Consider the following 70,661-nt stretch of genomic DNA (forward strand, 5'->3'; position numbering starts at 1 on the left):
AGGAAGGTTTATTTCATTACTCTCCTGCTTGGGATCTCCTGCGCTTTCCTCTCAAGCAGCATCCGAGATTGGGGCCCCATCATGCCAGGTGCTGTGCAGACACACCTTGACTGAGATCGGGGTCCTGTTGTGCTGTTTAGCTGTTAGCACTCAAGAAAGAGAACTCGGAGTCATGGTGGATAGTTCTCTGAAAACATCCACTCAATGTGCAGCGGCAGTCAAAAAAGCAAACAGAATGTTGGGAATCATTAAGAAAGGGATAGATAATAAGACAGAAAATATCATTTTACCGCTCTATAAATCCATGGGACGCCCATATCTTCAATACTATATGCAGATGTGGTCGCCCCATCTCAAAAAAGATATATTAGTATTGGAAAAGGATCAGAAAAAGGCAACAAAAATGATTAGGGGTATGGAACGGCTTCCGTATGAGCAGAGATTAATAAGACTGGGACTTTTCAGCTTGGAAAAGAGACAGCTAAGGGGAGACTGAGGTCTATAAAATCATGACTGGTAGAGAAAGTAGGTAAGGAAGTGTTATTTACTACTTCTCATAACACAAGAACTAGGGGTCACAAAATCAAATGAGTAGGCAGCAGGTTTAAAACAAATAAAAGGAAGTATTTCTTCACACAATGCACAGTCAACCTGTGGAAGTCCTTGTCAGAGACTGTTGTGGAGGCCAAGACTATAACGGGGTTCAAAAAAGAAGCAGATACATTCATGGAGGATAGGTCCATCAATGGCTATTAGCCAGGATGGGCAGGGATGGTGTCCCTCGCCTCTGTTTGCCAGAAGCTGTGAATGTGAATTCAGGAAATGGATCACTTGATGATTACCTGTTCTGTTCATTCCTTTTGGAGCACCTGGCACTGGCCACTGTCAGAAGCCAGAATACTGGGCTAGATGGACCTTTGGTTTGACCCAGTAGGGCCATTGTTTGGTCTGTACCAACATATAAATGAGTCCCTGTCCCCAAAACTTCAGTAATGAAACTGATTCTTTCCCCCCAAACAGGCTATTCAGGTTCCACACCAGATTTAATCCACAGAATTGAGGTAGAGGAGGCAGAGCTCTGGATCCGGGATGCCGAGGACTCCAGGGAAAGCTCGGGGCCTGAGAGCCCCTCCCAAGGTGAGTCATCATAACCCAGTCTATGGCGGTTCAATGACAAGACAGGACACAGCTTTTAGCAAGCAAGCGGCTGGTCTGCTAACAGGCTTCTGCCTGTCAGCTTTCCACCTTCCCCTTTATTCTCTCTCTCCCCCCGCGCATTACATTCTCCAACAGATAAAAGGAATACACTGGCTTTGTTTAACATTCTTATTTACCAATTTCTATCTACCGCATTCCTTGCTCTCGGGCCTTGAGCCCAGTCCTGAGAGGCTTCCCACGGTTCATGTCATTTGGGCGAGATTCCAAGGTTGATGCCCTTGAGAGGAGCTGTGTGTGCACAGATCCAGCACAACACTCCGGGTGTGCCCTGAATGTTGCCAAGCATATGAACCTTGTATGAATCCTACACCCAGTCCCTTCTGATTTACATACCTGCTAGCGGAGGGCTCCTTCATGTAGAAGGCAAAGGCCAAGTGAGATGCACTGGCTGGGAGCAGAAGGGAACAAATGGAGACTGGGAATTAGGGGCCAGTGTTTATCTGGGAGGGGAATGAACCACTGGGAGAGCTCCTCACTGGAAGCCTGTCAGTGGAAATGGGGTGTGACTTTCTCAAAGCTTTGTTCTTGTTGAGCCAGGAGGTAGGAATCATGGGGAGGAGATTCTTTGGCTGGGATAGGCAGGAAGCCAGGCTGGATGGGCACAATGAGCCTGTCTGGCCTTGATATCTGAATCCTGGAAATCTTAGAAACATAGAATTAGAAGGCACCTCAGTAAGTCATCTAGTCCAGTCAGTCCCCTGCACTGAAGCAGGACTAAGTATTATGGAGTCCATGCCTGACATGGTCTTAAAAACTTCCCATGATGGAGATTTCAGGTAATTTGTTCCACTGCTTAACTACCCTTACAGTTTGGAAGTTTTTCCTAATGTCCAACCTAAATCTCCCTTGCTGCAATTTAAGCCCATTACTTCTTGTCCTGGCCACAGTGGATAAGAACAACAATTTATCACGCTTCTCTTTGTAACAACCTTTTATGTTCTTGAAGATTGTTATCAAACCCTTTCTCCCCCTCCCCCGCCCCCGGCCGTCTTCCCTTCTCCAGACTAAACAAACCCAATTTTTTTCAATCTTACCTCGTAGGTCATGTTTTCTAGACCTTTAGTAATTCTTGTTGCTCTCCTCTGACCCTGTCCAGCTTGTCTACATCGTTTCTGAAGTGTGAGGCCCAGAACTGGACACAGTATTCCAGTTGAGGATTCACTTTGTTGACTCACTTAGTTTGTGATCCACTATAACCTCCAATGGTTTTCTGCAGTACTCCTTCCTAGGCAATCATTTCAATTCCGACCATTTCTCCATTTTGTCAAGATCATTTTAAATTCTAGTCCTGTCCTCTAAAGGGCTTGCAACCCCTCCCCAGCTTTGAATCATCCATAAACTTTATGAGTGCACTCTCCATGCCATTGTCTAAATCATTAATGAAGATACGGAATAGAACCGGACCCAGGACAGATCCCTTTGGGATGCCACTCAAGATACCCTTTCAGCTCATTAGAGAACGATAAGAACCACTCTCTCAGTGCAGTTTTGCAACCAGTTGCGAACCCACCTTACAGTAGCTTTGCCTCGGCTATATTTCTCTAGTTTATTTATGGGAAGGTCATGTAAGACGGTATCAAAAGCCTCACTAAATTTGAGATGTGATATCTACTGCGTCCGCCCAGTCCAAAGCTTGTTACCCGTCAAAGAAGGATGTTAGGTTAGTTTGACATAATTTGTTATTGACAAATCCATGCTGACTGCTAGTTATTACTTTATGTCCTTCTAGGTGCTCACAAATAGAATGTTTGATTACTTGGTCTATAAATCCCTGAGTTGTCCTTATCCCGTTTCTATACCTAGGTACTATATTTGCCCTTTTCCCATCCTCAGGTCTCTCAACCATCCTCCACACATTCTTAGAGATAATCACTAATGGCTCAGAGATCTCTTCATCCAGTTCCTTAAGTATTCTAGGATGTATTTCATCAGTCTCTGCCAACTTGAAGACCTCTAACTTGTCTAAGTAATTCATAACTATTTTCCTTGCCTATTTTAGGCGCAGATCCTACCCCATTGACACTGATGTTGACTGTGTTAGTCAGCTGATCACAGCTAACTTTTTTGGTGAAAACTGAAACAAAAGAGGCATTTAACTGTTCGGCCATTGCTGCGTTTTCTCTTATTCTCTTTCCCTCCATTTAGGAATGGGCCTAGGCTGTCCTTGTTTTCCTCTGCCTTCCCATGTATTTGTAAAATGCTTTGTTTTTTCTCTTTATATTACTGCCTAGTTTAATTCGCTTTTTTGCCTTGGCCTTTCTAATTTTGTTCCTACATGCTTGTGGGTTTGTTTGGGTTTTTTTTTGTTTGGATTTTTTTTAATATTCATCCTTTGTAATTTGACCTAGTATTTACTTCTTGTATGACTCTTGTTTTGAGTTTCCGGTCATTGAAGATCTCCTGGTTAAGCCAGGGAGTCTTACTATCATACTTCCCATCTTTCCTACTCATTGGATATCTGTGACCTACGATGGGACCTAAAAATGATGGGACCTCAAAGCTGTGACAGAAATGGATCAGAGATGGGGAGGTGATTATTAGGGGGCTTATTCCTTCACCCCCTTACTTTCCTGGTCCTTCTCGCATGAACAGAGAGCAACAATACCCGAAGTCCAAAGGTGCAAACAATTCGATGTTTATTGGGGTGAACTTCCAGCAACCATGATTCCAGTTTCCTTCCTTAGTGTCCCCCTTCCCAGCTCTGACACCACACAGCCTTACACCTGTGTCCCTCTTCCCATTCCTGCCCTTAGCCAAACATGATTCCAGTTTCCCCATCCCCATTCCCTGTTCCCATTTCCCCCTTTAGCAAAACATTATTTCAATTTCTTACCCCCATTCCCTGTTCCCATTTCCCCCCACCCTCTTCCTGATTGACTGCAGACTATACAGTAAAACTTGAGTTCTGCTTAGCTATACCTAAACCAATCATTTTCCTGAAATTTAACTCACCAATCCTAACATATTGTAACATGATTATGTAACCAATTATATCCCACCACCTTAATTAGTTTACACCCAGCAAAATTCATTATACAGCAGACAGAAACAATCACAGAACCAGACAGAGATTATACAGACAAAAAATAGCAAAGTGGGAACTATAATGACAAAACAATACAGAAGTGAGGATTTCACATCCCAGCTATTGATAAGTGAGTTCTTGCCAGACAGGATGCTATCAAACTAAGTTTCCTTTTACATCTTCTAGGCACTTCCCTTTCTCTGGAGGTGATAGGCATTATCAGGACAGGATTGTATTCCTAACAGCCCAATAGCACCTTCTTTCAATGTGACTAGTTTGGAATGGGAGGATGTGACCGGTCGCTTCCCAGCTTATGGCTGCCTCTGCTGCTTAGCCAAAGGCCTTAGCCTAAGAACAGGGCCTCAGACTGTCACAGTAAGAGAAGGCCCTTACACTGGCAGACAGTGATTTTGATTCTTTCTTTTATACCTCTAACTAGCCAAGTGGTAAAAATACACCTAAATTCTTAGAGTATAGGCCTTTACAGACAGGCCTGAATATCTATATCCTAACAGTGATGAACTTGGAAGAGATGTGGGGTGATGGATGTGATGGGTTGGATCACAGAAACCCCCTTGGGGTTGCCAACTGATGTACCAAGGCTACTTCTGAACCTGCTTTCCCTGCCCTGGCAGCTTGGGACTTCAGTGCCCTGCCTGGTTTGAGCCAGACCCGCTAGCCTGCTGCAAACCCAGACCCAGGTCTGAACCACGCCCCCTAACAGCTGTAGGCTTAAACTGAAAGCAGCTTAAGAAGTGTTCCTGTCAAGATTCCATACCACCATTAATGGTCCACACTTTGCATAATTACAATAGGCCCTCAGAGTTATATATTATATTTCTAGTTTCAGATACAAGAATGAGACATTCATACAAATAGGATAAACACATTCAGTAGATTATAAGCTTTGTAATGATACCTTACAATGAGACCTTTTGCATGAAGCATGCCTCAGTTACATTATAGTCACGCTCATTAGCATATTTTTATAAAATCATATAGAGTGCAATGTCACAGTGGATTTGAGAGATGCTGAGGGAAAGAGAGAGGTCTCTGTGGTGGGGGAGCATATGGGGACTGCATTTCCCTAGTGGGTAGGACTTTGCAGCAGGATTCAAAACATCTTGTTTTGGTTCTAGAAGTGAGTCACTGTAACTCCCCCATGCCTCAGTTACCCCACCTGTGTAACGGAGAGGGCACTGGGGCTGTGAGGATAAAATATGTGTGTGTCAGTGGATCTGGCACTGGGGGGCAGACAAGCACCTGGGTAGAAAGACACTCCTACTGGTCCATAGACCACAACACCTTCTTCTAGGCTTTCTGCACCTCAGAAAATCATACTGAGCCGGGGGCATCCTAGACATTTTTCAGATGGGTTTCATGCCTCTGCCCCTCCTGACTCAAGTTGTGTGCGCTCGTGTTCTCTGGCCCTGGGCACCTGCATCCAGACATAGCTCAGACAGGCAAAAACCTGCTTGCAGCCTGGGAGAACATCCCCAAGTCACTGGCCCTTGGCAGAGAAGGCGCTGTCCTCTCCAGGTTCCCACCCCACCCCCTCTCTGCCACTTCACATCACACGTGACCTCTCAGACTGGAGAAACATGTCCCCGGCGAGCAAGAAGAAAGCTGGGAATGACTCAGGGCAGGATCAGTCATGTACGATGAGTGCGGAGGACGCCATTTTGTAGAGCAGGTCTCCAGTATTTGCAGCGTTTCACTGTAATGCTCTAAAACTGCCCCACGTGCCAGGCAGCTGCTGCTGGGGGCACGAACGCACATGGGAGCCAGAGGAAATTATCCTGTGTAGCACGACTTGGAGTATCCTGGTGTATGGGCTGGGTGTGAGGGAGAGGGGGTGGGATGGCCTTTGTCACATCCCCCTTTCCTCCTGCTCTCTCAGTGGCACAAAATCATTGTCACTTACATTGCTTCAGTGTCAATGCTTAGCACAGCCCTCAGCCTTAACATGGTCTGTGACAGTCTGTAGATCAAAGGCCTGCTGGGTGGCAGCCGTTCACCCCTTCCAGCTCAGCAGTGTCACTGATTGTCTTGTGACACAATAGAGACCTGTTTTTCAGGTTACATCACACAAACCCTGACTGAGTGGTCATCCCCTCAAACCTCCCCCCAACCCTCTTGAGGTTTTAGTTTAGTTTTGCACAAAGAGTGAAACAGGCTCAGGGTAGATGACATCTTTAGAAGGAATTCCTTGAAAAGGACTCACTCCTGCACAGGAATAAGCTACGCTGATGTGAGCAGCTTTATACCAGTCTCAATGTGTCCACGAGGGGATTGTAGATCCTAAACTGGTTTCAAACTAATATAGTTTAAACAGAGCAAATACTGGGGAACAAGAGACGTACTGTCGCCTGTTTTACAGCACAGAACCAGCAACGTGTAAATAAACCCCTCTGATGGAAATAAAACCAAAATCAGTGAAAACAAAACCCGGATCCTGTGTGTTAGCACTTAGTTCTGGATGAGGGCCCCGTTGTGCCAGACGCTGCCTGTATCCTGGGCAGGCTACAATTTAAGCATCGAACAAGACCCAAGAGGTGCATGGCGCACGTGGGAGCAGGTGCTAGGTGCTGCACAAACAGCATAGGGTAGAACCACCCTGAGTCAGGCTGCAGATTTGTGTCAGCATTTCCTATCGGAAATTACGGAGCAGTTGTAGTAAATTTAGTAAAAGTCACAGGTCACTAAATGTACTGTGACCGCTCCATGATTTTTCACAAAACCTGCCCTCCTCCTCGCCCTGCCCAGGAACCCTCCAATACTGCAACCCTAACCGCAGGCTGATGCAGAGGCGTTGAGGCAGGCTGGAGAAGATATGAGTGGCAAGTCCATTCACTGAAGTTTGCCCCACCTCCCCCACCATCATGACTGGGGGCGGGGGCAAATCTGAGTGGCACTGTAAGTCCGCAGGCCAGGTCTCAGTACCCAGAGCGAGACTTTGGGTCCAGCCCTGTGGGACAGGAGCCACCATTGCTGGGTGAGGCACCCATCCAAAAAACAGTCACAGACAAATGGGGAAATCGCTCCATCCTTGAAATTTTTCCTTCCTTGACAAACCTGTAGCCTTAACTATGAGCTAACACTGGGATTGCCTCTGCTCTCTCCAGCAGGGCTCGGGATACTGGGGGGACCGAGGACACCGTCTGAGTGTGGGGAGAGCGCGGCAGGAACGCAGGATCCCACAGCCCACAAAAGGATCCATGCACAGGACGCAGTCCGTCCCCCGAATAAACTCAGCCAGAGACTCCCCATGGGCCGGTGTCCCTATCGCTGCGCTGACTGTGGCAAGAGCTTCAGACAGTCCTCAATCCTGAGAATACACTGGTTTACGCACACTGGGGAGCGGCCGCACCACTGCTCTGACTGCGGGAAGAGCTTTGCACAGAGCTCACACCTGAGAGCACACCAGCGCACGCACACCGGGGAGCGACCGCACCACTGTGCTGACTGCGGGAAGGGCTTTGCACAGAGCTCACACCTGAGAAGACACCAGCGCACGCACACCGGGGAGCGACCGTACCACTGCTCTGACTGCGGGAAGAGCTTTGCACAGAGCTCATACCTGAGAAGACACCAGCGCACGCACACCGGGGAGCGACCGTACCACTGTGCTGACTGCGGGAGGAGGTTTTCACGGAGCTCACTCCTGAGAAGACACCAGCGCACGCACACCGGGGAGCGACCGCACCGCTGTGCTGACTGCGGGAAGAGGTTTTCATGGAGCTCACTCCTGAGAAGACACCAGAGCACGCACACCGGGGAGCGACCGCACCGCTGTGCTGACTGCGGGAAGAGGTTTTCACGGAGCTCACACCTGAGAAGACACCAGCACACGCACACCGGGGAGCGACCGCACCGCTGTGCTGACTGCGGGAAGAGGTTTTCACGGAGCTCACACCTGAGAAGACACCAGAGCACGCACACCAGGGAGCGACCACACCACTGTGCTGACTGCGGGAAGAGGTTTTCACGGAGCTCACACCTGAGAAGACACCACAGCACGCACACCGGGGAGCGACCACACCGCTGTGCTGACTGTGGGAAGGGCTTTGCACGGAGCTCAAGCCTGAGAAGACACCAGCGCACACATCAGGGCGCAGCCGCATCATTGTAACGATTCTAGTAAGAACTTCAACAGAACCAGTGCACTGATCAAGCACCAGTGCACGCACACTGCCGGGGAGGACATTCCGATGCATTGGCTGAAGCAGGAACTTTGCTCGGGCCTCCTCCTTGCTATCACATCGGTTCATTCACAGCCGAGAGTGGCCAAACAGCTGTGCTGTCTGGGGCAAGCACTTTGCTAGATTGGCCAACCTCTCAGCACCCGGTCATGCACCCCAATGCCCTTCTGCCACCTGCAGGGCCTCAAGGGCTTCTGGCAGTCAGTGGGCCTGACACAGCTCCAGCAGATGCAGGTCAGGACATAGTCCTGTCCCCAGGATGCCCAGCAGAGAGATGGGGGGGAGGGGGACAGGGAAGGGGACTTGGCTTAGCAGTGTGTGGAAGAGCAGACAGGTGGAGTGTATTTAGAGCAGATGGTCACAGCCTACTGCATTAGATGGGATCCAACCCGGTCTCTCTCTTTCTGTCCCACACTCACTCCCCCTCTCCCCCTCCACCCGTCTCAATGGGACCAAGCTAGGAACTTCCCCCACACACCTACCTTGGTTCCAGCCAGAGGATTACTCTTGGATGACATCTAGAGGTGGGATTTGCAGTCCTGTCTCAGCATGGATTGGGCTGAAGGGCAGGACAACCTAGTGCAGGGGTGGGCAAACTTTTTGGCCCGAGGGCCACATCGGGGTGCAAAGCTGTATGGAGGGCTGGGTAGGGAAGGCTGTGCCTCCCTAAACAGCCGGGCCCCCACCCCTGAGGGCCCCTCTCAGAACCCCCGACCCATCCAATGCCCCCTGCTCCTTGTCCCCTGACCGCCTCCTCCCGGGACCCCCCGCCCCAACCGCCCTCCCCGGACTCCACCCCCTATCCAACCCCTGCTGCTCCCTGTCCCCTGACTGCACTGACCCCATCCACACCCCCAGCCCCTCACAGGCTCCCCAGGACTCCCATGCCTGTCCAACCCCCCCACCCCGTTCCTCCCGCCCCCCCCGAACCTCCGCCCCATCCAACCCCCCTGCTCCCTGCCCCCTTACCATGCCGCTCAGAGCTGCAGGACTAGCAGCCGCACCGCCCGGCCGGAGCCAGCCATGCTGCCCATGCAGCTGCGGGGGAAGGGGGACAGCGGGGGAGGGGCCGGGGGCTCAAGGGCCGGGCAGGACGGTCCCGCTGGCCAGATGTGGCTCACAGGCTGTAGTCTGCCCACCTCTGACCGAGTGTGTGTGATTGAAAAAAGACTGAGGAACTGCTCATGCCGTCTATTCTAAATAGAAATGTAACAAAGAAGAATTATGTACCTAATGTGTAACAGAGGGCTGTCTAACCCAGTGTTTCTTTCCTATTAAAGAAGCTGATGCATTCACACAGCATGTGGAGAAGCCAGTGTAAACAGTGTAACCAATCAAAATGTTCTCGGGCCCAACTGCCCATGATGCCTGATGAACTGTGTGACTGGCAGGCGCACAGAGAGAGTTTCCCATTACTCCTGGGGGAATTCAACGCCTAAAAATTCTCCAAACAAAATTTTAAAATTCTGCATATTCTGTTTGTCCAAATAACACAATATAATCACACTGGTTTCAATTATTTTGGTAATTTATTTCAAATGTCGGCAAGTATGTCTGTAACAATACAAAAAAGATTCAGTACTTGTGGCACCTTAGAGACCCACAAATTTATTTGAGCATAAGCATAAAGTGAGCTGTAGCCCACGAAAGCTTATGCTCTCATAAATTTGTTAGTCTCTACGGTGCCACAAGTCCTCCTTTTCTTTTTGCGGCTGCAGACTAACACGGCTGCTACTCTGAAAAAAGATTCCGTTAGTGTTTTTTGACAAATAGATTCTTTACTAGGCATATTAACACAGAACTTTGAGTAAGAAGTCGTGTAAACTACCATACAGAACCATGCCCCTCAGAAGCAGTGCAAAGGCTTGAGGGACTCGGGGGTAATGGAGAAGCTCAGGGAAAGGGAAGTAATTGCCAGGAAGGAGCCTGGGAGTGAAGCAGGAGGGTTATTGGGTGTCTTCCCCCCCCGCCAGCCCTTCTGAATCGCACCTGGAGCTGCAGCTAGCAAGAGATGTCAGGAGTAACAAGAAGGGTTTCTTCAGGTATGTTGGCAACAAGAAGAAAGCCAAGGAAAGTGTGGGCCCCTTACTGAATGAGGGAGGCAACCTAGTGACAGAGGATGTGGAAAAAGCTAATGTACTCAATGCTTTTTTTGCCTCTGTTTTCACTAACAAGGTCAGCTCCCAGACTGCTGCGCTGGGCATCACAGAATGGGGAAGAGATGGCCAGCCCTCTGTGGAGATAGAGGTGGTTAGGGACTATTTAGAAAAGCTGGACGTGCACAAGTCCATGGGGCCGGACAAGTTGCATCCGAGAGTGCTGAAGGAATTGGCGGCTGTGATTGCAGAGCCCTTGGCCATTATCTTTGAAAACTCGTGGCGAACGGGGGAAGTCCCGGATGACTGGAAAAAGGCTAATGTAGTGCCAATCTTTAAAAAAGGGAAGGAGGAGTATCCTGGGAACTACAGGCCAGTCAGCCTCACCTCAGTCCCTGGAAAAATCATGGAGCAGGTCCTCAAAGAATCAATCCTGAAGCACTTACATGAGAGGAAAGTGATCAGGAACAGTCAGCATGGATTCACCAAGGGAAGGTCATGCCTGACTAATCTAATCGCCTTTTATGATGAGATTACTGGTTCTGTGGATGAAGGGAAAGCAGTGGATGTATTGTTTCTTGACTTTAGCAAAGCTTTTGACACGGTCTCCCACAGTATTCTTGTCAGCAAGTTAAGGAAGTATGGGCTGGATGAATGCACTATAAGGTGGGTAGAAAGCTGGCTAGATTGTCGGGCTCAACGGGTAGTGATCAATGGCTCCATGTCGAGTTGGCAGCCGGTGTCAAGTGGAGTGCCCCAGGGGTCGGTCCTGGGGCCGGTTTTGTTCAATATCTTCATAAATGATCTGGAGGATGGTGTGGATTGCACTCTCAGCAAATTTGCGGATGATACTAAACTGGGAGGAGTGGTAGATACGCTGGAGGGGAGGGATAGGATACAGAAGGACCTAGACAAATTGGAGGATTGGGCCAAAAGAAATCTGATGAGGTTCAATAAGGATAAGTGCAGGGTCCTGCACTTAGGATGGAAGAATCCAATGCACCGCTACAGACTAGGGACCGAATGGCTAGGCAGCAGTTCTGCGGAAAAGGACCTAGGGGTGACAGTGGACGAGAAGCTGGATATGAGTCAGCAGTGTGCCCTTGTTGCCAAGAAGGCCAATGGCATATTGGGATGTATAAGTAGGGGCATACCAAGCAGATCGAGGGACGTGATCGTTCCCCTCTATTCGACACTGGTGAGGCCTCATCTGGAGTACTGTGTCCAGTTTTGGGCCCCACACTACAAGAAGGATGTGGATAAATTGGAGAGAGTCCAGCGAAGGGCAACAAAAATGATTAGGGGTCTAGAGCACATGACTTATGAGGAGAGGCTGAGGGAGCTGGGATTGTTTAGTCTGCAGAAGAGAAGAATGAGGGGGGATTTGATAGCTGCTTTCAACTACCTGAAAGGGGGTTCCAAAGAGGATGGCTCTAGACTGTTCTCAATGGTAGCAGATGACAGAACGAGGAGTAATGGTCTCAAGTTGCAATGGGGGAGGTTTAGATTGGATATTAGGAAAAACTTTTTCACTAAGAGGGTGGTGAAACACTGGAATGTGTTACCTAGGGAGGTGGTAGAATCTCCTTCCTTAGAGGTTTTTAAGGTCAGGCTTGACAAAGCCCTGGCTGGGATGATTTAACTGGGAATTGGTCCTGCTTCGAGCAGGGGGTTGGACTAGATGACCTTCTGGGGTCCCTTCCAACCCTGATATTCTATGATTCTATGAACCCCAGTCTATGTGACCTTACAGAAGTCCTGTGTGCCCTGCTCTGTCTGTGTCCCCCCCTCATCTTGCATATTTCCTCACAGGTTGCTGTGAGGAATGCCACTTCTGCTATGGCTGTGAGTTGGCTATCCTCTATTCTGGCACCACAATAGCTCCTGGTGGGCAAAAGGTGTAACTGCAGCGCCTCTCTGACAAAATGTATTTTCTGCAGAGGAAAAAAAAATCTACGGGGGACATGAATTCTGCGCCTGTGCAATGGTGCACAATTTCCCCAGGCCTATACAGGAGACCATTGTGATCATTTAGCCTGAGCGCCTGTATAACACAGGCCAAAGAACTTCCCTGAGTTAATACCGGTTTGAACTAGAGCAGAGCTTTGATTTTTTTAAAATCTAAACTTGACTTAAAAATTGCCAGAGATGGAGAATCCACCAGGATGCTTCGGAAATGATAAATTGTACATGCATGGTTAAAAGTAGGGAAAGAGGTTTGGTTTTATTTTACCATCTGCCTGTTTAGAAGAGCCTGAAGTTGCCACTTCCCCCTCCGACAGCTCACACTGCAAATGAATTCTCTTTTGTAAAAACAACTTATGCACACGAGGGAGGGAAATGGTTGTGGATGTTCTCCGAGGGAGAGTCAAACAGCACAATGCCTCTTGCAGGGGAGCAGCCATTGCACCAGATGTGCAAAGGTGGGCTGAAGGCAGCAGTAGCCGGCTGCACAGTGTGGGCTTCATCCCCCTAGGGCACCAGCTGCTTTTTCCCTTCCATGAAAGTCTGTCTGATGCTTTGATTGCCCCACCGCTTACACAGTAGCTCCTTGATTGGATTGACACAGCCCACTCTGACCTGTGCTTTGGGGCTGGAGAAGGAAAAAAATGCCTCACAACATATGGAGTTTAGAGGAGGGAGAGTTGTTTGCCTTGGTTTTAGTTGAAATATATTATTCTTTTGAGATAATTTAAAGATGGGGGGCCTCTGTACATCTTAAAGTGCATTACAAAGCAGCTTAGTGTCTCAATCCCCATTTTACAGATGGGGAAACCAAGGCACAGAGAGCCTCACCCAAGGTCAGTCAACAGGCCAGTGGCGAGCTGGGAATGGAACTCTGGTCTCCTGGCTCCCAGCCCATAGCTCAGCCCACTGAACCACACTGTCTTTAAAAACAGCTCTTCAGTGTGTAATGTCTTGCTGTGCTTTTAAATGAAAACACTAAGCTTCACACACCCCTTTGTACAGCATGAAAGAGTAACAGCCCCCCCACAACCTCCCCAATGTCACTGCCACACTGGGCAAGGAGAGATCTGACCATCCAGAACCCCCCAGCTTTTAATGAGATGAAAGGAGGGGGCAGTTCCACAGTATGTGCTTATTGTATGACTGGTAGGGTTGCCAGTCATACAATACCTTTTGGTTACCTTTTGGTTACAGGACAGGAGAAGGCAGCAGTGCTTAGCAAACGTAAAGGAGCTGAGTATCAGAAGGCAAGGGAAGCAAACATGTGGTCTGGTGTTGCAACTAAGACCTGACGCTTCTGTAAGGAGTTGGACGCCATCCTTGGTGGCCACCGCACCTGCACTACCAAGAGCCCCATGGATACTTTGGCGGGGCTGGAGGTGGTGGATGGGGGCTCGAGCCTGAGGACAAAGTCATGGACAAGGAGGTCGAGTTGGAGGATGTTGGGGAGCCCATGGCCGGCTTGTCCGGTGGCACGGCAAGTCAGGAATTCTTCTCCACTGCAGAGGGGTCTAGCCAGTCTCAGAAGTCTGTTTGTGGCCCACGTGACACAGGAAAAGAGAACCATGGAGTTCATTTTGAAGTTCATGATGCTCGGTTATACGAGGTAGAGCTGTTCTTTCCTATGTGTATTGTGGAAGTGGGTGAAGAGATAGAAATGTACAAGACTAGCTGTCCTTACCCATAACTATTTTACATTTGGGGACAATGTATGCCTTCAAATCAGCGGCACTGCTATGAGTACCCGCATGGCCCCACAGTATGCCAACATTTTTATGGCTGACTTAGAACAACGCTTCCTCAGCTCTCATCCCCTAACGCCCCTACTCTACTTGCTCTATATTGATGACATCTTCATCATCTGGACCCATGGAAAAGAAGCCCTTGAGGAATTCCACCATGATTTCAACAATTTCCATCCCACCATCAACCTCAGCCTGGTCCAGTCCACACAAGAGATCCACTTCCTGGACACTACAGTGCTAATAAACGATGGTCACATAAACACCACCCTATACCGGAAACCTACTGACCGCTATTCCTACCTACATGCCTCCAGCTTACACCCTGCCCACACCACACGATCCATTGTCTACAGCCAAGCTCTGTGATACAACCACATTTGCTCCAACCCCTCAGACAGAGACAAACACCTACAAGATCTCTATCAAGCAGTCTTACAACTACAATATCCACCTGCGGAAGTGAAGAAACAGATTGATAGAGCCAGAAGAGTTCCCAGAAGTCACCTACTACAGGACAGGCCCAACAAAGAAAATAACAGAACGCAACTAGCCGTCACCTTCAGCCCCCAACTAAAACCCCTCCAACGCATTATCAAGGATCTACAACCTATCCTGAAGGATGACCCAACACTCTCACAAATCTTGGGAGACAGGCCAGTCCTTGCCTACAGACAGCCCCCCAACCTGAAGCGAATACTCACCAGCAACCACATACCACACAACAGAACCACTAACCCAGGAACCTATCCTTGCAACAAAGCCCGTTGCCAACTGTGCCCACATATCTATTCAGGGGACACCATCACAGGGCCTAATCACATCAGCCACACTATCAGAGGCTCGTTCACCTGCACATCTACCAATGTGATATATGCCATCATGTGCCAGCAATGCCCCTCTGCCATGTACATTGGTCAAACTGGACAGTCTCTACGTAAAAGAATAAATGAACACAAATCAGACGTCAAGAATTATAACATTCATAAACCAGTCGGAGAACACTTCAATCTCTCTGGTCACGCGATTACAGACATGAAAGTTGCGATATTACAACAGAAAAACTTCAAAACCAGACTCCAGCGAGAGACTGTTGAATTGGAATTCATTTGCAAATTGGATACAATTAACTTAGGCTTGAATAGAGACTGGGAGTGGCTAAGTCATTATGCAAGGTGACCTATTTCCCCTTGTTTTTTCCTACCCCCCCCTTCCTCAGACGTTCTTGTTAAACCCTGGATTTGTGCTGGAAATGGCCCACCTTGATTATCATACACATTGTAAGGAGAGTGATCACTTTAGATAAGCTACTACCAACAGGAGAGTGGGTTTGTGGGGGAGGTGGGGAGAAAACCTGGATTTGTGCTGGAAATGGCCCAACTTGATTATCATACACATTGTAAGGAGAGTGATCACTTTAGATAAGCTATTACCAGCAGGAGAGTGGGGTGGGGGGAGAGAAAACCTTTTGTAGTGGTATACACCCATTTTTTCATGGTTTGTATGTATAAGAACATCTCCTGTATTTTCCACAGTATGCATCCGATGAAGTGAGCTGTAGCTCACGAAAGCTTATGCTCAGATAAATTGGTTAGTCTCTAAGGTGCCACAAGTACTCCTTTTCTTTTTGGTTTTAAATAACCACTCATCATTAAGTCTAGTGTCTGGGTGGTGAAACAAGGACTGGGATACCTAACGAGGCTGCAATTCTGACTTCTTGTTAGCCAGTGTAGTGAGACAGAAGTTTTACTTCTGTTGCTGGTGTGGCATAACTTATGGAAGAACAACCACCAGTTCTGACATGTGTCTGCCCTATTTCTCAGCAGTTTGTCCTGATTCTGGTATTCTCAGGTGTGACCCACTGAAGCACAGTGACACGAGCACAGGATGATTATCCCCACATCTGCTACTCCGGGATTCTTACACCAACCTCTGCAGCCTCTGGTGCTGGAAACAGGACACTGGAGTGGACACACCTCTGCACTGATCCCGTCTGGCAATTCCCTATGACCCAAGTGAGTTGCCCATGGTCACAGAGGCAGCAAGTGGCAGAGCTAGGAATAGACACCAGGAGTCCTGTGGCCCAGCCCAGCACCGTAGCCACAACCCCAGCCTCGCTCCCTCCCTCAAGGCTCCCAATGCCCCTTGGCAGGATCTGGCCTGGCCCATAGAATGCAGCAAGGGCCCCTCTGCCCCCTGAGATGAGCTGGCAGGACCCAGCTACTTACCCCTCCTTTGATGGCGTCCTCAATGGATGCTTTGGGCATGCTCTTTCTCCAGCACTGCTCGATGATGTTGGCCAGGTTGGTGTCGAGATCAGGGTTGGGTCTGCAGGAAGTGTCACAAGGGAGACATGGCTGGGATCCCATTCCAGGCCAGTCCTGGCTCCCAGCCCCTATTACTTTAAACCACCAGCCTCCACTCCTCTCCTCTCCAAGAGCCAGGGGTAGGACCCAGGCATCTTGACTCTAACTACCCCCTCCCAGAGCCAGGGATAGAACCGAGGAGTCCTGAGGCCCCTGGTGACTCTCCCTGCCCTAAACCACCTGTCCCAAACCCTTCCCCTCTTCAGCCACGGTTAGATGTTATCTTAGGCCGCCTGAACCACAGGGACTGGGCTTCCCCCCACTTATGTGAAGTAGCTGCAAGAGCGGGACAGAGACCCAGTCACGTTAGGGGAGGTGTTGTGAGACAGAGGAAAGGTACAGTGGAAGAAGGATGAGAATGGGAGACACTACCCCACAGACCAGCATCCTCTGTTCCAGCAGCCAGGGACGGTGCGGGCCTTGGGCTAATAGAGGTTAGGAGGTGCTGGGGTTAGGGGCAACAGGATCAGTGCTACTCAAGGTGGATAAAAATCAATGATTTTTTTAAAATACAAAAATTCAGATTTTTTTTAATTTAAATCAGATTTTTTTGATGTAAATCAGATTTTTTTTGAAAAAATGCTTTTTGAGGAAAAAAAGTTTTAATTAAGATACATTATAGCTCAAAGATATTTCATAATGGAATAGGGATTATAAATTCTAATTCTATAATATGAGACAATATATTTATGTAATGTTTAAGAATTCTATAGTATGAGACAATATAGTATGAGAAAATATATTCATGTAATGTTTAAGAAAAGTTTTGTAAATGAGTTTTGTAAATGAGTTCCAATAGTTCATGGATTAGGGACCCAATCTTATTGGGTTCCAGAGGCTTCTGTATAGATTATTTAGGTTAATCTTTCTATCTACCCAATGGGACTTAGTGCTCAGTCTAGAAGATACCATCAGAGATGCTTAGTTTTGCAGTTCTCAAACTGTGGATTTGTGTCTCTAGAAATAACATGCTTATTAACAGCAAAAATGTTTTAAATAAATAAATGATATATAGAGGTGAGAAATAACAGACCTCAACCCTATTGTCCCTCTGTAAGTTTGTGTACACAGAGTCAATCCCTTACCTCTCTCTAAAAGTGCAAAGTTTCAAAAAGTTCAACGAATAGAAGATTGTTGGGGGCGGAATAGATCTGGACAAGGAGAAGAAGTCTGGAGATAAATGTGAGAAGGGAGGGACAGGAAGTAGAAACAAAAGTGAAACTGTTTGAGCAGCATATTCCAGAAGTCTTGAGCTCTTTCTGAGTGTAGCCTTCATTGATTCGAGCTCTACCATACCATTCCCTCACTAGAAGGGAAAACCTATAATGGCAGCAGGCCATAAAAGAGACCCAGTTTGGGAATATTTTAATGAAGTTCCTCTACCTGTGGGTAGGACAGGCATGCGTGCAAAATGCAAACAGTGCAACAGAAATGCAAGGCCTAGCTGCCCGAATGAATGAACACTGGCAATGGGTCACTGAGGCGAGGTTGGCTTATGGGATTGGGATCCCCTGGGAGGGGAGGACCCTAAACCATGGGAACTGTGGTCCGGGAGGGATGCAGGGCCTGAACTGGTGGAGATAAAGGGACTGTGGAGGGGCAGGTAAGGGCAGGGGAGAAACTGGACAGAGGAGGGCGATCCTGAGCGGGATGAGCTAATTCCTGGACTGACCAGCAGGAGGCGCTGCAGCGGTGAGTGCTCGCCCTGCTACAGGGGACGACACTTCGGTTGCACAAGATTCCCTCAGGGTTTTCATAACGCACCCACAATTTGTCACTCCCATGTGGTTAAGATGTGGGAAAAATTGACACCTGATGAGCAAAAGAGAGTAATTTCTTAAGTTGATGATCTATTGGTGCATGGGGACAATAGGTTGGTAGGATCACTGAGGAGGTGTTACAGATCATCCAAGATACCGTATTCAAGGCTAGCAGAGCCAAGGCCCAATCGGGACACCAAGAGGTAAAATATTTAGGGGTCATATTGGGAAAGGAAGGATGAGCCTCAGCTGCACAATGGGTGGAGTTGATTAGAAAACTTCCCACCCCTACTGATGTGGCATCCTTAAGAGCCCTTTTGGAAACTCTGAACTTCTCAAGAGATTTTATTGAAATGTATGCTGACAAGAGTCACCCACTGTATTTTCTCCTAAAGAAAGGGTGGCAATAGTACATTCTGCCGCCTGCCCGCCTCCCTCCCCCACTCCCAGCGCAAGAGGGGTCCTGGGGGTGGCCCCCTGGCCCAAGTTTTAGTTAGGGGCTGGAACAAAAATCATGGACAGGTCATGGTTACTAAAAATACCTGTGACTAAAACACAGCCTGACCTATAATATCCTGAACAAACCGTATGGAATTATGATACACTTTAGTGAATTAAGTTAAACTGTATTGAATTAGGGTTAATATCTTTGGGGTACATTATACTAAAAATGCAGCTGTGTATGCATTATTGTTACCTTGCTCGTACCTTCTCTAGTAGGGAGGCTAATATCCTTCCTCTGTTATCCCACCCCAGAGAGATCTGCATGTACTAGTTCAGACTGGATTCTCTAGGGACCAAACCACAAAGAAGGGTTTTGTGAATAACTAGCCTGGTTTCAAACAGGCTCAGGGCCTTCTTCCTGATCCATCAAATGGACAGGACTCCTGACCCACGCAGAACTTCGGGCCTTAGGGGAGGGCTGGAAGGACTGGGTGCTAGTTTTGAGCTGAAACTGGGAAGAGATGGTAACCACAAGGAACACAATTGGGCAGGGGTTTGAAGGACTGCTTCTGCCAGAATCCATGGCAGGTTGGGGAATCCTGGTCTTGTTAGCATGAGTGTAGGTTTCTTATTTTTATTTGATTTATTTTGTGTGTTTTCTCTGTAGTTCTTTGTGCCTTAAGAAGAAAGCAGACTTGCTAGGAAATGCTGGGTGGTACTTTATACCTGTCGCACTGCATCTATTAACAATTTCTGAAAAGAAAGTCCTTGGGCAGCCTGTCTGTGCTGGGATAACACAGGGAAGGGAGAACGGTGCAACCTGGAAATACCCCTATCAGAAGGGAGAGGGGCAAGTGTCTTCAGCCAAGAGAGGGAACAACTGGGGAGCTGGAAGCCTGACAGCGGGTGCCCTGGTTGGGCCACTGAGGGCTAATACAAGTGCAGTCGCTCTGAACTGACATCCAGAGCCCAGCCTGGCCCCTGGCAGCCTCTCCCTGGGTAAGCTCAGGGGTATGCAACCAGGTAAGTGGTTCCTCCTCCCTCTCATCTGCCACCTGCTCTAGTCCTCCTGCCCCTCTCCGCTCCTTGTGTCCTACCCAAGCCTACCTGCCCCAACCCCATGGCTCCTGCCCCCTATATCCTAACACCACTGCCCTAGCCTTCCTGTCCACATCTCCCCGGCCTCCCGTATTCTAGTGCATCTGCATCCTGCCCCTTCTGTGTGCCCCCAGGTCCAGCCCCCTACTGTGGCAATCTGCCCCACAGTGGCCTGCTCTCATCTGTCCCCAGGTCCTGACCCCCATCCCATGGGCCCCCTTCTCTAGCATTCTGCCCGATCTGCCCCCATGTTCTATTCCCACCCACCATCTGCTCCTTCCCTACCGTTTTTCTAGCCCCTCCCCTCTGCCAACTGGGTCCCAGTCCCCCCATCCCATTTCTCACTAGGGCTGACAACCCTTGGGCCTGGAGTTTCCAAGAATTAAAAATTAATCTTTAATTAAAGAGTGTCAGAAAAAGAAATCTACTGGCAACCCCTTTTCTCTCCCAGTGTGTTTCAAATCGCACCGCATCAGTCCCATGTGTCCTTGCCTTAGGGCGACCAGATGTCCCAATTTTACAGGGACAGTCCTGATTTCGGGGTCTTTTTCTTACATAGGCCCCTATTACCTCCCACCCCCTGTCTGATTTTTCACATTTGATGTCTGGTCACCTTACTTGGCCCCGATCCCCACCCTCTGTCCATCCCCTTGTATTACAGCCCCCCACCCCCGTTATGCCACCCATGGATTTCATGCCCCTGCTTCCCCAGCCTCATGTGGGGGACCTTCTCTCTCTGGCTTGTCGCAGCTCCATCTGCACCCCAGGCTGGCCTTCAGCTTGACACCCAGAGGGGTTCGCTCAGGATGGGAGGGGGGGCAGAGGGAGCCCCCAGAGACACGAGTTCCAGCACATGCTGCTCTTGGGGACAGAGCCCCACCGCAGGGCTCCGGGATCCTCGCGGTGAAGTGGGAGTCCGGGGGGCTGGGCCAGAAGGTCCCTGCGCTGGAGCCTCCCCCGGCTCCCCGACAGAGCCGGTGGGGCGGCCGGGGAGGGCAGCGGGACTGGAGCGGGGCGGGGCCTTCCCGGCCCCCTGGATCCCAGCCCGCCTCGTGCGCAGGGAAGCGGCCCGGGGAGGCACCAGCCGCGGGGCGAGAAGTCGCTGCCCGGGCGGAGGAAGCGGCTGGGGCCGGAGCCGAGCCCGGCGATGGCTGCAGCGGGGCCGGCGCAGGTAGGACGCGGGGCGGGGACTCCCCGGCCGGGCACTGGCTGGTCCCGGCTGGGGCCGAGGGGGGCCGGGGCCGGGTCCCTCCCGCGCTAGTGACCCCGGGGCTGGGGGCTGCCGCAGCCGGAGCGCTGGGGCCGGGGAGCGGCGCTGGGGGCCCCGGGCCGGGCGGACACGCGGAGCCGGGCCGAGGAGCCCCGAGGCGGCCGAGCCGGGGCCGGGAGCGGGGCCGAGCACAGGCCTGGGGCGGAGGCGGGGACTCGGGCCGGGGGAGGAGCCTGGTCCCTGCCCTGGGATTCGGGCCCTTCCCAGCGCCCCGCCCCAGAGCCCCCGGGGAGCCGAGGGCGGCTCCTGTCCCCGGCCAGCAGGGCCCGAGTCCCCGGGGGGCTGTGCGGGGGGGTCTCCCTGGGTCACAGCTGCTGGGCTGGGGGTTCCCCGGGGGCCGCTGCCCTAGAGCCCGCGTCCCCTGCTGAGAGCCCGGGCTGGGGCTGGAGCGGAGGGTGCTGAGTGTGTAACGCTTGTGCCAGCAGCTGCGGGTGGCGTTTGAGGACGTGGCTCTGTATTTCAGCCGGGAGGAGTGGGAGCTCTTGTCCCGGCCAGAGAAGCATCTGTACCGGGACCAGATGCTGAGGAATTACCAGGCCCTCGTTTCCTTGGGTAAGGACCAATTTCCCTTCATTTATTCACATCTGTAAAACATTTGGGTTTCCTATGTGGCACCCTGTCACTGAGTGGTGGCAAATGCCAGCCCCTTTCAGGTCAGCTCGCTGTTGGAGGAGAACTCAGGGCTACAGAGCCTGGGGCTAATCTTGGTGTAACTGGTTTATTTGAATTACCTGCCTCAGTCGTGGCACATCCCTGATGGTAGCAAAGAGCCCATGAGCAACCATCTCTTCCCGGAATCCCAGCCAGAGGTTGAGGGCAGCAACTCTGCCTCAGGAGCTGACTCTAGTCAGACAAATAAGGCAGGGGGAAAACACTGCTGCTGCAACAGCTCCCCACCTTCCCCAAAAGAATGAACATAGTAAATTTAACAACTGTCCAGTTGAACAATGCAAAAGAACTGGAATGTCTGTGTAACAGTGACACCTGCCATGACACGTTGTGGCCGATTTGCCTTAATGACATGCCCGAAAATTTTCAACAGCTATAAGGTGGCAAAGGAGCAAAGTTCCCTTCTTCCAAAGTCTTCCCCATGATCCATGTTGCAGGAGACAGTTGGGTAAGTGAAATAATGACCAGAAAGAAGGTGGTGGAGGATTTTCTATTCACCCTGTCTCTTAATCTGAAACTAATGGGTGTTCACTGGTGTTTCTGTAGGAAGGAAGGAAGACAAGGAAATCCATGTCACACAGTTGTCCTATGGAACGTACTGCCACAAGATAGCGTAGAGGCCAAGGTGTTAGCAGAATGGGATATTTCTATGGAACATCTAGAGCGGGGTGGGCAAACTACGGCTGGCCGCATCCTGCCCAGCCCCTGAGCTCCCGGACAAGGAGCTAGTCCCCAGCCCCTCCCCTGCCTTCTCCCCCTCCCCCGGAGCCACGCCACCACGTGGGCAGCGCTCTGGGGGGCAGGGCTGTGCACTCCTGCGGGGCAGCATGTCTGGCTCCGCGTGGTCGCCCGGCACGCTGCTCTGAGCAGCTTGGTAAGGGGGCCGGGGCCAGGGGGTTGGATAAGGGGCAGGGAGCGGTTGGATGGGACAGAGATTCTGGGGGAGTGGTCAGGGGATGGAGAACAGGGTGTGTGGATAGGGTGTGGGAGTCCTGGGGGCTTGTCAGGGGGCTGGGGTGTGGATAGGGGTCGGGACAGTCAGGGGACAGGGAACGGGGGGTTGGGGTCCTGGGGGGGCAGTTAGGGTGGGGAGGTCCTGGGGGGGCAGTCAGGGGACAAGGAGCAGGGGGGCTTAGATAAGGGGTGGTTAGGGATGGGGGGGTCTCTGGAGGGGCGGTCAGGGAACAAGGAGCAGGGGGGTTTGGATAGGTCGGAGATTGTGAGGGGGCAGTTAGGGGGTGGGAAGTGGGAGGGGACGGATAGTGGGCGAGGCCAGGCTCTTTGGGGAGGCACAGCCTTCCCTAGCCGGCCCTCCATACAATTTTACAACCCCGATGTAGCCTTTGGGCCAAAAAGTTTGCCCACCTCTGATTTAGAGTTACCCCAGCAAGGCTTTAAACTTGGCTCCCACTGCAAAGTGAGAAGGGTTGTAGATGTTGCCAATTCAGAGTACAAGTGAGAGACAGAAAGAAATCTCCTCTAAGAAAGGTTTATTTCAGGGGTTCCCCACTCCCCCTCTCCCCAACGCGCCGCATCCCTGCTCCTCTGCTTACCTCCAGGTGCTTAGCGCTTTCCAGGAGGGAGGGGGGAGGAGCCCGGAGCCGCGTGCTTAGGGGAGGAGGTGGGGCAGAGGCGCGGATTTGGGGAAGGGGTTGGAATGGGGGGCAGGGGCAGTGGGGGGGGTGTCAGTGATGCGGCCCTTGGGCCAATGTACTAGTACTCGTGTGGCTCTCCTGGTGATTGGAGTTTGAGATCCCTGGTTTATTTCATTATTCTCCTGCTTGGGATCTCTTGCGCTTTCCTCTGAAGCAGTGTCCGAGATTGGAGCCTCATCGTGCCAGGTGCTGTGCAGACACACCCTGACCGAGATGTGGGCCCTGTTGTGCTGGGCTGCACCGACACACAAACGAGTCCCTGCCCCCAAAACTTTAGGAATAAAACTTTCCCCCAAAACAGGCTCTTCAGGTTCCAAACCAGACTTAATCCACCGGATCGAGGTAGGGGAGGCAGAGCTCTGGATCTGGGATGCCGAGGGCTCCAGGGTACACTCTGGGCCTGAGAGCCCCTCCTCAGGTGAGTCCTAATAATCCAGTCCCTTCTGATTTACACACCTGCTAGCGGAGCGCTCCTTCATGTAGAAGGCAAAGGCAGAGCGAGATTCACTGGCTGGGAGCTGAAGAGAGACAAATTGAAGCTGGGAATTAGGGGCCAGTGTTTAGACCAGTCAAAATATATATGCATTACAGAAAGTACCAAGAAGTAACGACAATATTACAAGTATGTGTTCAGAGGTGAGTGTGAAAGAGCCAGAGACTGTGTGTGTGTGTAACACAGAATCAGTCTGTGTGCTGGCTGCTGGCGAAGTTTCTGAGAGACGCTGGGTGCTCTCTCTAAGACATTCACTGAAAGCTCTCCTGAGCCCTGTCTCCCCTGCCCTCGCTCTGAGGAGATGGGGTAAATGGACTGGTGTGGGGGAGGAGGGGAGAGAAAGATAGAGACTGTGTGAACTGGCTGATGGGGGCCAAACAAGCACCTGGGTAGAAAGACAGGCCTGTCCAGTCATAGAACACAACACCTGCTAGGCTTCCCACACCTCAGAAAATCATACCAAGGTAAGGGGCGCCCTAGAGATTTTTTCAAATGGCTTTTCATGGCTCTGCCCCCTGCAAGAGCATCCCAGAGTCGCTGGCCCTTGGCAGAGAAGGTGCTGTTCTCCCCAGGTTCCCACCCCACCCCCTCTCTGCTGCTTCACTTCGCATGTGACCTCTCAGACTGAAGAAACCTGTCCCCAGCGAGCAAGGAGAAAGCTGGGAATGACGCCGGGCAGGGTCAGTCACATACGACTAGTGTAAGGTGACGCCATGCAGAGGCGCCATTGTGTAGAACAGATCTCTAGCACCTGCAGCACTTCGCTGTAATGCTCTAAAACTGCCCCGCGGGCCAGGCGGCTGCTGTGGGGGGAGTGGACACATTTAGGGGCCAGATTAAATTGTCCTGCGGGCCATGACTTGGAGTACCCTGGTGTATGGGCTGGCTGTGAGAGAGAGGGTGGTGGTATGGCCTTTGTCCCATCCCCTCTCCTCCTGCTCTTTGTGGCATGAAACCTTTGTCACTTACATTGCTTCAGTGTCAATGCTTAGCACAGCCCTCAGCCCTATCGTGTCTGTGACTGTCTGTAGACCAAAGGTTGGGTGGCAGCCATTCACCCCTTCCAGCTCAGCAGTGCCAGGGAGCGGGTTGTGACACAATACAGACATGTTTTCCAGGTTACATCACACAAACTCTGAGTGACTGGTCATCCCCTCAAATCCTTCACACACAGACACCCCCAAAACCCTCATCTTCTTGAGGATTTTAGTTTAGTTTTCGTTTCACATAAAGACTGAAACCTCAGGCCGAGAGTAAATGATTTCTTCAAAGGAATTCCTAGAAAAGGACTCACACCCCCACAGGAATAAGCTAGATTGTTCTAAACAGCTTTAAACTGGTCTCACTGCGTCCACATGAAGGGATTGTAGCCCCTCAACTAAACTAGTTTCAAACCAATATAATTATAACAGCAAAAAAACTGGGGAACAGGCCTCATCCTACAAAACAGGAGAAAGTGAAGAACTAATACCACATAAATAAACCCCTCTGATTGCAATAAAGAGAAAATCAGTTTGGAAACAAAACCAGGCCCTGCTGTGCCAGGCGCTGCCTGTATCCTGGGCAAGCTACAATTTCAGCTTAAACCAAGACCCAAGACATGCATAGCCCCTGTGGGAGCAGGCGCTAGGTGCTGCGGAAACACCATAGGGTAGAACCACCCTGAGTCAGGCTGCAGATTTGTCACACACTTTTTTTTATCAAAAATTATGGAGCGGTTACAGTAACTTTAGTAAAATCACAGGTCTGTAAATTTACTGTGACTGCTCCAGGATTTTTAATAAACCCTGCTGTCAAGGTTGATTCCCTGCTCTGGCACTTCGACTGCACAAGGTGGGTGTTGGAAGAAGAACAGGCTGACCCAGGGGCGGATTTGAGTAGATGGGCTTCTTTATTGCGGTACTTGTTCCCCTGGACCCAATTGTCCAGTAAGCACTGGATTAGTTACATCATACTCTTTTTATTTACATTAGTATGTAAATTCCTACATTTATTACAACACCCCCAAAAGCCTTATGGAGTAATATGAACGCCCACACAATCCTAGAATCATAGAATATCAGGGTTGGAAGGGACCTCAGGAGGTCATCTAGTCCAACCCCCTGCTCAAAGCAGGACCGATCCCCAATTAAATCATCCCAGCCAGGGCTTTGTCAAGCCTGACCTTAAAAACTTCTAAGGAAGGAGAGTCCACCACCTCCCTAGGTAACGCATTCCAGTGTTTCACCACCCTCCTAGTGAAAAAGTTTTTCCTAATATCCAACCTAAATCTCCCCCACTGCAACTTGAGCCCATTACTCCTTGTTCTGTCATCTGCTACCACTGAGAACAGTCTAGAGCCATCCTCTTTGGAACCGCCTTTCAGGTAGTTGAAATACAATGAATATTGATAACCCTATACTGAGTGACAGATGTCAGAGTAGCAGCCGTGTTAGTCTGTATCTGCTAAAAAGAAAAGGAGGACTTGTGGCACCTAAGAGACTAACAAATTTATTTGAGCATAAGCTTTTGTGAGCTACAGCTCACTTCATCGGATGCATTCAGTGGTGAAGTGAGCTGTAGCTCACGAAAGCTTATGCTCAAATAAATTTTTTAGTCTCTAAGGTGCCACAAGTCCTCCTTTTCTTTTTGCCTATACTGAATATAATTATTCCCGCCCCTGATTACTATTTACCTCATTAGCATATTTGCCTATAAGTTTTACTTTGAAGATACACTTTTTTGCTATAATTGCAGTAATGAACTCCTTGGATCAGCAGTTTGCAGGGGAGGGAGAAAGCGACCATGACCCAGGGCTTGCTTATGTAGCTGGGAAAGGAAGGGAGGAGGAGATAACGCTTCTTTACCCAAAAGGTATTCTTTAGATCCCCACAATTCTTATGCAGCTGCAACACTTCTTAATTCTTCACAAGGAGAAGGGAGGGGAAAGGGGTAACACTTTATCTGTTAGGCGAAGGAATAGTGCGTGCCTGTGTCTACTCCCTGATACCATGCCAGCACACCAGCGGTTTTCCATGTCTTTACTTAACCCTTATATATCCCAACAGTGGGGGCCCGCAAGGACTTTAAAACTTAATACTGGCCACTCCAGGCTTGTATTAAACTCCCAAGGTTAGAGATCCGCCTGGTCTTGGGTTGGTAAATGCTGCCCCCCCCCAAGTGCAGAACCCCTCTGAGAGCCCAGGAAGGTGCACTTGGGAATTCCTTCCTGTGGGGCACCGCCAAACTCTTTCAGCTCCCCCTATGGGGAAGAGCTGAGAAAAGGAAAAGAAAAAGAAATCAGCTGTTGCCACCAGCTAATAGAAAAACATGTGCACGGACCTCTTAAGACAGAGAAATCCAATCCTCTAAAAAAAAAAAAAAAAAAAAAATAAGTTTTATTGAACAAACAAAAAAGCAAGAAAACACATCTGCAAAATTAGGCTGCTGTTAGATATATATAGTACAGAAATGCAACTGCAAGGATTAAACACCAGGAATGGCTTTCTTGGGGTCCAGCTTAAAGGTTACAAAAACAAAACAAAAGCACCTGTGTTAGCACAGACGAATCCACAAGCCCAAAGTAAAGAGAGAAACCTGATCGCGTCTGTCTAAACCAGGGGTGGGCAAACTACGGCCTGCAGGACCCTCCTGCCTGGCCCCTGAGCTCCCGGCCGGGGAAGCTCCCCCCAGCCCCTTCCCTGCTGTTCTCCCTCCCCCGCAGCCTCAGCGCACCGCGCTGCCGGCGCAATGCTCTGGGCGGGGGGGGGAGGGGGGGGGCTGCAGAGCTGCGGCTCGACCCGGTGCTCTCTGCTGCGCAGCGCATGGCTGCCTGTCCTGGTGCAGCCGGGCCGCCAGCCACCCGTGCTCCAGGCAGCGCGGTAAGAGGGCAGGGAGCGGGTGGGTCGGAGGTTTGGATCGAGGGCAGGGGAGTTCGGGAGGTAGTCAGGGGGCGGGGGTGTGGATAGGGGTTGGGGCAGTCAGAGGGCGGGGAACAGGGGGGTTGAATGGGGGCAGGGATCCCCGGGGGGGCAGTCAGGAATGAGAGGAGGGGTTGGATGGGGCGGCAGGGGGCAGTCAGGGGTGGGGGTTCCGGGGGTGGTCAGGGGACAGGGAGAAGGGGTGGTTGGATGGGGCAGGTGTCCGGGGGGGGGGGGCCTGTCAGGAAGGAGAGGAGTTGGATGGGGTGGCGGGGGGTCCAGAGGTGGTCAGAGAGCAGAGGGAGTGGATGGGGCTGTGGTTCCAGGGGGGCCGTCAGGAAGGAGAGGGGGGTTTGGATGGGGTTTCCGAAATTGTATGGAGGGCCGGTTAGGGAGGGCAGTGCCACGCCTGGCTGTTTGGGGAGGCACAGCCTCCCCAACCGGCCCTCCATACAATTTCGGAAATCCAATGTGGCCCTCAGGCCAAAAAGTTTGCCCACCCTTGGTCTAAACATTCCTGTTCTACCTACATATCTGTCGCTTCAAATGCGGGGAGGAGCAGGAACGCAGTGTGCTCAGAGGAGGAGGCGGGGTCAGGGCTGGGATTTGGGGAAGGGGTTGGAATAGGTGTAGGGAGGGGGTGGAGTTAGGGCAGGGAACGGTGAATCTTGCCCATATGCTCAGGGTTCAGCTGATCACCATATTTGGGGTCGGGAAGGAATTTTCCTCCAGGGCAGATTGGAAGAGGCCCTAGAGGCTTTTCGCCTTCCTCTGTAGCATGGGGCACGGGTCACTTGCTGGAGGATTCTCTGCTCCTTGAAGTCTTTAAACCATGATTTCAATAGTTCAGACATAGGTGAGAGGTTTTTCGCAGGAGTGGGTGGGTGAGATTCTGTGGCCTGCGTTGTGCAGGAGGTCGGACTAGATGATCATAATGGGCCCTTCTGACCTTAGTATCTATGAAAGGGGTTAGGATGGGGCAGGGGTGGAGTCAGGGCGGGGCCAGAGCAGGTAAAGCACCCACCGGTGCCAGCAGAAGTTGGCGACTATGGGCCCCAAGCTTCTTACAGCATAGCTGGTGCCCTCTCTCTCCAGCTGAGAAAACAACAGAGAGACAAAGGGGAATTTTTTTCTCAATTTTAAAAAGTTCTAGCCTTCCCATTGGCTCTTTTGGCCAGGTCCACACTCGCTTCCTCTTACCTAAGCATCGCAGTGAGAGTCCTTAACCCTTTATAGGTAAAGCAAAGAGAACAGCTACTAAGGATTTTTATAGCTAACTGACTGGCTGGGTGTACTCCCCCCCCCCCCCCCCCAATTTACAACACCTGCCCTTCTCCTTGCCCTGACCAGGGGGAACTTGCTGCCCAGAGAAGCACCCTTCTCCCAGCACTGCATCCCTAACTCCAGCCTGGTGCAGAGGGGTTGGTGTGGGGTAGAGAACATATGGGTGGCAAGGCCAGTCACTGAAATTTGACCTGCCTCCCCGACCATCGTGACTGGATGCAGGGGCAAATCTGAGTGGCACTGTAACCCCACAGGCCAGGTCTCAATGCCCACAGCAAGGTGTTGGGTGCACCCCTGTGGGAAAGGAGCGGCCATTGCAGGGTGAGGGGAAATTGCTCCATTCGTGACATTTTCCTGTCCTTGACATATCTGCAGCCCTAACCGTGAGCTAACACCGGGATTCCCTCTGCTCTCTCCAGCAGGGCTCAGGATCCTGGGAGGAACGAGGACACAGTCTGAATGTGGAGAGAGCACGGCAGGAACGCAGAATCCCACAGCCCACAGATGGATGCATGCACAGGACGCAGTCCATCCCCTGGGTAGACTCAGGCAGAGACCGGACCTGGCTACGCACCAGAGACTCCCCATGGGCTGGTGTCCCCATCACTGTATCGACTGCGGCAAGAGGTTCAGCAACCCCTCCGCACTGACCCAGCACCAGTGCGTGCCCACCGGGGAGCAGCCGTATTGCTGTGCTGACTGCGGCAGAAGATTCAGATGGTCCTCAAAGCTGAGAACACACCAGCGCACACACACTGGGGAGCGGCCGCACCACTGTGCTGATTGCGGAAAGGGCTTTGCACAGTTTGCCCACCTGAAAAGACACCAGCGCACTCACACTGGGGAACTGCCTTACAATTGTACTGAGTGCGGCAGGAGCTTTGCCCAGAGCTCAAATCTGAGACCACACCAGCACACACACACCGGGGAGCGGCCGTACCGCTGCTCTGACTGTGGAAAGAGCTTTGCAGCGAGCTCGAAGCTGAGAATACACCAGCGCACGCACACCGGGAAGCAGCCGTACCGCTGCACTGACTGTGGAAAGAGCTTTGCAGCGAGCTTGAAGCTGAGAATACACTGGCGCATGCACACCGGGGAGTGGCCGTATCGCTGCACCAACTGCGGAAAGGGCTTTGCAAAGAGCTCAACCCTGACAACACACCAGCGCGCGCACACCGGGCAGGAGCTGCACCACTGCTCTGACTGTGGCAAGAGCTTTGCGGAGAGCTCAAAGCTGAGAACCCACCAGCGCGCACACACCGGGGAACGGCCTCACCGCTGCACTGACTGCGGCAAGGGCTTTTTCCAGAGCTCAACCCTGAAAACACACGAGCGCACGCACACAGGGGAGTGGCCCTACCACTGTGACGATTGCAAGAAAAGCTTCGGCAATGCCAGTACGCTGACCAGACATCTTCGTGCACACACACAGGGGAGCAGCCGTACCGCTGTGCTGACTGGGGTAAGAAGTTCAGTCGTGGCAACAAGCTAATACCTGGGAATACACCAGCGCATTCACGGCGGGGAGCGGCTGTACAGGTGTGCTGACTGTGGCAAATGCTTTGCTCACTTGGGCAACCTCACCTGGCCCCAGTTGACTCACTAACATCACTCTGCCACCACCAGATCCTGAGGGGCTGCTGGCGGGCCTGGCACAGTGCCAGCAGAATCAGACCAGCGGGTGGTCCTGTCCCCAGGATGCCCAGCAGAGACTGTGTGGAGTTTGGGAATGGGACTTAACTGAGCAGTGTGGGGAAGAGCAGCCAGGTGGGGCGATCTTAGAGTAGGTGGTCACAGCCTTTCCCAGGAACCCTGTGTGTCCCATTCTGTCCATCTCCCCCATACTCCTTGTCTCCACACCTGACCCCCACGGGCAGAGCACTGTGATGCATCCTCTGACCCCCTCCCTCTCTGTGGCTGGCTGCTCCCGCCGTAAGCCAGCTGCCCTCTCTTCTGGTGCCATAACAGTCCCCAGGGGGGAAAGGTGTAATTGCAGCGCTGCTCCATCCAAATCAATTATTCTGGGGTGACAAATAACTTGTGGGGCACATGAAGTTTGTGCTTGCGCAGTGGTGCAGAATTCCTCCGTGAGTCTCGCATATGAAGTGACATCACACATGTAATCATTGATGGGTACAGAAAAATCAAGCCCTGGCACAGAGGTGCGTAGAGCTGTTCGTGTTCTTTCCTCAACTGTTCTCTCCTGTTAGCCATGCCCACAGACTACGCAAATGAGTCAAATCCCTGTATATGTCTCTGGGATGAACTACTCTCCAAGGACGGAGCCATCCAGGAGTGGAAAGAGACTTTCCATAGAGATTGTTCGAACTTCTAGATGGAAATTTCTGCTAGGGATGTAAATACAATTTTAAAAGTTAACTGTTTAAACCAGCAGTGTCCAATAGCAATTTGATGCTAGCCGCACTTGTGGTTTGAAATTCGATGCTAGCCACACTTTTGGTTTTGAATGTTTCTTACTCACCACATTATAAAAAAGGATTTAAAAACATATTACAGACGACCTTTCAAATCATTAACAGGTACTGCTAACACAAAATTACTGTAGCCTAGCCACGTTAAGCTGTATATCGAAGCCCGCAACCTGTCTTCCAGTGCTGCTGTCTTCTATACACCAACGCATTGCTCATGCATAGCCTATTGAATTGTGGCTAATTTGCCACATGCGGCTAGTGGTGAACGTATTGGACACTGCTGGTTTAAACAAGTAAAATATGGCATTTATGGGCCTGCTCTGGCTGGCTGGTGCTGTTCCGGCTGGGCTCGCTCCAGCTGGCGCGGGGGTTAACGGTTAAGGCGGCTAACTGGTAAGACTATGCTTACCGGTTAACCACTTTACCTTTTACATCCCTAATTTCTGCACACAGCTCAGAGTGCTGATGGAAGGAGCATGGAGTCACGCAAAGCTGGCCAAAGGAGCACAGGGCAGGGAGCCCATGGAAAGTAGCTTGTGGAGGTAGGTTACTGACTGGAGCTGAGGTTCACTCCACGACCCCACAGGTCTGACACCAACTGGGACGGCACAAAGTGTTTTACACGGGGATACTGGAGTTTTCCAAAGTCTCAAGAGGCCTCTGGGATGGAATATACCCCTGTATTCAAACCCTACACACTGCTATAATAATCTTTGTACAAAATATGCCTTACATGATAGGTATCATTTGAAAACTTATAACTTACTGGCCAGTATTATCATAGTGAAATGTATGCAGCAACTTTGTATTAAAAAATTAGGAACAGAAGCTGAAATTGCAACTGAAGTGTGTTGACCAGACATGTCTCGGGAGTGGGTAAAAGTGTTTCTCAAAAACAAAGGAGAAGTTAACACCTCTAGCCGAGCATGAAACCTCTTTCCCACCATGTTCACGTCTTCCCGCTCAGCTGAGAACTTTATTTAGGGGTTGCTTTGAGAAAAGTCTGCATTTCAAAGGGTGATTGAACTATAAAAGAGAGGGGCAGAAACACCTCTTGTTATTTCTCCCTGTTCATCTCTCCTTATCACCTAAAAGGACAAAAAGGAAAAAAAAAAAAAAAAAAAAAAAGCAGCCCTTGGACCTCAGGAACTGATCCTGAACTGGAAACTTGGTCAGCAGTGCTACTGGATACCTGTGGCAAGGGACTTCACTTTGCACCACGTCTAGTTTGTTCAGTTTAGTACTAGGAAGTGTTTTTATTTTTATTTTTCTTGAGACCATTTCTGACTTTGATGCCTCATCACTTGTACTCACTTGAAATCTACCTTTGTGATTAAATAAATTTGTTTTCTTCTTTAATTGAAATGAAGTGAACTGTGTGGGCAGCTCCATTTGGGGTGGGAAAAATGACTGTATATTGATCCCCCTTAGAGGGGCAATGGACCTATTCTATCAGGACTGTCCAGGAGAAGGCTGGACAATACAGGCCACACATTTCTGGGGGAAATCTGGGACTGCATGTGTATTGGGATCACCCTGCAGTAATAACCAAGGCTGTGAAAGCCAGAGTGTGAGCTGAACATGGCTGGCAGGCAGCAGCTACACACAGACACCTGGGGTAAGACCGGATGCTGGAGGCTGTTTGTGAGTGGTCCAGGTTGGGAGCTACAGCAGCAAATCATTACTGGGCACCCCAGGTTACAGGGCAGGCGGTGACATGCCCCCCCACCTCTCCTCACTAGTTTGGGTTACACCCTGGATTGTGATAGCCTCATTGTCTCCTTGGATAGTGAGAATGGACACAACTCATATCCTAGTTCGATGTTCCAAGATTCTGCCATGAGTATGGGTCATTTCCTGATTGGCCCAGGCCAGCTTTGCCCAGCAGCGTGACCAGGCTGCACCATCCAACAGAAATGGTATAAAATGTCCCATGTTGTTCAGCACGTCGCTTCCTCAAGTCAAAATGTCTGTACGAAGGAGACATGAGTGGGACCAGCAACGCCTGGCCATAGAGGACACCGTCTGCTGGGTAACAACTTTAGTCTGGTTGCTGACAAGCACCCTACTAACTCCCTCCTGTAAAGTCTGATCTTGGGCAACCACTGAGAAATCCACCCAGAGAACAGGCGTATGGATGTCACAGCACCTTGAGTGAATCGCCTGAATGAACTCCCTCTCCGTCTCTAGAACCAGCCACTGCAACGGTGAAGCTGAGCTAGAGAAGTCACCTCCATGCCAGCTCCAACAGATATGTAAAAAAAAAAAAAAAAAGTCATTTTGCTGTATATTGGTTAATGAACCATATTTACACACTGGTTAATGAATTGACAGCGTGGTTGTGTTAAGCGAACTGCTTCATACCTGAGTTAACACCCTCTGGGCGCCTAAAATGTCTGATGTGCAGAGGCGACTGGTAACTGCTGGCAGTGGTGAGGGGCACAATGTAAAGGCTCTGGTGGTGTGCTGCAGGTTCAGGGCAGGTACTCAAGCGACAAAGGAGTTTTGATTTCTAGACCTACTTTTGATGTCATTGGGTCGGGTTGCCCCCCACCGCCCGGGAGGCCCCCCACCGCCCGGGAGGCCCCCTGATATATTGGGGTACCAATGAGCCCACCTATTCCATCAGCCTGGGCTCCCTTACCCTGTCCTGCTGAGCCAGGCCCTCCAGCCTCCTTCAGCACACACAGGTACGGCCACACCCAACTGCAGAGAGACACCAACACTGAAATCAGCACTGCATGGGAAGGCTTCAACTAAGGAATTGCTCAGCACTCAAGAGCACAACCCCTCTGGAGTGTAAACCCAAACTTACATAGTTGTGCACTGCATAGAGAACTATACGGCATAAGCTCATGAAATTCGCCTCCTTCCTCAGTGTGGAGGAAGATACGTACAGCTTTTGCCCATCAGTTATAAATTTCAGAAACTGGTTTTAGCAAAAACAAAACCAAGTTTATTAACGACAAAAGATCGATTTTAGTGATTATAAGAGAGAGCAAACAGATCAAAACAGATTACCTATCAACTAAAACAAACATGCAAAATAAACTCAATACGCTAAAGAAACTAGTTATCAGCATCAATTTCTCACAGCATCTTGGGCAGGGATTCAGTGAAAAACAAACACTGATTAGGTTGCTCCCCTGCCTTAAATAGGTTTCACATATGGCCGGAATCCCTTGATTTCCAGTGTGAGTCCATCCCCAGTCAGTGGAAGAGTACTAATTTTAACATGGAGTTCAGTATTTGGCGACGTGATCACATGACCCTGCAGCCACAACTCAAAGTCTATTTGCTGGGTCCACTGGAAGGCTTTCCAAGAAGGTGGGATATTGGAATCTTAAAAGACCTATTGTTTTTCCTCGTAGCCCATCCAGACTGATTGCATTGTCTGGTGGGCGTTCCCCAGGTGAAAACCCACTTGTAATTGATTCATAATCAGTATTCCTAACTTCAGATACCAAAATGAGACATGGTTACAAATAGGATAATCATATCCAGTAATCATAACCTTTCCAGTGAGACCTCACATAACCCATCTTGCATAAAATACATCTCAGTTATGCTATAATCATGTAATAACAATATTGCTATGAAGAATATGGGGCATAGCGTCACCATCATGTTTTACGAAACTATGTAATAGCAGACAGAGACTGTTCGAAAACAGAGCTACACATGAAGCAGCTCTGGGTTGCACTGATGTACTGTATCAATTTGAAGGACAGAGATATTTGCAAACTAAACCTTTGATATGGTCTTTTGGGGCTCTTGTGATAATATCAGCACCCAATCATTATGTCAGGAATCAGTTCTAATTTAACCATATACAATTATTTCCCCTCTGCATTTGAATCCACCCTCTCTGCTGGATTTACAAGGAAAGCTTGGCTCTCCTGGGCATCACAAGTATCAGAAATCTCATGTTAACCCTTCTGGGGACTATGACGTCTCTCTCCTGGTATCTATAGGTTCACAGAATGCTGAACATGGGGCGTCAGTAGCAAAGCTGGAAACACAGGTATCATGGCAGCAGGGGAGGGGTTTGAAAGAATTTTTGGAACATAAATTAAAACAGATTTCTGTGCTCAATCTCCTGTGCCCAGCCCAGTGAGCAGGGACGTTCCAGTCACCTATCTGAGGTTGCCTACAATTCCGTTTTCTCTTTACAGTTCACTTTTAACTAGAGATGGACCCCAAACTAGGACACAGAATCCAGGCCACTCAGAAACATGAGGAAAGTCAGATCTAGGTGCAGATTTCAACTTCACAGCTCAGGTTTCTTTTTATGGTGGCCCATTTCAGAACTCAAATCCCAACACTCTTGTGAAGTGACTTGGGTTTGGATCTGAAGATTAGGAGCTTGAATTTGGATCAAAGCTTCACAACTGACCCACTTGTGCTATTAATGTTACAAAGTTGAATTGTGTGACTTTCCAGTTCTTAATTATTACTCCTTATAATATATTCTAGCATTAAGGCCTAATCCAGCAAGCTCTTAAGCATATGGTCAATTATAAGCATGTGAGCAGTCCCACTGAAATCAATGGAACTGCTCAAGTGCTTGGATTTAAGTTCATTCATGTACTCTGCCGGGTGAGGGTCTTAAGAAAAAATGAAATAAAATATTGTCAGTTTCAGGGGAACTACACTTGTATTCCCCTCATCTTCCCATTGCTCTGGCCCCCACTGCCTCCTCACCCACCTCCCCATTGCCTTGGTCCCACTCCTCCCCCTCCCCCGCCCCCAGGCTCTGGCAATCCCCTCTTACCCCTTCTGTCTTCCCCATGCACATCCCCATCATCCTGGTTCCCTGCTGCGTCCTCCCATCTCCCCAGCTATCCATTCTGGCCCACGATGCCTCCCCCAGGCTCCCCAGCCATCCCCACATTACCCCTGGCCCGTCCAGCTTCCTGCGGGCTCCCCCCACCCCCAGATTTGCTCAAGCTTCCTTCTGCAGTCAGCCAGCCACACCACCACTGTTCTCACCAGCCTGGATTATCACAATGTGACCCCAACACACCCCCAATCCCAGATTTTCCCTCAGAAATGTATGTTCTGTCATGTCCAACCCTTTCCCAGGCAGTCGAGAAACGCTAAACTTGTTATTCCTTTAAAGGGAATAACATACACCAGCTTATTTCCATAAACAAAGTTACTCTGACACTTTATTTAAACACACTGGGTTAGATGAAACCATGAATCAAGTTTATTAACGACAAAGAGAGATTTTAAGTGAGTACAAGCAATGAGGCATAACAGTCAGAAATGGTTACAAGAATAATAAAAATAAAACACTGTCTTGTGCCTACTTGAGCTATATTAGATTAGATTACTGACCAATCAATTTAGGTCAGGACCCCTCCTCTAGAGTCCAATCGCTGTTTCCTTTGTCTTCTCAGATGCAGAGAATGAGATGGGCAGGGGGAGGGAAGAGTGGTGTCTTGGGGTGTTTGCCCCTCCTTTTTATACTTTCTGTTCCTCTTTGGAAAGCATTTGCAGGTAAGACCAAGAGACAGGTGGACTGGTTAAGGAAGGAGACTTCATGGTATTTCTTTGCTAAAATGAAGATCTATTTGTCCCTGCCCTCCTTTTCTTGCCAAAGAATGGCTGCTTGACAGGTAATGACCCATCAGTGGTTCTCAACCTTTCCAGACTACTGTACCCCTTTCAGCAGTCTGATTTGTCACTAGAAAGTGACCCTCTTAAACTGTGTAACGTTAATAGCACAAGTTTCACCTCACTTAAAAACGTTAATATGCCCAAGTTTTACCTCACTTTAAAACGATACGCTTAGAAAATCAGACATAAAAATACAAAAGTGTCCCATCACACTAGTACTGAAAAAATGCTTGTTAGGGGGCTTATTCCTTCACCCACTTACTTCCCTGGTCCTTCTCGCATGAACAGAGAGCAACAATACCCGAAGTCCAAAGGTGCAAACAATTCGATGTTTATTGGGGTGAACTTCCAGCAAGCATGATTCCAGTTTCCTTCCTTAGTATCCTCCTTCCCAGCTCTGACACCACAGAGCCTTACACCTGTGTCCTTGTTCCCATTCCTGCCCTTAGCCAAACATGATTCCAATTTCCTTACCCCCATTCCCTGTTCCCATCACCCACACCCACCCACTCACTCACTTCCTCACTGACTACAGATTATATAGTAAAACTTGAGTTCTGCTTAGCTATACCTTAACCAATCATTTTCCTGAAATTTAACTCACCAATCCTAACATATTGTAACATGATTATGTAACCAATTATATCCCACCACCTTAATTAGTTTACACCCAGCAAAATTAATTATACAGCAGACAGGAACAATCACAGAACCAGACAGAGATTATACAGACAAACAATAGCAAAGTAGGAACTATAATGACAAAACAATACAGAAGTGAGGATTTCACATCCCAGCTATTGATAAGTGAGTTCTTGCCGGACAGGATGCTATCAAACTAAGTTTCCTTTTACATTTTCTAGGCACTTCCCTTTCTCTGGAGGTGATAGGAATACAATCCTGTCCTGATAGTGCCTAACAGCCCAATAGCACCTTCTTTCAATGTGACTGGTTTGGAATGTGAGGATGTGACTGTTCACTTCCCAGCTTATGGCTGCCTCTGCTGCTTAGCCAAAGGCCTTAGCCTAAGCACAGGGCCTCAGACTGTCACAGTAAGAGAAGGCCCTTACACCAGCAGACAGTGATTTTGATTCTTTCTTTTATACCTCTAGAACTAGCCAAGTGATAAGAATACACCTAAATTCTTAAAGTACAGGCCTTTGCAGACAGGCCTGAATATCTTTATCCTAACAATGCTTATTTTCTCATTTTTACCACATAATGATAAAATAAATCAACTTCAGTATATATATTGTACTTATATTTCAGTGTATTATAGAGCGGTATAAACTAGTCATTGTCAGTATGAAAGTTTAGTTTGTACTGACTTTGCAAGTGCTTTTTATGTAGCCTGTTGTAAAACTAGACCACTATCTAGAGGAGATGGTGTACCCCTGGTGTACCCCCTCAGCATACTGTACTAATAGACTGTGCAGGAGTGTAACAACATATTCAGGAAACAGAAGGGTGCAGCTGCAGACTTGGGAGTCCCGCAGTCATGGGCGCTGGCATCCGTGGTGGGTTCTAGACCAGACGTACGGGCATTAGGAAGCACGGACACGGTAGTCCAGCTGCCTGGTCAGCTGGCATCACGGGAGGCTAGTAACCCCAATACCAGAGCCATGGGGGAGGCAGCAAAGAGGGACGGGACCCTTCTGCCTCTTTCCAAGGGGAGGTGAGGACCTCTCTCGGCTGGAGAGGGCTCTCACCAAGGTGGGATACAATCCCTGGGGTTCCATGATGGAGCTTCAGAGAAGTGTGCATTCTTGGCAGGATTCGTTGCACCTATAAACCGAGTATGAAAAGCAGAATGGTAAAAACCTAGCGGCAGCTGTGGGATCAATTTGGACTGCAGCAACTATGTGGTTGTGATGGGTGCACCCCATGAGGCTTTAAGGGGATATGATTATAAATGATTTATGACATAAGTGGAATATGTTTTATGCTACATATGCCATGTAACATATCTCTGTAAAGGTTTTGATCTACTGAATATATTCATCCTATTTGTATGCATGTGTCATTTTTGTGTTCAAAGTTATGAATACTGGCTATGTACTTGGTTAATTTTAAATAGCCTCAGTGAAGCAGTTGGTCAGCTGCCTAAGCAAAGACTATTCTCAGTAAGTGCTCAATCAAGAACCAATTAAGCCAACAATGAACTTGGAGACACCAATCCACATCTGAGCTTTCCCAGGAATGTGGCTTGGCTGGTAAGGAACTCAATCTTGCAGGGACATGTGACTCCAAAACTCCATTTTGCAACTGGATTCTACATCGGTCCTGCTTTGAGCAGAGGGTTGGACTAGATGACCTCCTGAGGTCCCTTCCAACCCTGATATTCTATGATTCTATGATGGGGGAAGGAGAGGTGTCCACCCACAGGAGAAAGTCTATTTAAACCCCTGGGAGACCCCTCCATTTTGTCTTCAGCTGGCTTAAGGGATAGCCTCTCCACCCCCAAGGATACCTGAAAGAAACTGGAACAAGGGACAATAACTATAGGGGGTGTGAGTGACTGCTAGACCCAGGCTAGAAGGAGTCCAGTCTGTACAAGGAAGCTTACTGGTAGGGTTTTTATCTATATTCAGTTTTTATCACTGTATTAGAGATGGATTTGCATGTTTTGTTTTATTTTATTTGGTAAGTCACTTTGTTCTGTCGGTTACTACTTGGAACCACTTAAATCCTACTTTCTGTACTTATTAAAATCACTTTTTACTTCTTAATTAACCTGCAGTACGTCTTAGTACCTGGGGGAAGAGGGGGCAAACAGCTGTGCATAGCTCTCTATCAGTGTTATAGAGGGCGAACAATCTATGAGTTTTCCCTGTTTAAGCTTTATACAAGGTAAAACGGATTTATTTAGGGTTTGGACCCCATTGGGAGTTGGGTATCTGAGTGTCAAAGGCAGGAACACTTCTCAACTGGCTTTCATTTAAGCCTGCAGCTTTGAGGCACGTATTTCAGGCCCTGGGTCTGTGCTGGCGCAGACTGGCGTGTCTGGCTCAGTAAGACAGGATGCTGACATCCTAAGCTGGCGGAGAAAGCAGGGGCAGAAGTAGTCTTGGCACATCAGGTGGCAGCCCCAAAGGGGGTTCTGTGATACCAACCCCTCACAATAATCACAGTAGTTTCAATTATTTTGATAATTTATTTCAAGCCACCTATTAGCATCTATGTTCGAAACAATACAAACAAAAAAAGATTGAGAAAGTGATTTTTCACAAAGAGATTTGTTACTAGACCTTTTAACAGAGAACTTTGAGTAATAATTCATGAAAACTACAATATAGAAATGTATTTCCCGCACCCCTCAGAAGCAGTGCAAAGACTTGGGAGAGCCAGGGGTAATGAAGGAGCGGAGGGAGAGGGAAGTAATTACTGGGAAGGAGCCTGGAGTGAACTTTGAGAGTTGTTGGGTGTGGGTGGGAGAAGTATGGAAGAGGGGGATTTGGGGGGAGGGGGAAGAGTGATTGATAGAGAGTTGCGAAGCCTCCCGTATGGAACCCTGGCTCACCCTTGGCCTCTCCCATTGAGTAAGGCACATCTGCCCTCTCTCCCCATGTGTCCCTGCATCCCCCCATCCTTGTGTGTCCCTGCCCCCCCCTCCACTCCTATGTGTCCCTGCATCCCCACTTGCATTCCACCCCTGGATCACTGTTACCTCACTAGCTCCAGCGAGACCCCAGGAGCCCTGTATGCTCCATTCTGTCCATCTCCCCCATACTCCTTGCCTCCACACCTGACCCCACTGTGAAGGATCCTCTCACCCCCTCCCCCTCAGGGGCTGGCTGCTCCAGCTGTAAGCCAGCTGCCCTCTCTTCTGGTGCCACAGGAGTCCCTAGTAGGAAAAAGGTGTAATTGCAGAATAAAATCAATTATTTTGGAGTGAAAAATAATATGTGGAGCACATGAATTTTGTGCTTGCGCAGTGGTGCAGAATTCCTCCGTGAGTATCACATATGAAGTGACATCACACATGTAATCATTGACGGGTATGGCAAAATCAAGCCCTGGCACAGAGGTGCGTAGAGCTGTTTGTGTTCTTTCCTCAACTGTTCTCTCCTGTTAGCCATGCCCACAGACTACGCAAATGAGTCAAATCCCTGTATATGTCTCTGGGATGAACTACTCTCCAAGGACGGAGCCATCCAGGAGTGGAAAGAGACTTTCCATAGAGATTGTTCGAACTTCTAGATGGAAATTTCTGCTAGGGATGTAAATACTGTTTTAAAAGTTAACCGTTTAAACAAGTAAAATATGTCATTTAAAGGGTTAACCATTTAAGCGGCAGCGCCATTTAACAGAAATGGTATAAAATGTCCCATGTTGTTCAGTACGTCGCTTCCTCAAGTCAAAATGTCTGCATGAAGGAGATGTGAGTGGACCAGCATCAGGGAGAACACCACCTGCTCGGTAATAACTTGAGTTGGTTGCTGACAAGCACCCTATTAACTCTGTCTGTTCTAGTCCGGTCTTGGGCAACCACTGAGAAATCCATGCAGAGAACAGGTGTCTGGCTGTCACAGCACCTTGAGTAAAAAACTTGAATGAACTCCCTCTCCGTCTCTAGAACCAGTCACTGCAACGGTGAAGCTGAGCTAGAGAAGTCACCTCCATGCCAGCTCCAATGGATATGTAGAAAAAAATCATTTTGCATATTTACATATTGGTTAATGAACCATATTTACATACTGGATAATAAACTGACAACATGGTTGTGTTAAGCTAACTGCTTCGTATGTGAGTTAACATCCTCTGGGCGACTAAAATGTGTGAGGCGCAGAGGCGACTGGCAGGGCCGTCCCTAGCTATTCTGGGGCCCTATGCAGCCCGCTCACAGGGCGGGGTGTGTGGGGACCCAGGTCTCCATGATGTGGGGGGACAGCTGGCTTGGAAGTCAGGGGGGGAACATTAGAATCTTAAAAGACCTATTGGTTTTCCTAGGAGTCCATCCATAGAATTATAGAATATCAGGGTTGGAAGAGACCTCAGGAGGTCATCTAGTCCAACCTTCTGCTCAAAGCAGGACCAATCCCCAACTAACTCATGCCAGCCACGACTTTGTCAAGCCTGACCTTAAAAACCTCTAAGGAAGGAGATCCCACCACCTCCCTAGGTAACCCATTCTAGTGCTTCATCACCCTCCTAGTGAAAAAGTTTTTCCTAATATCCAACCTAACCTCCCGCTCTACAACTTGAGACCGTTACTCCTTGTACTCTCATCTGCTACCACTGAGAATAGTCTAGATCCATCCTCTTTGGAACCCCCTTTCAGCTAGTTAAAAGCAGCTATCAAATCCCGACTCATTCTTCTCTTCTGTAGACTAAACAATCCCAGTTCCCTCAGCCTCTCCTCCAGCCCCCTAATCATTTTTGTTGCCCTCCGCTGGACTCTTTCCAATTTATCCACATCCTTCTTGCGGTGCGGGGCCCAAAACTGGACAAAGTACTCCAGATGAGACCTCACCAATGCCGAATAGAGGGGAATGATCACGTCCCTCGATCTGCTGGAAATGCCCCTATTTATACAACCCCAAATGCCGTTAGCCTTCTTAGCAACAAGGGCACACTGTTGACTCGTATCCAGCGTCTCGTCCATTGTAACCCCTAGGTCCTTTTCTGCAGAACTGCTGCCTAACTATTCGGTCCCTCGTCTGTAGCAGCACATGGGATTCTTCCATCCTAAGTGCAGGACTCTGCACTTATCCTTGTTGAACCTCATCAGATTTCTTTTGGCCCAATCCTCTAATTTGTCTAGGGCCCTCTGTATCCCATCCCTACCCTCCAGGGTATCCACCACCCCTCCCAGTTTAGTGTCATCTGCAAACTTGCTGAGGGTGCAATCCACGCCCTCCTCCAGATCATTAATGAAGATATTGAACAAAACCGGCCCCAGGACCGACCCTTGGGGCACGCCGCTCGATATCGGCTGCCAACTAGACATGGAGCCATTGATCACTATCCGTTGAGCCTGACAATCTAGTCAGCTTTCTAGCCACCTTATAGTCCATTCATCCAGCCCATACTTCTTTAACTTGCTGGCAAGAATACTGTGGGAGACTGTATCAAAAGCTTTGCTAAAGTCAAGGAATAACATGTCCACTGCTTTCCCCGATCCACAGAGCCAGTTATCTTGTCACAGAAGGCAATTAGGTTAGTCAGGCATAACTTGCCCTTGGTGAATCCATGCTGACTGGTCCTGATCACTTTCCTCTTCTTTAAGTGCTTCAGAATTGATGAAACCATGAATGAAGTTTATTAATGACAAAGAGAGATTTTAAGTGAGTACAGCAATGAGGCATAACAGTCAGAAATGGTTACAAGAATAATAAAAATAAAATGCTGTCTAGTGCCTACTTGAACTATGTTAGATTAAAAAGACAAGGAGTACTTGTGGCACCTTAGAGACTAACCAATTTATTTGAGCATAAGCTTTCATGAGCTACAGCTCACTTCATCGGATGCATACTGCGGAAAGTGTAGAAGATCTTTTTATACACACAAAGCATGAAAAAATACCTCCCCCCACCCCACTCTCCTGCTGGTAATAGCTTATCTAAAGTGACCACTCTCCTTACAATGTGTATGATAATCAAGGTGGGCCATTTCCAGCACAAATCCAGGGTGTAACAAGAACATCTGGGGGGCAGGGGGGTAGGAAAAAACAAGGGGAAATAGGTTACCTTGTATAATGACTTAGCCACTCCCAGTCTCTATCTGGACCCATGGAAAAGAAGCCCTTGAGGAATTCCACCATGATTTCAACAATTTCCATCCCACCATCAACCTCAGCCTGGTCCAGTCCACACAAGAGATCCACTTCCTGGACACTACAGTGCTAATAAACGATGGTCACATAAACACCACCCTATACCGGAAACCTACTGACCGCTATTCCTACCTACATGCCTCCAGCTTTCACCCTGACCACACCACACGATCCATTGTCTACAGCCAAGCTCTGCGATACAACCGCATTTGCTCCAACCTCTCAGACAGAGACAAACACCTACAAGATCTCTATCAAGCATTCTTACAACTACAATACCCACCTGCGGAAGTGAAGAAACAGATTGATAGAGCCAGAAGAGTTCCCAGAAGTCACCTACTACAGGACAGGCCTAACAAAGAAAATAACAGAACGCTACTAGCCGTCACCTTCAGCCCCCAACTAAAACCCCTTCAACGCATTATCAAGGATCTACAACCTATCCTGAAGGATGACCCAACACTCTCACAAATCTTGGGAGACAGGCCAGTCCTTGCCTACAGACAGCCCCCCAACCTGAAGCGAATACTCACCAGCAACCACATACCACACAACAGAACCACTAACCCAGGAACCTATCCTTGCAACAAAGCCCGTTGCCAACTGTGCCCACATATCTATTCAGGGGACACCATCACAGGGCCTAATCACATCAGCCACACTATCAGAGGCTCGTTCACCTGAACATCCACCAATGTGATATATGCCATCATGTGCCAGCAACGCCCCTCTGCCATGTACATTGGTCAAACTGGACAGTCTCTACGTAAAAGAATAAATGGACACAAATCAGATGTCAAGAATTATAACATTCATAAACCAGTCGGAGACCACTTCAATCTCTCTGGTCACGCGATTACAGACATGAAAGTTGCGATATTACAACAGAAAAACTTCAAAACCAGACTCCAGCGAGAGACTGCTGAATTGGAATTCATTTACAAATTGGATACAATTAACTTAGGTTACCTTGCATAATGACTTAGCCACTCCGAGTCTCTATTCAAGCCTATTTCCCCTTGTTTTTTCCTACCCCCCCCCCCCCAGAGGTTCTTGTTAAACCCTGGATTTGTGCTGGAAATGGCCCACCTTGATTATCATGCTGGAGGCATGTAGGTAGGAATAGCGGTCAGTAGGTTTCCGGTACTGCTGATTTGGAATTCATTTGCAAATTGGATACAATTAACTTAGGCTTGAATAGAGACTGGGAGTGGCTAAGTCATTATGCAAGGTAACCTATTTCCCCTTGTTTTTTCCTACTCCCGCACCCCCTCCAGACGTTCTTGTTAAACCCTGGATTTGTGCTGGAAATGGCCCACCTTGATTATCATACACATTGTAAGGAGAGTGATCACTTTAGATAAGCTATTACCAGCAGGAGAGTGGGGTGGGGGGAAGGTATTTTTTCATGCTTTGTGTGTATAAAAAGATCTTCTACACTTTCCACAGTATGCATCCAATGAAGTGAGCTGTAGCTCACGAAAGCTTACGCTCAAATAAATTGGTTAGTCTCTAAGGTGCCACAAGTACTCCTTTTCTTTTTGCGAATACAGACTAACACGGCTCTTACTCTGAAACCTATGTTAGATTAGATTACTGACCAAACAAATGAGGCCTCTGCTCTGATCCAGTCTGACTTAAGTCACAGGGAATAGCCAGTGGCTCTCAACCTTTCCGGACTACTGTACCCCTTTCAGCAGTGTGATTTCTTTTGCGTATGCCAAAGTTTCACCTCACTTAAAAACCACTTGCTTACGACATCAGACATAAAAATACAAAAGTCTCCCAGCACACTAGTACTGACAAAATGCTTACTTCGTCATTTTTATCATATAATTATGAATCAACTGCAATATAAATATTGTACTTATATTTCAGTGTATAGTATATAGAGTGGTATAAACAAGTCATTGTCAGTATGAAAGTTTAGTTTGTACTGACTTTGCGAGTGCTTTTTGTATCCTGTTGTAAAACTAGGCCACTCTCTAGATGAGATGGTGTACTGCCTGGTGTACCCCCTCAGCATACCCCCAGGGGTATCTGTACCCCTGGTTGAGAACCATTGACCTCAGTGATTTGCTCAAGGTCAGAGAGGGACCAAGTGGCAGAACTAGGAATAGAAACCACGAGTCCTGTAGTCCAGCCCAGCACCATAACTACAAACCCAGCCTCTCTCCTTCATTCAAGGCTGCGAACGCCCCCTGTTAAGAGTTTGAATATATTTGTATCTTGTAATTTTATAGTGTTTTTAATGAGGTTTTATAATGTTATCCCCTCATAATCACTAAAATGGTGATTATCCAGTATGGAGTCAGACATTTAATATGGCATCTCTTTGCCACAAGCAACAAGACTCCATCTTGTTTCAGCTGGGGGGTGGTGGTTTTGCACCCTTTTTGAACTTTGGCAGGAAAGGGCAGCTAACAGTCCACTCTGAACTGGTTCTGTAACTGACAGTTTACCTCAGGTCTTCCCGTCACAGAACCGTTAAAAGGAACTGCGTGACGTCACCACAATGCTGTCCGTCACAGAGGCAGCCGATCGCAGTGGCGTTAGCACGGTCCTCAGATCACGAGTCAGCAAATCCTGAAAGACAGCTCATCCTCATCCATCCCATCCACGTACCTGCCGCATCCAGGGTGACACCTGTAACACCTTGGCAAGGTCGGGGCTGACCCAGAGAATTCAAAAAGGCTGCAGCCCATGAGCCCGGCTGACAGGACGCAGCTACGAACCTTCCCTTGATGGCCACCTCAGTGGATGCTTGCGTCAAGACCATGCTCTGGCACTGCTCAGTGATGTTTGCCAGGTTGGTGTTGAAATCAAGGTTGGGTCCCCCTGCTGCAGTGCACAGAGATGGAGCGTCACAAGGAAGATACAGCTGGGACCCCACTCGAGGGCAATGCTGACTCCGAGCCCCCTCTGCTTCAACCCACCACGATCCACTCCCCTCCCAGAGCCTGGGATAGAATCAAGGTGTCTTGACACTGAGCCCTCTGCTATAACTCACCATCCCCTTGCAGAGCGGAGATGGGACCCCGGAGTCTTGAGGCCCCTGGTGATCCTCCCTGCCCCAAACTACCTATTCCAGGGCCCTTCCCCTCTTCAGCCATCGTTAGCTGTTATCTGGGAAGCTGGCAGGGCTCTGCAGCACTCCCTCTGGCTGGGGTTGTGTCACACAGACACAGGATCCATCCCTTCCTCCCCATACCTTTGTGGGCAAAGTGCAGGAGCATGACAAGCTTCTGGAAGAGCGGGTTGTGCTTGGCGTCCCGTGGGCCCTTGATGTTGTCACCGGCGGGGGTGGCACCTGAGGTGTGCAGGGCCCGGCACAATGAGCGGGGGGCAGGGGCAGCTGCTTCAGCGCCAGCACCGAGGCCAGAACACGCCATCTGTATGGGGCACCTGCCCTCCCCATGGCACTGGGCAGTGATATGGGTGTGAACTCCTGAAACACACATACACACTACAGCCACCTGTGAGCTCCTGTAACGCTCATGAACACACCGCCCTCCTCTAACTCACACACAGTTGTCGTTTAACACACACATTACAGGGGATCACACCCCAGGCTTTCATCCCCTGTAAGTAACACACACACCAACATCACACAGCCTAACAACAAACACACCACACATCCAGAGCCTTGTCTTATTGTTTCAGAGTAGCAGCCGTGTTAGTCTGTATTCGCAAAAAGAAAAGGAGGACTTGTGGTACCCTGGGAAAAAAAAATTTTTTTGACTCCAACCAGAGACTGCTGAATTGGAATTAATTTGCAAACTGGATACAATTAACTTAGGTTTGAATAGAGACTGGGAGTGGTTGAGTCATTATACTAAGTGAAACTATTTCCCCTTGTTTATTCTCCCCCCCCCGCCCCGCCGCCCCCCAACTGTTCCTCAGACGTTCTTAAAAAGAAAAGGAGTGCTTGGGGCACCTTAGAGACTAACCAATTTATTTGAGCATAAGCTTTCGTGAGCTACAGCATCCGATGAAGTGAGCTGTAGCTCACGAAAGCTTATGCTCAAATAAATTGGTTAGTCTCTAAGGTGCCACAAGTACTCCTTTTCTTTTTGCGAATACAGACTAACACGGCTGTTACTTTGAAACCTGTCAGACGTTCTTGTTAACTCCTGGAAATGTGCTGGAAATGGCCCACCTTGATTATCACTTCAAAAGGTTTTCTCTCCCCCCACCCCACTCTCCTGCTGGTAATAGCTCATCTTAAGTGATCACTCTCCTTACAATGTACATTTTTTCATGGTCTGTGTGTATATATAAAATCTCATCACTGTACTTTCCACTGTATACATCCGATGAAGTGAGCTGTAGCTCACGAAAGCTTATGCTCAAATAAATTGGTTAGTCTCTAAGGTGCCACAAGTCCTCCTTTTCTTTTTGTCTTACTGTGACACACACACACTCCACAGTCACGTTGTGATCTGTAAAACACTCACGTTACACAGCCTTCCTGTACCACTCAGACCCACACACAGCTTGGGGATTGATCTCCTCAAATGCACACACCAACCTCAGGCAGCCAAGCAGCAACCACAGCCCGACCCGTGTGTTACTGTGACACTCCCACGCTGCACAGCCTGGCCAAGGCCCTCTTGTACCCACTAGTCCCCGCTCTCCTCCCAGAGCCGAGGGAGTCCGGGCTCCCAGCTCCCCACAGCACAAGGGGGCCCCACGCACATGTCAGGGGCGGGGACCGGGCTGCCCCCTTACAGGCTCCTGCCGCCCGGGGACCTTGTGCCGCGAGCGCCCCCAGCGGCCGGACTCGGGACCCAGGCGTCCGGGCGCTGGGCAGGAAGGTCGCTGTGCTGGGGCCTCCCCCGGCTGCTGGAGCTGGCGGCGCAGGCGCGGGGCCGGGCAGGGAGTGGGCGGGAGGCGGCCCCGGGGAGGGAGGCACCAGCCCCGAGGCAGGAGGTCGCTGCCCAGGCGGAGGAAGCGGCCGGGGCGGAGCCGAGCCCGGCAATGGCTGCAGCAGGGCCGGCGCAGGTAGGACGCGGGGCGGGGACTCCCCGGCCGGGCACTGGCTGGTCCCGGCTGGGGCCGAGGAGGGCCGGGGCCGGGTCCCTCCCGCGCTAGTGACCCCGGGGCTGGGGGCTGCCGCAGCCGGAGCGCTGGGGCCGGGGAGCGGCGCTGGGGGCCCCGGGCCGGGCGGACACGCGGAGCCGGGCGCGGCCCCTTCCTCCGGGCGAGGCCCCGGGCTGGGGCTGGAGCGGAGGGTGCTGAGTGTGTAACGCTTGTGCCAGCAGCTGCGGGTGGCGTTTGAGGACGTGGCTCTGTATTTCAGCCGGGAGGAGTGGGAGCTCTTGTCCCGGCCAGAGAAGCAGCTGTACCGGGACCAGATGCTGAGGAATTACCGGGCCCTCGTTTCCTTGGGTAAGGACCAATTTATCTCTACTCATAGCTGTCCAATGTCTGTGTTCCCTTAATGCCACCCCTGGCATGTGCCACCCCATGGCTGAGTAGTGGCAAATGACAGCCTCTTTCAGTTCGGCTTCCTGTTGAAGAACTCAGGGCTACAGAGCCTTGGGCTAGTCTTAGTGTAACTTGTTTACCTACCTCAGTCCTGGCACAGGGCTGGTTGCAAACAGCATATGAGCAAATAAGACTAATAAGGCAGGAAGAAAACAGCTCCCCACCTCCCCAGAAAGAATGAACATCATAATCTTAACTGTACATTTGAACAATTCTTGCACGCTAAGCAAAAAAATGGTAGGTCTGTATAACAGTGACACCTGCCAGGACTCAGTCCCAAAGCAAATTGAGAAGGATCATAGACATTGCTGCTTCAGAGTACGAACTCAACTTGCCTGGCAGGAGACGGGTCGAAATCTCCTCTAAGGAAGTTTAATTTCTTTATTCTCCTGCTTGAGATCTCTTGTGCTTTCCTCTCAAGCAGTGTCTGAGATTGGGGCCTCATCGCACCGAGTGCTGCAGAGACAAACACTGACCGAGATCGGAGCCCTACTGTGCTGGGATGCACCGACATATAAATGAGTCCCTACCCGCAAAACTTTAGTAATAAAACTGATTAATTCCCCCCAAACAGGCTATTCAGGTTCCACACCAGACTTAATCCACCAGATAGAGGTTGGGGAGGCAGAGCTCTGGATTCGGGATGCTGAGGACTCCAGGGAAAGCTCCGGGCCAGAGAGCCCATTCCGAGGTGAGTCGTAATAATCCAATCCCTTCTGATTTACGCACCTGCTAGTGGACGGCTCCTTAATGTAGAAGGCAAAGGCAGAGTGAAATCCACTGCCTGGGAACTGAAGGGGACAAATGGAGGCTGGGAATTAGGGGCCAGTATTTATTTTGGAGGGGAAGGAGTTACTGGGCTGGAGGCAGGAATCACTGGGGGAGTTTCCCTGGCTGGGATAGGCAGGAAGCCAGGCTGGATGGGCACAATGATTGATATCTATGAATCCTAGAAATTATAGAAATGTAGGACTAGAAGGGACCTCAGTAGGTCATCTAGTCCAGTCCTCTCTACTAGAGACAGGACTACGTATTATCTAGTCCAGGTGTTTGTCTAACCTGTTCTTAAAAGCCTCCCATGATGGAGATTCCACAACCATCCCAGGTAATTTGTTCCAGTGCTTTACTACACTTAGAGTTTGGAAGTTTTTCCTAATATCTACCCTAAATCTACCCTGCTGCAATTTAAGCCCATTACTTCTTGTCCTGGCCTCAGTGAATAAGGAGAACAATTTATCACCTTCTACTTTGTAACAACCTTTTATGTACTTGAAGAATCTTGTTAAGCCCCCCTCAGTCTTTCCTTTGCCAGGCTAAACAAATCCAATTTTTTCAATCTTTCCTCGTAGGTCATGTTTTCTAGATCTTTAATCATTCTCATTGCTCTCCTCTGACCCCGTCCAGTTTGTCTACATCCTTTCTGAAGTGCGGGGCCCAGAACTGGACACAGGAGTCCAGTTGAGACCTTACCCGTGCTGAGAGGAGTAGAAGAATTACTTCTCACATCTTGCTTGCAACACTCCTGCTAATACATCCCAGAATATTTGCTTTTTTTCTTTTCAACAGTATTACATTGACTCATATTTAATTTGTGATCCACTGTAACCCCAGATGGTTTTCTGCAGTACTCCTTCCTAAGCTGTCATTTCAGTTCTGACCATTTCTCCAGTTTGTCAAGATCACTTTAAATTCTAATCCTGTCCTTTAATGCGCTTGCAACCCCACCCAACTTTAAATTGTTCATAAGAATATTAAGTTGGTTAGACATAATTTGTTCTTGACAAATCCATGCAGACTGTTACTTATTACTTTATTTCCTTCTAGGTCAGGAGGTCTCAAACTATGTGGCCTGTGGGGCTCCAGCAGTTTTGGGGCCGGGTCTCTCCCTTGGCCCCACCTGCCACCCCTCAGGTGTGGTCCCCCGCCCCCGGCAACTTACAATGGCCCGGGGCCCCGGCAGTGCAGCAGAGCTGAGCGGTGTCTGCCTGCTCACTCCACGCATCTGCCAGCCCCCACTAAGCACATTAAGTTGGTGGAGGGCATCCACAGTACCATGGCTAGCATTGACTCTTGGAACGGTGCACTTTGGGTAGCTATCCCACAGTTCCCGCAGTCTCTGCCGCCCATTAGAATTCTGGGTTAAGCTCCCAATGCCTGATGGGGAAAAACATTGTTGCGGGTGGTTTTGGGTGCATGTCGTCAGTCGCCCCTCCCTCCGTGAAAGCAATGGCAGACAATTGTTTTGCGCCTTTTTTCTGCAGCAGACGGTGCAATAGGATTGATAGCTGTCCTCGTAAATGGTGTATGGCTCCACCACTTCTGCTGCAACTCTGCTCTCCTGTGAGCTGGAGGCTTCTGCCTCGGGCTGCTCTCCCAGACGGCAGCACAACGCGGTCGCGCCTACCCCTTGCTCCCGTGGCTCATGAAGCCTGGACAGTAGTAAGGAGCATTTCAATTATAGGCTGAGCAAGGTGGTTTTGGGTACATGTCGTCATTCTCCCCTCCCTCCGTGAAAGCAACAGCAAACAATTCTTTTGTGCCTTTTTTCCTGTATTACCTGGGCAGACGCCATAGCACGGCAAGCATGGAGCCTGTTCAGTTCACCGCTGCAGTTGTGACCATTGTAAACACCTCGCACATTATCCTGCAGTATGTGCAGAATCTGCAAAACCGGGCGAGGAAGCAATGACAGTGCGATGACGATAGTGATGAGGACATGGACTCAGATGTTCCTGGAAGCACAGGATGTGGCAGTTGGGAGATCATGGTGCTGTTGGGCCAGGTTCATGCCGTGAAACGCTGATTCTGGGCCTGGGAAACAAGCAGACTGGTGGGACTGTATAGTGTTGCAGGTATGGGATGATTCCCAGTGGCTGTGAAACTTTTGCATGTGTAATGCCACTTTCCTTGAACTTTGTGACTTGCTATCCCCTGTCCTGAAGTGCAAAGATACCAAAATGAGAGCAGCCCTCACAGTTGAGAAACGAGTGGCGATAGCCCTGTGGAAGCTTGCAACGCCTGACAGCTACCCGTCAGTCGGGAATCAATTTGGAGTGGGCAAATCTACTGTGGGGGCTGCTGTGATGCAAGTAGCCAGTGCAATCACTGACCTGCTGCTATCAAGGGTAGTGACTCTGGGAAACGTGCAGGTCATTGTGGATGGCTTTGCTGCGATGGGGTTGCCTAACTATGGTGGGGAAATAGACAGAACGCATATCACTATCTTGGCACCAGACCACCAGGGCAGCCACTACGTAAATCGCAAGGGGTACTTCTCAATGGTACTGCAAGCACTGGTGGATCACAAAGGACGTTTCACCGACATCGACATGGGATGGCTGGGAAAGATGCATGACGTTTGTGTCTTCAGGAACTCTGGTCTGTTTGAACAGCTGCAGGAAGGAACTTACTTCCCAGCCCAGAAAATTACTGTTGGGGATGTTGAAATGCCTATCGTTATCCTCGGGGACCCAGCCTACCCCTTAATGCCATGGCTCATGAAGCCGTACACAGGCACCCCGGACAGTAGTCAGGAGCCGTTCAACTATAGGCTGAGCAAGTGCAGAATGGTGGTAGAATGTGCATTTGGACGTTTAAAAGCTCGCTGGCGCAGTTTACTGGACCTTGACGAAACCAGTATTCCCATTGTTATTGCTTCTTGCCGTGTGCTCCACATTATCTGTGAGAGTAAGGGGGAGACGTTTATGGCGGGGTGGGAGGTCGAGGCAAATCGCCTGGTGGCCAGTTTCACGCAGCCAGACACCAGGGCGATTAGAAGAGCACAGCTGGGCGTGCTCTTGCTGCCTTTCCCGCGTCAGATCCCCCAGACAGTGGAGCAGTTTGCTCCCCCATTAGCTTGAGCATGGCGTCCTGCCTGCTCTCATCGCGCGCCTCCCTCCTCTCATCGCATTCATTGAACGCTTTCCGGGACTCTGCCATTGTATGTTTCCGTGCATTCAGCTGGGCTCTGTCAGTGCGGGAGGACTGCCTAAGCTCTGAACACATGTTGTCCTGAATGCATCTTTTTTCGCCTTCTAATCTGGGACAGCCTCTGGGACGGAGATGATAGGGGGAGCATGGAAACATTTGCACCTGCGGGAGGAGAAAAAGGGAGAGTAGAATTTTAAAAGATACCAAAGGGGAGACTCTTTCTCAGTGAAACATGCAATTCATGGTACATTTAAAAGGAGAGCCTGCGGTTTCTGTGCCGATGCGCAACACGACCCCCCTCCACCACCACCACCATGTGGCTCTGATCAGGGCTGAGCCCTTTAAGCCAAACGCGAACAGCCTAGCGTGAGCGGACTTTTCCAGTAGCATTACTGGCCATTCCAGTAGCATTAATGCATCCCAATTCTTCAGGGCAAAGGAATCATTAAACACACTTTCTTTTAAACCCTGTCTCATATTTACAAAGGTACACCAGAAGTGCCTTCTCTGGCATCATAGTGCCAGAGCCCGCCTTGGGAGGGGGTGGAGGGTATTGGCTCCAGGGTGATGAACAGTTCCTGGCTGCCGGGGGGAATGGATTCACCGCTTGCTGCCTGTGCACTGCCCTCTTCCTCCTCCACAAAATCATCCTCCCTGCTCTGTGAGACCCCCCTTGCAGGTGTCCACGGACAGTGGTGGGGTAGTGATAGCATCCCCTCCCCAGATTTGCGTGCATCTCATCATAGTTGCGGCATGTATGGGGCTGTGACCTCAAGTGACCGTTCGCCTCTTTTGTCTTTTGGTAGGCTTGCCTGAGCCCCGTAATTTTCACAGGGCAGTGCTGTGTATCCCTGGAGTAGCCTCTGTCCGTCATGCCCTGGGAGATTTTCTCATATATGTTGGCGTTCTGATTTTTGAACAGAGTTCTGCCTGCACAGATTCTTCTCCCCATACTGCGATGAGATCCAGTCCAGTACCTCCCGGAGCTGGAGCTCATTTGCGCATCTGGGACTGCATGGTCACCTGTTTGTGCTGGTGAGCTGTGCATGGTCACTGATGAGCTCACCATGCTGCTCAAACAGGAAATGAAATTCAAAAGTTCCCGGGGCTTTTCCTGACTACCTGGCTAGTGCATCTGAGTTGAAACTGTTGTCCAGAGCGGTCACAGTGGAGCATTCTGGGATAGCTCCCGGAGGCCAATACTGTGGAATTGTGTCCACAGTACCCCAAATTTGAACCGGTGATGTTGATTTTACCACTACTCCCCTTGCCAGGGAGGAGTACAGAACTTGATTTTAAGAGCCCTTTAAGTCGACAAAACGGGGTTCGTTGTGTGGATGGATTTCGTTTTAATTCAACCTAACGCGTTTAAATTCAACATAATCATGTACTGTGGACCAGGCCCAAGTAATTCATAACTATTTTCCTTTCCTATTTTAGGCTCAGATCCTACCCCATTGACACTGGTGTTCACTATCTTAGTTGACTGATTACTGCTAATTTTTTTTGGTGAAAACGAAACAAAAGAGGCATTTAACAGTTTGGCCATTGCTGCTTTTTCTCTTATTGTTTCTCCCTCTTCATTTAGTTATGGGCCTAGCCTGCCCTTCGTCTTCCTCTTGTTTCCCTTGTATTTATAAAATGCTTTCTTGTTCCTCTTTATATCCCTAGCTAGTTTAGCTTTTTGTTTTGCCTTGGCTTTTCTAATTTTGTCCCTACATGCTTGTGGTGCTTTTTTGTTTGTTTGTTTTTAAATATTCATCCTTTGTAACTTGACTTAGTCATACAAGAAGTTGTCAAAGTTCCTTGCCCACTCTGAACTCTAGGGTACAGATGTGGGGACCTGCATGAAAACCCCCTAAGCTTATTTTTACCAGCTTAGGTTAAAACTTCCCCAAGGTACCAATTATTTTACCTTTTGCCCTTGGACTTTATTGCTGCCACCACCAAGCGTCTAACAAATATATATAACAGGAAAAAAGCCCGCCTGGAAACGTCTTTCCCCCCAAAACCCTACATCCCGTTTCCTGGGGAAGGCTTGATAAAAATCCTCACCAATTTGCATAGGTGAACACAGACCCAAACCCTTAGATCTTAAGAACAATGAAAAAGCAATCAGATTCTTAAAAGAAGAATTTTAATAGAAGAAAAAATAAAAGAATCATCTCTGTAAAATCAGGATAGTAAATACCTTACAGGGTAATCAGATTCCAAACATAGAGAATCCCTCTAGGCAAAACCTTAAGTTACAAAAAGACACAAAAACAGGAATATCCATTCCATTCAGCACAGCTTATTTTATCAGCCATTTAAACAAAAGAGAATCTAACGCATATCTAGCTAGATTACTTACTAAGTTCTAAGACTCCATTCCTGTTCTGTTCCGGGCAAAAGCATCACACAGACCGCGAGAACCTTTGTTTCTCCCCCCCCTCCAGCTTTGAAAGTATCTTGTCTCCTCATTGGTCATTTTGGTCAGGTGCCAGCGAGATTATCCTAGCTTCTTAACCCTTTACAGGTGAAATGGTTTTTCCTCTGGCCAGGAGGGATTTTAAAGGTGTTTACCCCTCCCTTTATATTTATGACAGAAGTAGAAACTCTTTTTTTTTGAGTTTCAGGTCATTGAAGATCTCCTGGTTAAGCCAGGGAGTCTTATTATCATACTTCCTCTCTTTCCTACTCATTGGATATCTGTGACCTAGGATGGGACCTAAAAATGATGGGACCTCAAAGCTGTGAAAGAGAAGTGGATCGGAGATGGGGAGGTTGGGAGTTGGAAGAGGGTGGGATAGTGATATGGGACAATGTGTGGAGGGGGAAGATTTGAGGGATGCTGAGGGAAAGAGAGAGGTCTCTGTGGTGGGGGAGCATATGGGAGCTGCATTTACCTAGTGGGTAGGACATTGCAGTAGGATTCAGAAGATCTTGGTTCAGTTCTAGAAGCGAGTCACTACAGCTCCAGCATGCCTCAGATTCCCCAGCTGTGTAATGGAAAGGGCACTGGGGCTATGAGGATAAAATCCATCTGTGTGTGTCAGTGGGTCTGGCACTGGGGGTCAGACAAGCACCTGGCTAGAAAGACACGCCTGCCGGTCCATAGACCGCAACACCACCTTCTAGGCTTCCCATATCTCAGAAAATCATACCAAGCCGGGGTGCCCAAGAGATTTTTCAAATGGGCTTCATGCCTGCCCCTCCTGACTCAGGCTGTACGTGCTGGTGCCCTAAGGCCCTTGGCACCTGGATCCAGAAATACTTCAGATGGGGACAAAAACCTCCTTGCAGCCTGGGAGAGCATCCCAGAGTCACTGGCCCTTGGCAGAGAAGGCGCTGTCCTCTCGAGGTTTCCACCTCACCCCCTCTCTGCTGCTTCACTTCACACATGACCTCTCAGGCTGGAGAAACCTACCCCAGCAAACAAGGAGAAAGATGGGCGTGACTCAGGGCAGGGCAGGATCAGTCACGTGTGATGAGTGTGAGGTAACACCACACGGAGGACGCCATTTTGTAGAGCAGGTCTCCGGCACTTCCAGCGCTTCACTGTAACGCTCTAAAACTGCCCCACGTTCCAGGCAGCTGCTGCTGGGCATGTTTGGTAGCCAGACGAAATCGTCCTTCAGGCCACAGCTTGGAGTACCCTGGTGTATAGGCTGGGTGTGAGGGAGTGGGGGTGGAATGGCCATTGTTACATCCCCTCTCTTCCTGCTCTCTTAGTGGCACGAAATCGTTCTTACTTACATTGCTTCAGTGTCCATGCTTAGCCCAGCCCTCAGCTTGAATGCAGTCTGTGGCTGTCTGTAGCTCAAAGGCCTGCCAGGTAGCAGCTATTCACCCCTTCCAGCTCAGCAGTGTCACTGATTGGGTTGTAAAACAAGACATGGTTTTCTGATTGCATCACACAAACCCTGAATGACTTGTCATCCCCTCAACCCACTTCCCACCCCCAAAAAACCCCCTACCCTTTTGAGGGTTTTAGTTTAGTTTTAGTTTTGCACAAAGAGTGAAACGTCAGGCAGAGAGTAAATGACTGCTTTAGAAGGAATTCCTTGAAAAGGACTCACTCCCCCGCAGGAATAAACTGCGTAGTTCTAAGCAGCTTTAGACCGGTCTCACTGCATCAACATGAGCTAGTTTTGAACCAATATGGTTAAAACAGCGCAAACACTGTGGAACAGGCCTCATGGTATAAAACAGGAGAATGTGAAGAACCAGCCACATGTAAATAGAAACCTCTGATTGAAATATAACCAAAATCAATTTGAAACAAACCCTGGACCCTATTTTTTAGCACTTAGAGCACCTAGTTCTGGATAAGGGCCCTGTTGTGCCAGGCACTGTCTGTATCCTGGGAAAGCTACAGTTTAATCATCAAAGAAAACCCAAGAGGTGCATGGCGCACGAGGGAGCAGGCGCTAGGCGCTGCAAACAACATAGGGTAGAACCACCCTGAGTCAGGCTGCAGATTTGTCATGGCATTTTGTATAAAAAATTACAGAAAATTTAGTAAAAGTCACAAGTCACTAAACTTCCTGTGACTGCTCCTTGATTTTTAACAAAACCTGCCCTCTTCCTCGCCATGGGGCACCCACCCAGCACCTCCCCCAGTGCTGCAAACCTGACCGCAGCCTGGTGCAGAGGGGTTGGTGCGGTCTAGAGAGGATCTGGGTGGCAAGGCCATTCACTGTAGTTTGGCTTGCCTCCCCTACCATTATCACTGGGGGGCGGGGGCAAATCTGAGTGGTGCTGTAACCCCGCAGACCAGGTCTCAGTACCCAGAGAGAGGCGTTCTGTGAGACAGAAGCCGCCATTGCAGGGTGAGGCACCCATCCAAAAAACAGTCACAGACAAATGGTGAAATCGCTCCATCTGTGACATTTTCCATCCTTGACAAACCTGTAGCCTTAACCGTGAGCTCTCTCCAGCAGGGCTCGGGATCCTGGGGGGAACGCGGACACAGTCTGAATGTGGAGAAAGCACGGTAGGGAAGCAGGATTCCACATCCCACAGAGGGATCCATGCACAGGACGCAGTCCATCCCCGGGGTAAACTCAGCCAGAGACCAGACCTTGCTACACACCAGAGACTCCCCATGGGCCAGCGTCCCCACCACTGCATCGACTGCGCCAAGAGGTTCAGCAACCCGTCCGCGCTGAACCAGCACCAGTGCACGCACACCAGGGAGTGGCTGCACCGCTGCTCTGACTGCGGCAAGGATTTTGCACAGAGTTCAACCCTGAGAACACACCAGCGCACACATCGGGGAGCAGCCGAACCACTGTTATGATTCTGGTAAGAATGTGAAAAAAACCAATCCACCCACCCAGCACCAGTGCACGCACACTGAGGGGAGGACATTCCGACACACTGGCTGCAGCAAGAGCTTTGCACGGGCCTCCTCCTTGCAATCACATTGGTTCTTTCACAGCCGAGAGCAGCAGTACAGCTGTGCTGACTGGCGCAAGCACTTTGCTAGATTGGCCAACCTCACCCGGCACCCGGTCACGCACACCGGTGCCCCTCTGCCACCGCCAGGGCCTGAGGGGCTTCTGGCAGCCCGTGGGCCTGACACAGCGCCAGCAGATGCAGACCAGGGAGTGGTCCTGTCCCCATGATGCCCAGCAGAGAGACTGGGGGGCAGGGGAGGGGATTTGGCTGAGCAAGTGTGGGGAAGAGCAGACAGGTGGAGGGAGTTTAGAGCAGATGATCACAGCCTACTGCATTAGGGAGCCCTCCCCCTCATGTAGGTGGGATCCAGCCATGTCTCTCTTTCTGTCCTACACTCACTCACTCATTTCACTGGGGTGTAGCCAGGATAACCCCTTCTCTCTCTCTCTCTCTCCTCCCGTCTAGATGGGACCCAGCCAGGAACTTCCTCCCCCCCACACCTAGCTCTGTTCCAGCCAGCGGGTGACTCTTGGGTGACATCTAGAGGTGGGATTTGCAGTCCTCCTTCAGCATGAATCGGGCTGAGGGGTAGGGTAGGACAGCCTAGTGTGTGTGATTGAAAGAAGACTCAGGAACTGCACATGCTGTCTACTTTAAATAGGAATGTGATGAAGAAGAACTACGCCCCTAATGTGTAACAAAGGTCTGTCTAACCAGGTGTTTCTTTGCTATTAAAAAAGCTGATGCATTCACACAGCAGGTGGAAAAGCCAATGTAAAGTGCAACCAATCAAAGTGTTCCAGGCCCTAACTGACCATGAGGCCTGATGAACTGTGTGACTGGCAGGTGCACAGAGAGAGTTTCCCATTACTCCTGGGGGAATTCTGCCCCTAAAAATTCTGCAAACAATATTTTAAAATTTTGCATATTTAATTTGTCAAAATAACACAATATAATCACACTGGTTTCAGAGTAGCAGCTGTGTTAGTTTGTATCTGCAAAAAGAAAAGGAGGACTTGTGGCACCTTAGAGACTAACACATTTATTTGAGCATAAGCTTTTGTGAGCTACAGCTCACTTCATCAGATGCATGAACACTAGTTTCAGTTATTTTGGTAATTAATTTCAAAATTCCTGTCAGCAAGTATGTCTGTAGCAATGGAGGGAACAAAAAAAAGATTCAGAAAGTGTTTTTTGACAAATAAATTCTTTACGAGGCATATTAACACAGAACTCTGAGTAAGAATTCATGTAAACTATAATACAGAAACCTATTTCCTGCACCCCTCAGCAGTAGTACAAAGGCTTGGGGGCGTCAGGAGTAACAGAGGAGCTGAGAGAGAGGGAAGTAATTGCTGGAAGTAGCCTGGGAGTGAAGCAGGAGGGTTGTTGGGTGTGGGTGGGAGAAGTATGTAACAGATTTGGGGGGGCGGGGATTGTTAGAGAGTTGGGGAGCCTCCCCCATGCTTCCCTGGCTGACTCCCTAGCCTCTCCCATTCAGTTAGGCACATCTGCCCCACTCCTGTGTGTCCCTGCACCTTCCTTCCCCTATCCCTGTGTGACCCTGCACTCCCACTCAGCCACACCTGCCCCTGTGTAGCCCCTGTCCCTGTGTGGTCCTCCTGGGGGGAGGGTCCACTCCCACTTAGACCCTCACCCCAGTCTTCCCCCCCACCAGCCCTTCTGAACCCCAGCCTATGTGATCCCCGCAGCAGCCCTATGTGCCCTGCTCTGTCTGCCCCCCCCCCCCCCCGCATATTGCCTGCTTCCTCACCTGGCCCTTTTGGGCAGTTTGCTGTGAGGAATGCCACTTCTGCTACAGCTCTGAGCTGGCTGCCCTCTGTTCTGGCGCCATAACAGCTCCTGGTGGGAGAAAGGTGTAACTGCAGCGCCTCGCTGGCAAAATGTATTTTCTGCCAAAGGGAAAAAAAAAGTCTGCTGGGGACATGAATTCTGCGCCTGTGCAGTGGCGCACAATTTCCCCAGGTCTATACAGGAGACCACATTCAGCCTGAGCTCCTGTATAACACAGGCCAAAGAAGTTCCCTGAGTTAATGCCTGTTTGAACTACAGCAGAACTTTCCTTTTTTTTTTTAAATCCAGTCTTGATATTAAAATTGCCAGAGATGAAGAATCCACCAGGATGCTTCAGAAGTTATGAATTGTGCATGCATGGTTAAAAGTAGGGAAGGAAGTTTGTTTTTATTTTACCATGTGTCTGTGAAGAAGAGCTTTAAGTTGCCATCTCTTCACCTCACCTCCCCTCCCCTCCCCTCTCCTCCCCTCCCCCCGACAGCTCACACTGCAGTGAAGAGATGAATTCTCTGTTGTAAAAACAGCTTATGCACACGGCGAAATGGTTGTGGATGTTCTCAGAGGAGAGTCAAACAGCACAATGCCTCTTGCAGGGCAGCAGCCATTGCACCAGATGTGCAAAGGTGGGCTGAAGGCAGCAGTAGCCGGCTGCACAGTGTGGGCTTCATTTCCTTTGGGCAGTGGCTGCTTTCTCCCCTCCATGAAAGTCTGTCTGATGCTTTGATCGTCCCACCGCTTACACAATAGCACCTTGATTGGATTGACACAGCCCACTCTGACCTGTGCTTTGGGGCTGGAGAAGGAAAAAATCCCTCACAACACTTGGGGTAGGAGGGTTGTTTAATTTGGTTGTACTTGAAATATATTATTCTAGTGAAATACTTGAAGATGGGGGCCAGCTTTGCGATGTACAGCCACTTAGTGCCACAAAGCCACTTAGTGCCTCAATCCCCATTATACAAATGGGGAAACCAAGGCACAGAGAGCCTCACCCAAGGTCAGTCAACAGGCCAGCAGCAGAGCTGGGAATGGAACTCTGGTCTCCTGGATCCCAGCCCATAGCTCAGCCCACTGAACCACACTGCCTTTAAAAACAGCTCTTCAGTGTGTAATGTCTTGCTGTGCCTTTAAATGAAAACACTGGGCTTCACACTGCCAAACTGGGCAAGGAGTGATCTGACCACCCAGGAATGCCCCAGCTTTTAATGAGATGAAAGGAGGGGCCTGTTCCACAGTGTGCACTTATTGTATGACTGGTAGGGTTGCCACCTGTCCAGGTTTTGGCTTTTGTGTCCGGGTGCCATTTAGGGTTTCTGGGTGTCTGGCTTTTGGGATCTGGCAACCCTAAATGGTGCCCGAACCAAAAGTCCGGTTACGGGGCGGGAGGAGGCAGCAGTGCTGAGCGAAGAGAAAGGAGCTGAGGCAGGCGTACCAGAAGGCAAGGGAGGCAAACCGTCACTCTGGTCCCGCGCTGAAGACCTACCCCTTCTATCAGGAGCTGGATGCCACCCTTGGTGGTGACCTCACTTCCACCGCCAAGAGCCCTGTGGATACTTTGGCGGGGCTGCAGGAGGTGGACAGGGGGCTCAAGCCCAAGAACGAAGTCCTGGACAAAGGTCAAGCTGGAGAACATTGTGGAGTCGGTGGTAGGGTCATCCGGTGGCACAGCGAGTCAGGAATTCTCCACTCCGGAGGGGTCTAGCCGGTCTCAGTGGTCTGTTTGTGGCCCACAAGACACGGGAGAGAAGAACCGTAGTAAGTGTTCATTTTGGAGCTCATGCTGCTCAGTTATATGAGGTAGACCTGTTCTTTCCTATGTATATTGTGGCAGTGGGTGAAGGGATAGAGAAATTAAAAAGAAAAAAATAAATAAAACCCAAAAGCCTGCACACACAGCCCCAGTCACAAACCCCTCCCAGCCCTACTTCCCAAAACGAATAAGCATTCATTCAAGACAACTTATGAACCACCATAAGCATACATTCAAATTAGTTTTATAGATGTCATCCACTCACATACACATTCATACTTGTTTTTCAGCATTATTTTATACAGAATACGCACACAGCCTAGCTTAAAGGAAATCTAACAGTGTTCAATTGTTCAATACACCCCATGTAGACAAAATGTAGGGCTAGTTTACACTATTTTATGTTAGAGTTGATTGCACTTTTTACCAGAGCTATAAATGTTGTTTTCTGACCTCTCTACACACATACAGACACATAACACTTTAACATCCACCCTTCCCTCCTCTTTCTCAAAACAATTAAGCATACACTCAAACCAAACTGCATATTATTTTATAGATAAACTACTTTAAGCATACGTTCAAGTTAGTTTTATTGACAGTTAAGTCTCACAGACCATCATACTTGTTTTCAGCAGTATTTTATACAAAACACACAGAGCCTGTCAGGTAAATCTAACAATGTAAAGTTGGACAATACACCCACGTATGAGACAAAATGCAGAGCTGGTTATTGATTTATTTGGCACATTTAGCAAAATACTAAAAAAGAAATAAGAAACTCATGAAACACTTAGGCCTGGCAGAAGCTATAAAAAGCCCTAGAAACATCTGCATTTTGCCTCTTCCCTGCACTGATCTCTGGACTATGGACTTATAATAAAAGGAGCGTTCTAACCAATTGACTCGGGACCTTCCATTCTTTTGGATGCCATCAGAGACTTAACAAGCCAACAGTTTATTCCATCACTGCTTCAAACCGGACACAAGCACTTTGCAATGTGTGTATGTATTTGATTCCTTTAACAGTTTTTACCCTCACCTCTTTCTTTCGCTTATACATAAACCTTTAGCTCAGGGGTCTTAAACACATGGCTTTCAATCAGGGGTCTCAAACACGCAGTTCCCTGTTCCCGGCCAATGGGAGCTTCGGGGGAGGTACCTGGAGGAGCAGCCAGGGCAACACACAGACCCCTGTACCCCCCCTCCCCCAGGTTCCGTCCGCTTCCCGGAGCGGCGCGGGGGCAGGGCAGGCAGGCAGGAAGGGAGCCTGCCCTGCCCCGGTGCGTGCCAGGCCAGAGCCTGCCCCCCAAAACCCCTCCTGCAGCCGAACCCCCTGCCCTGAACCCCCTCCTGCACCCCGACCCCCTGCCCTGAGCCCCCTGCTGCACCCCACACCCCTCCTGCACCCTGAGCCCCCTGCTGCACCCCGCACCCCTCCTGCACCTCAACTCCCTGCCCTGAGCCCCCGCCACACCCTACCTGCACCCCCTGGGGGCAGGGAGGGGGCGGAGTTGGGGTGGGGATTTTGGGGAAGGGGTTGGAATGGGGGCAGGGAAGAGGCAGGGCAGGGGCAGAGCCTCATGGAAGGGGTGGAGTGGGGGCGGGGCTGCAGGTGGGGGGGGTGTCAATGATGCAGCCCTCGGGCCAAGGTACTAATCCTCATGTGGCCCTCGTGGTCATTTGAGATTGAGACCCCTGCTTTAGATATTAGATACCAAAGGATTGGCAACAGCGATTATTGGGCAAGATCTGAGCTGTATATTAACCTGGGTTTGTGGCTGGGCCTTTGGCTCAGAAGAACTCCTTGTTTGATGAAGTTGGTTTTCAATAACCACTCATCATTAAGTCTAGTGTGTGGGTGATGAAACAAAGGCCTGGGATACCTAAGGCGGCTGCATTTCTGACTATTAGCCACTGTGGTGAGACAGGAGTTTACTTTTGTTGCTGGTTTGGTATATCTTCTGGAAAAATAACCAGCAATTTTGGCGTGTGTCTGCCCTATTTCTCAGCAGTTTGTCCTGAATCTGGTATTTCCCGGTGTGACCCACTGAGTGACACGAGCACAGGATGATTATCCCCCCCCATCCGCTACTGCAGGATTCTTACACCAACCTCTGCAGCCTCTGGTGCTGGAAACAGGACACTGGAGTGGACACACCTGTGCTCTGATCCCGTCTGGCAATTCCCTGTGACCAAAGGTCACAGAGGCAGCAAGTGGCAGAGCTGGGAGTAGACACCGGGAGTTCTGTAGCCCAGCCCTGTAGCCACAAGCCCAGCCTCGCTCCCTCATTCAAGGCTCCCAGTGCCCCTTGGCAGAGCTGTCCCTAGCTATTCTGGGGCCCTATGCAGCCCCCCCAGGGGGGGCAGGCCTCTGTGGGAGGGGGCGGGGCTGGCCCCAAGCCTAGCTGGGGCAGGGCAGGGAGGACCCACCCCCCAGCACTCACCGGCGGTGTGGCTGGGGCCAGGCCGCTGCACTTCCCGCTGCCAGTGAGTGCAGGCCCTACCCTGCTGCCGTCCTCAGGGCAGTGGGGGCAGAGCAGGGGTGGGGAAGGGGCAGGGTGGGGCGGAGCAGGGCAGGGGCTTTGGCGAAGGGGTGGAGTGGGGGCAGGGCTGGGTCAGAGCAGGGGCGGGAAGGGGGGGTCATGGGGAAGAGGCAGGGCAGGGGCTGGAGCAACATGCAGCTGTGCAGGACACCAGGAAATTTGCCCTACGCAGCTGCGTACTTTGCGTATGGGTAAGGATGGCCCTGCCCCTCGGCATGGCCCAGACAATGCAGCGAGGCTGCTGCTCATGAGCCCCTCTGCCTTGTGAGCTGGGCTGCCCGGATGCGGCTACGTACTCCTCCCTCGATGGCCATATCAATGGGTGCTTTGGGCATGCTATTGCTCCAGCAGTGCTTGATGTTGTCGGCCAGGTTGGTGTTGAGATCAGGGTTGGGTGGGTCCCATCTCTGCAGGAGGCATCACAAGAAGACATGGCTGAGATCCCATTTCAGGGTAGTCCTGGCTTCCAGCCCCCACTACTTTAACCCACCAGCCTCCACTCCTCTCCCAGAGCCAGGGATAGAACCCAGGTGTCCTGACTCTGAGACCCCCCTGCTCTAACCCACTATCCCGCTTACAGAGCTGGGGATGGGACCCAGGTGTTCTGAGGCTCCTGGTGACCCTCCCTGCCCCACACCACCTGTCCCAAGGCCCTTCCCCTCTTCAGCCACCGTTGCTGTTACCTCCGGCTGCCTGAACCACAGGGACTGGACTGCCCCCCTCTTATGCGAAGCAGCTGCTAGATGGGGGAGGGGGATCAGAGACCCAGCCACCTTAAGGGAGGTGCTGTGGGACAGAGGAAAGGTCCCGCAGAGGAAGGATGAGAAGGGGAGACACTACCCCATAGACCAGCATCCTCTTCATCAGCGAGGGACGGTGCTGGCCTTGGGTTAACAAAGGTTAGGGGGTGCTGGAGTTAGGGGCAACAGGGTCCTGTAACAAATGCACACTACAGCCAGAGAAGGCTCTTGCATCTGAAGAAGTGGGGGTTTTACCCATGAAAGCTTATGCTCAAATAAATCTGTTAGTCTTTAAGGTGCCACTGGACTCAGTCTGTATCCACAAAAACAAGAAGAACACGGCGATCCCCTGATACTTACAGCCAGAGTGTGATCTGTAAAATACCTCTGTCATAAATATAAAGGGAAGGGTAACCACCTTTCTGTATACAGTGCTATAAAATCCCTCCTGGCCAGAGGCGAAACCCTTTCACCTGTAAAGGATTAAGAAGCTATGGTAACCTAGGTGGCACCTGACCCAAAATGACCAATGAGAGGACAAGATACTTTCAAATCTGGAGGGGGGAACAAAGGGTTGTTCTGTCTGTGTGATGCTTTTGCTGGCAACAGATCAGGAATGCAGACTTACAACTCCTGTAAAAAGAAAAGGAGGACGTGTGGCACCTTAGAGACTAACAAATTTATTTGAGCATAAGCTTTCGTGAGCTACAGCTCACTTCATCGGATGTTGCTGTAGCTCACGAAAGCTTATGCTCAAATAAATTTGTTAGTCTCTAAGGTGCCACACGTACTCCTTTTCTTTTTGCGGATTCAGACTAACATGGCTGCTACTCTGAAACCTAACTCCTGTAAAGTTAGTAAGTAATCTAGCTAGAAATGCGTAAGATTTCCTTTTGTTTAATGGCTGGTAAAATAAGCTGTGCTGGATGGAATGTATATTCCTGTTTTTGTGTCTTTTTGTAACTTAAGGTTTTGCCTAGAGGGATTCTCTAGGTTTTGAATCTGATTACCCTGTAAGGTATTTACCATCCTGATTTTACAGAGGTGATTCTTTTACCTTTTCTTTAATTAAAATTCTTCTTTTAAGAACCTGATTGCTTTTTCATTGTTCTTAAGATCCAAGGGTTTGGGTCTGTGTTCACCTGTACAAATTGGTGAGGATTCTTATCAAGCCTTCCCCAGGAAAGGGGGTGTAGGGGTTGGGGGGATATTTTGGGGGAAGACGTCTCCAAATGGGCTCTTTCCCTGTTCTTTGTTTAAAACGCTTGGTGGTGGCAGCATACGGTTCGAGGACAAGGCAAAGTTTATATCTTGGGGAAGTTTTTAACCTAAGCTGGTAAGAATAAGCTTAGGGGGGTCTTTCATACAAGTCCCCACAACTGTACCCTAGAGTTCAGAGTGGGGAAGAAACCTTGACAACATCACACAGCCTTCCTGCAACACTCATACCTACACACCGTACACAGCCTGGGGTGTGATCTCCTGTAACACACACACCAACATCACACAACCGAGCAACAAACACAACCTGACCCATCCCTTACTGTGACACACACGCTGCACAGCCTGGCCTGGGCCCTCTGGTACCCACTAGTCCCCCTCCCATCCCAGAGCCGGGGGCGGACCCAGGAGTCTGGGCTCCCAACCCCCAGCCTTAGCCAGCTCCCCAAGGCACAGCGGGGCCCCACTCCCAGCCCAGGGGGCTGGCCTGTAACGGGCTCCTGCAGCCCAGGCATCACGTGCAGCGAGCGCCCTAGCGGTCAGACTCGGGACCCAGGCGTCCGGAGGGGCTCGGCCGGAAGGTCCCTGCGCTGGGGCCTTCCCTGGCTGCTGGAGCTGGCAGCGCACGCGCGGGACCCTTGAGCCGGGGCAGGCGGGAAGCAGCAGGGCTGGAGCACCTAGCGAGCTGGGCCAAGGGAGGAGCCTTCCCGGGCCAGCCTGGACAATGCGCAGGGCAGGCCCTGGCTGCAGCCCCAGGGTGGGGAGCAGGCGAGAGGCGGCCCCGGGGAGGCACCAGCCGCAGGGCGAGAAGTTGCTGCCTGGGCCGGAGCCGTGCCTGGCAATGGCTGCAGCGGGGCCGGCGCAGGTAGGACGCAGGGCGGGGACTCCCTGGCCAGGCACTGGCTGCTCCCGGCTGGGGGCCAAGGGGGCCGGGACCCAGGTCGCTCCCGCGCCAATGACCCCGGGGCTGGGAGCAGCTCAGCGCAGCATGGCCAGGCAGGGCCCAGGTCCCGCTTTGCACCAGCGCAGCCTGGGGGCTCAGAGGCTGCAGCTGCCAGAGCGCTGGGGCCGGGGAGCAGCTTTGGGGCCCTGGGACCCGCCCAGAAAGCCGGGAGCATCCCTGGGGCTAGGGAGGGGAAGGCCCTGGCCGAGGCGGACATGCGGAGCCAGGTGCGACCCCTTTACCCCCGAGGCGCCTGAGCCAGGGGCGAGAGCTGTGCTGAGCAGAGGCCTGGGGCAGAGGTGGGGACTCCGGCTGGGGAGGCGGTGGGGAAGGAGCCTGTTCCCTGCGCTGGGATTCAGGACCTTCCCAGAGCCCGACCCCAAAGCCAAAGGCGACTCCTGTTCCCTGCCAGTAGGGCCCCAAGGTCCCTGGGAGCGCTGGGAGTGGGAGTCCCCCTGGGTCATAGCTGCTGGGCTAGCAGCTCCAGGTGGCGTTTGAGGATGTCGCTCTGTATTTCACCTGGGAGGAGTGAGAGCTCTTATCCCAGCCAGAGAAGCAGCTGTACCGGGACCAGATGCTGAAGAATTACCGGGCCTTCGTTTCCCTGGGTAAATACCAACTTCCCATCTTTTACTCACACCTGTGAAATGTATGTGGTCCCTCAACGCCTCAGCTGCCATGTGTCACCCAGGAGCCCAGTGGTGGTAAATGTCAGCCCCTTTCAGGTTGGCTTCCTGTTGAAGGAGAAGTCAGGGCTACAGAGCCTGAGGCGAATCTTAGTGTAACTTGTTTACTTGGATTATATATCTCAGTCCTGGCACAGGGGTGGTTGTAAACAGCACATGAGCAAATAAGGCAGAGAGAAAACTCTTCTGCTTGTAACACCTCCTCAGCTCCCCAGAAAGAATTAACATCATAAATTGAACAAGCGCACAGTTGAACAATGCTGCATCCTAAGCAAAAGAACTGATAGGTCTGTGTAACAGTAACACGTGCCGTGACTCAGCCCCCAAACCAAATTGAGAAGGGTCACAGACGTTGCTGCTTCAGAGTGTGAACTGAACTTGCCTGGTGGGAGAAGGGAAGAAATCTCCTCTAAGGAAGGTTTATTTCTTTATTCTCCTGCTTGGGAATCTCTTGCGCTTTCCTCTGAAGCAGTGTCTGAGACTGGGGCCTCATCGCGCCCAGTGCTGCGCAGACACACCCTGACTGAGATCAGGGCCCTGTTGTGCTGGGCTGCACCAACATATAAATGAGTCCCTACCCCCAAAACTTTAGTAATAAAACTGATTCATTCCCCCCAAACAGACTATTCAGGTTCCACACCAGACTTAATCCACCAGATCGAGGTAGGGGAGGCAGAGCTCCGGATCCCACTGATGCCTCGTCTCCATTTTGTCTTCAGTCCTGCTTCTTACCTCTGGAGGGACTTTGCTACAAATGGAAGCTCTACACAAAGGACTGAATGACCCATCCCAGCTGTGGATGCACTCCAGAGACTTGATTTGAACCTGCAGTTTATTCTATCACTGTAACGATGCTGGTTCTGGCAGGACTCAACTCAGAGTGCCAATTCAGGACAAATTGCTTCAAGGAGGGCAGTTAGAGCCCAAGACTGGGGTTTTTCCACCTCTAAGGCAAACCAAACCAGCCAAACAGAGAGGACTTTGATTTTACCCACTGACTAACCACAAGTCACACAAGCAATTCCCTTAGACACTCCCGTTTCCCAGTATCACTACCAGTGCCACTCGCTATGGGGATGAATGGTTATGAAAACCAATACCCCAGTAAAAGGAAAAAGGTTCTCTCAAAGGACCCCAAAAGACCAAGTCCCAGACCCAGGTAAATAGACAAATCAGATCTTACCCACAAATCACGCTGTTGCCAATCCTTTAGAATCTAAAATCTAAAGGTTTATTCATGAAGGGAAAAAGATATAGATGAGAGCTAGAATTGGTTAAATGGAATCAATTACAGACAGTAAAGGCAAAGTTCTTGGTTCAGGCTTGTAGCAGTGATAGAATAAACTGCAGGTTCAAATCAAGTCTCTGGAGAACATCCACAGCTGGGATGGGTCACTCAGTCCTTTGTATAGAGCTTCAGTTTCTAGCAAAGTCCTTCCAGAGGTCTGAAGCAGGACTGAAGAAAAGATAGAGGCGAGGCAGCAGCCTTTTCTAGTCTTTTGCCATGTGGTCTTTGCTTTCTTTGTCCCAAGGACACTCTATCCAGCACGTGGCATAGAAAAACCTTAGAGTTCTGTCCAGAGGCAAATCCCTGCATACCTTGCTGAGTCACAAGGTGTATCTGCCTTCTCTCAATGGGTCGATTGTATAGCTGATGGTCCTTAGTGGGCCATCAAGCAGGCTAGGCAGAGCTGACACCAAATTGTCTGAGGGTGTTCCCCAGAAGCAGAGCACAAGTTTGAAATACAGACAGTATAGAGCCAATAGTCATAACTTCAACTACAAAAATGATACATATACACAGATAGCATAATTATAATCAGCCCATCATAACCGCTCCCTAGACCCCTTACACGACAACCTTTATACAATATTGCCTGCAAATATATAACAGTGGTCGCAACAGTGATCTATAGAGTTACAGATTATGTCAATAATGTCACGGGAGGTGACACGGCATCAGTGGACTGATATTGGAATACGGCCTCCAGCTTTGGTGTCCTCATTTGAAAAAGCTGTTGTGAAATTGGAGCTGGGGCAGCAAAGAGCCACCAAATGTTCTGCGGGCTGGAGAAAAACGCCTTCTCGGGAGCGACTGAAAGAGCTCGACCTGGTCAGCTTATCAAAAGGAGAT

The 70,661-nt window shown here is 49.9% G+C and overlaps 3 protein-coding genes and 1 long non-coding RNA gene across 4 annotated transcripts; all 4 read left to right on the plus strand.

Annotated features, from left to right (window-relative positions):
* The first annotated feature begins 1,025 nt into the window (after nt 1-1,025).
* On the plus strand, nt 1,026-8,508 carry LOC141988627 (uncharacterized). Its single transcript, XM_074954470.1, has 2 exons — nt 1,026-1,137; nt 7,369-8,508. The coding sequence occupies exon 2, from the start codon at nt 7,512-7,514 to the stop codon at nt 8,373-8,375; it is 864 nt and encodes a 287-aa protein (XP_074810571.1). The 5' UTR covers nt 1,026-1,137; nt 7,369-7,511; the 3' UTR covers nt 8,376-8,508.
* Nucleotides 8,509-10,494: 1,986 nt separating this feature from the next.
* LOC141988630 (uncharacterized) lies at nt 10,495-19,716 on the plus strand. Its single transcript, XR_012639795.1, has 3 exons — nt 10,495-11,207; nt 13,704-16,266; nt 19,489-19,716. It is a non-coding gene; the product is annotated as an uncharacterized LOC141988630 (long non-coding RNA).
* Nucleotides 19,717-21,066: 1,350 nt separating this feature from the next.
* On the plus strand, nt 21,067-32,762 carry LOC141989688 (uncharacterized). The gene is made up of 7 exons (XM_074956623.1): nt 21,067-21,090; nt 21,615-21,741; nt 22,232-22,306; nt 23,815-23,931; nt 26,743-26,859; nt 29,609-30,651; nt 32,075-32,762. The coding sequence occupies exons 1-7, from the start codon at nt 21,067-21,069 to the stop codon at nt 32,165-32,167; spliced, it is 1,596 nt and encodes a 531-aa protein (XP_074812724.1). The 3' UTR covers nt 32,168-32,762.
* A 15,957-nt stretch (nt 32,763-48,719) lies between these two features.
* Nucleotides 48,720-60,160, plus strand: LOC141989689 (zinc finger protein 92 homolog). The gene is made up of 5 exons (XM_074956624.1): nt 48,720-49,025; nt 49,286-49,412; nt 50,086-50,202; nt 58,367-58,730; nt 59,292-60,160. Exons 1-4 carry the CDS (start codon nt 48,720-48,722, stop codon nt 58,723-58,725), a joined length of 909 nt encoding a protein of 302 aa, XP_074812725.1. The 3' UTR covers nt 58,726-58,730; nt 59,292-60,160.
* The last annotated feature ends 10,501 nt before the right edge of the window (nt 60,161-70,661 follow it).

The sequence above is a fragment of the Natator depressus genome, chromosome 6 (assembly GCF_965152275.1).
Source record: "Natator depressus isolate rNatDep1 chromosome 6, rNatDep2.hap1, whole genome shotgun sequence".
Lineage (NCBI taxonomy): Eukaryota > Metazoa > Chordata > Testudines > Cheloniidae > Natator > Natator depressus.

Coding starts and splice junctions, on each gene's coding strand:
- LOC141988627 (XM_074954470.1), top strand. CDS start 7,512: ATGGGCCGGTGTCCCTATCGCTGCGCTGACTGTGGCAAGAGCTTCAGA.
- LOC141989688 (XM_074956623.1), top strand. CDS start 21,067: ATGGCTGCAGCGGGGCCGGCGCAG. Junction 23,932..26,742: donor GCCTGAGAGCCCCTCCTCAG/GTGAGTCCTAAT, acceptor CTATAATTGCAG/TAATGAACTCCTTGGATCAG. Junction 26,860..29,608: donor AACGCTTCTTTACCCAAAAG/GTATTCTTTAGA, acceptor TGCTCTCTCCAG/CAGGGCTCAGGATCCTGGGA.
- LOC141989689 (XM_074956624.1), top strand. CDS start 48,720: ATGTCAGGGGCGGGGACCGGGCTGCCCCCTTACAGGCTCCTGCCGCCC. Junction 49,413..50,085: donor CCGGGCCCTCGTTTCCTTGG/GTAAGGACCAAT, acceptor CCCCCCAAACAG/GCTATTCAGGTTCCACACCA. Junction 50,203..58,366: donor GCCAGAGAGCCCATTCCGAG/GTGAGTCGTAAT, acceptor TCTCTCCAGCAG/GGCTCGGGATCCTGGGGGGA.